This window comes from Dendrobates tinctorius, unplaced genomic scaffold (genome assembly GCF_039654945.1).
Source record: "Dendrobates tinctorius isolate UK_male_01 unplaced genomic scaffold, ASM3965494v1 ptg000213l, whole genome shotgun sequence".
NCBI lineage: Eukaryota > Metazoa > Chordata > Amphibia > Anura > Dendrobatidae > Dendrobates > Dendrobates tinctorius.
Genome location: NW_027361880.1, coordinates 7,080,358 through 7,140,989, shown reverse-complemented (window position 1 = coordinate 7,140,989; position 60,632 = coordinate 7,080,358). Strand labels below are relative to the sequence as shown.

Below are 60,632 nucleotides of genomic sequence, written 5' to 3'. Positions count from 1 at the left end.
CGGTAATTAAGGGTACTAAAACCACAGCGCCGTTAATTCACGGCGCTGTGATTTAAGTGAATAGCGCCCCCCAGTGTCGGATTTTCTCCGGGGTCTCGGCTGCCAGGGGTAGCCGAGACCCCAGAGAACATGAATTGGTCGGTTTTTACCGACCCGCGCTTTTGCGATCGCCGTTATTAACCCTATAACGGCGACCGCAAAAAAAAAAAGCCGCGATTTTACATTTAATTTCTCTCTCCTCTGATGTGATCGCACATCAGAGGAGAGAGAAATAGGGTCCCCGATCCCCCCCCCCGGTACCTCTCCGTGGCCCTCCGTCCCCTCCCGGTGGTCCCACGTCCCGCCGGCATCCTCCGATGGGCGCCGCCATCTTGAAAATGGCGGGCGCTTGCGCAGTGCGCCCGCCGGGAATCTGCCGGCTCCGGCTGGCAGATTCCATTCATTATTTTGATCACTATGATAAACGATCATAGTGATCAAAATAAAAAAAATAGTACATAACCCCCCGTTTATCACTCCCTTATATAGGCCAATATAATGAAATAAAGAAAATATTTTTTTTTTCAGTTTTCCATTAGGGTTAGGGTTGGGTTAGGGCTAGGGTTAGGGCTAGGGTTAGGGTTGTGCTAGGGCTAGGGTTAGGGCTCGGATCACGACTAGGGTTAGAATTAGGGTTAAGGCGAACTAGAATTAGGGTTAGGATTAGGGTTGGGATTAGGGTTAGGGGTGTGTTGGGGTTAGGGTTGGAGCAAGAATTGAGGGGTTTCCACTATTTGCCAAGTTTGGGGGTCTAAAAATTGGGGTCTAAAAAAATCACTTTTGTGGAAATAAAAAAAGACTTTTTATTTTCACGGCTCTGCGTTTATAAACTTGTGAAGCGCTTGGGGGTTCAAAGTGCTCACCACACATCTAGATAAGTTCATTAGGGGGTCTAATTTCCAAAATGGGGTCACTTGTGGGGGGTTTCCACTGTTTAGGCCCATCAGGGGCTCTGCAAGCGCAACATGATGCCCGCAGACCATTCCATCAAAGTCTGCATTCCAAAATGGCACTCCTTCCCTTCCGAGCTCTCCCATGCGCCCAAACAGTGGTTCCCCCCCACATATGGGGTATCGGCGTACTCAGGACAAATCGCATAACAACTGTGCCGGTATGATTTCTCCTGTTACCCTTGTAAAAATAAAAATTTGGGGGCGAAAAGATCATTTTTGTGGAAAAAAAAATGGATTTTTTATTTTCACGGCTCTACGTTATAAACTTCTGTGAAGCACTTGAAGGTTCAAAGTGCTCACCACACATCTAGATAAGTTCCTTAATGGGTCTAGTTTCCAAAATGGGGTCACTTGTGGGGGGTTTCCACTGTTTAGGCCCATCAGGGGCTCTGCAAGCGCAACATGATGTCCGCAGACCATTCCATCAAAGTCTGCATTCCAAAATGGCACTCCTTCCCTTCCGAGCTCTCCCATGCGCCCAAACAGTGGTTCCCCCCCACATATGGGGTATCGGCGTACTCAGGACAAATCGCATAACAACTGTGCGGGTATGATTTCTCCTGTTACCCTTGTAAAAAATAAAAATTTGGGGGCGAAAAGATCATCTTTGTGGAAAAAAATAGATTTCTTATTTTCACGGCTCTACGTTATAAACTTCTGTGAAGCCCTTGGGGGCTCAAAGTGCTCACCACACATCTAGATAAGTTCCTTAATGGGTCTAGTTTCCAAAATGGGGTCACTTGTTGGAGGTTTCCACTGTTTAGGCACATTAAGGGCTCTCTGAACGCAACATGGCATCCGATCTCAATTCCAGCCAATTTTGCGTTGAAAAAGTCAAACGGCGCTCCATCCCTTGCGAGCTCTGCCGTGTGCTGAAATAGTGGTTTACCCCCACATATAGGGTATCGGCGTATTCAGGAGAAATTGTACAACAAATTTTGTGGTTGATTTTCTCTTTTAACACTTGTGAAAATAAAAAAAATTGGTTCTGAAGTAAATTTTTTGCAAAAAAAAGTTAAATATTAATTTTTTCCTTCCACATTGCTTTAGTTCCTGTGAAGCACATAAAGGGTTAATAAACTTCTTGAATGTGGTTTTGAGCACCTTGAGGGGTCTAGTGTTTAGAATGGTGCCACTTTTGGGTATTTTCTGTCATGTACACCCCTCAAAATGACTTTAAATATGATGTGGTCCCTAAATAAAATGGTTTTGTAAATTTTGTTGTAAAAATGAGAAATCGCTGGTCAACTTTTAACCCTTATAACTTCCTAACAAAAAAAAATTTTGCTTCCAAAATTTTGCTGATGTAAAGTAGACATGTGGGAAATGTTATTTATTAAGAAATTTTTGTGACACATCTCTCTGATTTGAGGACATAAAAATTTAAAGTTTTAAAATTGCAAAATTTTCAAAATTTTCGCCATATTTCCATTTTTTCATAAATAAACACAAGACTTATTGAAGAAATTTTACCACTAATATGAAGTACAATATGTCACGAAAAAACAGTCTTAGAATCAGCGGGATCCATTAAAGCGTTCCAGAGTTATAACCTCATAAAGGGACAGTGGTCAGAATTGTAAAAATTGGCCTGGTCATTAAGCTGCAAATTGGCTGTCGCTAAGGGGTTAAAGGGGTTGTCCACTACTTGGACAACGACTTTTCAATTGGCATGTTTCCCCTCAGTAAAATACTAACACCTGGCGGTGTCGGCACTGGCTCTCCTGGGGCTTGCATGACATCATGTCACACAATCCCTGCAGCCATTCAGTGCTGGCTTCACTCTCCAAACCTTCGCACAAGTCAGACATCAAGATGAAGTGAGCTTGCAACCACCAGATCTCCCTTCCTCTTGATGTCCAATTCATCCAAAGGTGGGGAAAGTGAATCCAGCATTGATTGGCCGCACGGATTGTGTGACATAATGTCACGCAAGCCACAGGAGCGCCAGTGCCGAAACCATTGGAATGTCATCAGAGGTGATTACAAGTCCTCACTCCCACTTGCATATAAATACGCCGAGTGCCAGGTGAGAAAACATCGCATTGCACTGTGACCAATGTTATTGGTGGTGTTCATCTGCGAGTTTTTCCATCATCTGAGTAAAAAAAAAAAATTGCAGCATGCTGTGAGTGGCTGCGTATATTGGACGAGACTTGCCAATATAATTCAATGGGTGCGAGAAAAAAATGGATGGTACATGGACTATGCGTATGCCATCAGATTTTTTTTTTTTTTTAGACACACATCTCAAAGGAAACCTGAAATTTAATCAGCCAAGTACAGTAAATTCACAGCCAGAACCAGGAGACATACATAGGATAGATAGATGTTACATAATAATATGAAGGGGGTTTGTGACATCCTATAATAAACTTGCACCCTTTAGTGACTTTCATGTGGCCTTGTGAACAATTAAAAAAATCAGACAAATATGAAAAAAAAACAGGTTCAAAGTGTAGCCACTAATTTCTGTTTCATTGTTTGTTTTTCCCAAAGAACAAACATTATTATAGCGCCATTTATTCCATGGCGCGTTACATCTGAGGACGGGTATACATAATACATACAAGTACAGTAATCTTAAACAATACAAGTCATGACTGGTACAGGATGAGAGAGGACCCTGCCCGTGAGGGCTCACAATCTACAAAGGGATGGGTGAGGATACAGTAGGCGAGGGTAGAGCTGGTGGTGCAGCGGTTTGGTGGATCGGTGGTTACTGCGAGTTGTAGGCTTGTCGGAAGAGGTAGGTCTTCAAGTTCTTTTTGAAGGTTTCCATGGTAGGCGAGAGTCTGATATGTTGTGGTAGAGAGTTCCAGAGTAGGGGTGATGCGCGGGAGAAATCTTGTATGCGATTGTGGGAAGAGGAGATAAGAGGGGAGTAGAGAAGGAGATCTTGTGAGGATCGGAGGTTTCGTGCAGGGAAGTACCGGGAGACGAGATCACAGATGTATGGAGGACTCAGGTTGTGGATGGCTTTGTATTCATATGATGCTGAAGTTGGTTAGTTGGTTTTTATTTGCAAAATTTTCATTTTCTTTTTTACAGGCTTAACAACAATGATAAATAATCACAATAATACAACACGACGCGTTGCGGTACCCTGATGTGAATACACTTACGAACAGATAACTCTCAAAGTGGGCAGCGAAGGGTGTTATTGAAAGCGTATAATTACTTTGGGACACTGAGCTCACACTACCGGTTGCTCCAACCTGGCCCCCGCGGGTTCTGGGCATCAAAGTGGGCAAATAGCCAATTTTCAGATTTAAATATCTGGTGTTACTGAAAGGGTTAAATGACTCTGGGCCACTGATCTGTGCAATGCTGGTGTGAGATCAGTAGCCCAAAGTAATTTAACCCTTTAAAAACACCAGTTACTTATTTAAATCTGTGAGAATTGGCCATTTGCCCACTGATGCCCAGAACCCGCGGGGGCCGGGCTGGAGGGACCTGGGGTTTGATGCGGGGCATCGTCGTCTCTGAAAGAAGAGGGGCCCAAAGTTATTAACCCTTCTTAGAACTCCCTTTAATGCCCTCTTTGTGCCACTTCTATAGTTTGCAGAGCTGCCTCTCGTATTCACCTCACGGCACCGCGCTGCCTTTTATGTTATTATTCGGATTTTTCTCTGTTTTTAAACTTGTCAAATACAAACAAAAAAAAAAAAAAAAACATTTAGCAAATAAGAAACCAACTTCAGCCTCCGTGCAGCAGCCATGTTCTGCCCCAGACAGCGGAGGCAGCAGCCGGCATATCGCACGAGCAGACGACACATCCATCCGCCGCGCTACTGCGGAGCTGTGCTTTCAAATACCGAGCCCTAGGCTTGGGGTGTCACATGACCCCGCTGCCGTCTACTCATTGGCGGAACTCGGACAGGACTCTGTTGGGACTGTGTGACAACTACATGCCTTTATTTGCGGCGTAGACAGAGGTCGGTACAGTCCAGTGCTCGGCAGCGGCTCCTCATTATGTAATGGCCGCGCTCCTGGCCTCAGTGCGGTGCATTCTTTCTATACCCTCCCCGGATGACTCACTATAACTCCAGCTGTTACCGGCCGCGCTGCCTGTGATGGGTTGCGGCTATGTGGACGAGGACTCTTGTGTGACAGTCCCTGACCGCAGTGTCCTTCTGCTCACCGGGTGATGGCTGGGCACGGCGCGGCGGCGGAGCCCGACCTGTACAGAGACACGTGGGTCCGGTACTTGGGTGAGTCACCGGCTACCGGGGGCGCTGAGCGCTGTTCTGCCGTCAGCACGTCCTGTAGGGGGTTCGGGAAGTCCTTGGTGACTCTCCGGAGATACAGTGTGGTGCAGCCCATAGTAATGGCAGAAGTTGTCAGGGACTTTCCTCAGCACTTCTGGGGGTCATGCTGCAGGCTGCTCCTCCTAGGACTCCGCAGCCAAATGCTGTCCAACCAAAAGCCCCATGGCTGCGGTAAGAAAAATCCGGTAAAATATGTGATTGCACAGAAAATAAGCCTTAAAGGGGCTGTCCAGTCTACTGCTAAAAATGTCAGCCACCATCGGACTGCAGACTGCGCGCTGCATGCTGGCGGGGATCACCACTATCGCTGGTGAGCGCAGGAGGTCACGTGACTGCACGTATGCAATTTGCCTACTTCCAGACACATTCAGACTAGACATGCCGCCTTGCCCCCTCCATACAAGGGAATCTGGGAGAAGCTGAGCACATCTAGTCGGCAAGTGATCGCATACTTGTAGGCACGTGAACGCTCTCTCCCTGGCAATGCTGATGAATCCTGACAGTGTGCATGCCACGCACTGTCAGGAGTCACACAGAATGACTGCAGCCTTTTAAACAGAAGATCGGATGACCTCTGTAGAGCAGTGGTCCCCAACCTTTTTTGCACCAGGGACCGGCTTCAAGCAAGACCATTCTTCCATGGCCCGGTAGGGCGGGGATAGAGGTGTGGCAGGGGCAGGGCTTTGGTCATAAGGGGCGGAGCTATGGACAGGATTGTAGTTTAGTGTGTGTATAATATATATATATATATATATATAAAAAAAAAACATAACCCCCATATGTATGATGGCCCCACACATGTAATCCCCCATATATAGCATGATGGCCCCACACATGTAATCCCCCATATATAGCATGATGGCCCCACACATGTAATCCCCCATATATAGCATGATGGCCCCACACATGTAATCCCCCATATATAGCATGATGGCCCCACACATGTAATCCCCCATATATAGCATGATGGCCCCACACATGTAATCCCCCATATATAGCATGATGGCCCCACACATGTAATCCCCCATATAAAGCATGATGGCCCCACACATGTAATCCCCATTTATAGCATGATGGCCCCACACATGTAATCCCCATTTATAGCATGATGGCCCCACACATATAACCCCCATATATAGCATGATGGCCCCACACATATAACCCCCATATAAAGTATGATGGCCCCACACATATAACCCCCATATAAAGTATGATGGCCCCACACATGTAATCCCCCATATATAGCATGATGGCCCCACACATATAACCCCCATATATAGTATGATGGCCCCACACATGTAATCCCCCATATAAAGTATGATGGCCCCACACATGTAATCCCCCATATATAGCATGATGGCCCCACACATGTAATCCCCCATATATAGCATGATGGCCCCACACATGTAATCCCCCATATATAATATGATGGCCCCACACATGTAATCCCCCATATATAATATGATGACCCACACATGTAATCCCCATTTATAGCATGATGGCCCCACACATATAACCCCCATATATAGCATGATGGCCCCACACATATAACCCCCATATAAAGTATGATGGCCCCACAATGTACCCCACAAAAATACCTCTCTTCCACTGCTGCTCCAGTTGGGCTGCGGCTGCAGTGTTACTAGGGCCATGGGCGGGAGAACAGAGTGAACACTCTCTGCCCACAGAGAGAGCTGACACATAACGCTGTTATGATAACGGGGTCAGCGCGATCCCGGCTGCAGCCACAAATGCGTCGTAGCGTTCAGATGATGAACGCTGTGTGCATACGCACGCCCCGCTCTGGTGATAGGCACCTGCAGTGTTCGCTGAGCCGCCGCAGAGAACAATGTCTGTGTGTATAGTGCTGGTCGGCGCCACCGCCGCGGACCGGTGGTTGGGGACCCCTGCTGTAGAGTAAACAGTGACACTGTAGTGCAGTCTGATCTGTGGACAGCGCTGTATACAGAAGGAGGAGCTGAGCAGAACAATGAATAAAGTGCAAGAGTTGTACTGAAACTTTTCCCAGAAAATTCTGAGTTTTATCAGCTGCTCCTGCTCTATAACAGATTGCTGCAGATGAGATACCATTATCAACCTAATCAGCTATTTTGGAAACATTTAAATGGGGGCTCTCTGGTGTTGTCTGGATCCTACATTATGCATAACTTTTGAACCACCATTGGCCCTTTAAGAAAGGAGCAAGTGTAGTGGATAATCCCTCTAAGGCCAGGGTCACACTTGCGAGAAAAATCGGACAAGTCTCGCACTTCAAGACCTGGCACTGCCGCGGGTCCTCGAATCGCTCAGCTGCATAGAAATACATGCAGCTGAATGCGCCGATCTGAGTGGCAGTGACGGGTATTGATGTGTGAGACTCGTCCGAGTTTCTCACCAGTCTGACCCTGGCCTAACTCTTATATACCAAACTTTTCTTTTTTTTTTCAACATTTGTGATAAGTCCTCTCTTTATATATTCCTACTAGCTGAAGAGTCCGGCGCTGCCCGGGCATAGTAACTAACTACGGTTAGTTATAACAAATTATGATTATATCTAATATATATAGCTGAGTGTAGAGCCCCACCCATGCCGCATAACCACATTCACTATAATATCCCACATCATCCCGTCAGACAGAGCCACTGGACTACTACCCCTAATATCCCACATCGTCCCATCAGCCAGAACTACCGGACTACTACCCATAATATCCCACATCATCCCATCAGCCAGAGCCACTGGACTACTACTCCTAATATCCCACATCATCCCATCAGCCAGAGCCACCCAACAACTACCCCTAATATCCCACATCATCCCATCAGCCAGAGCCACCCAACAACTACCCCTAATATCCCACATCATCCCATCATCCAGAGCCACCCAACAACTACCACCACTATCCCACATCATCCTGTCAGCCTGGAGGCAGAACCAGAGCGCTGAATGGAACGGTCCTAACTTCCATACTGGGGATCCCTTTAGGAGAGGCCTGGCGTCAGAACCAGAGTGCTGAGTGGATTTGCCCTGACTTCCATACCAATGATTCCTTTAATAGAAGCCTGAGGAGAGAATCAGAGCGCTGAGGGATTTACCCTAACTTCCATACCGGAGATCCCTGTAAGAGAGGCCTGGGATCAGTACCAAAGCGCAGAGTGGATTTTCCCTCACTTCCATACTGAGGATCCTTTTAAGAGGGGACTTGGGTCAGAACAAGAGCGCTGAGTGGATTTGCCAACTTCCTTACTGGGGGTCCCTTTAAGAGAGCCTGGGGTCAGTACTAGAGCATTTGAAGGCAATTGCCCTGACTTCCATACCGGGGATCCCTTTAAGAGAGGCCTGGAATCAGAACCAGAGCGCTGAGTGGATTTGCCAACTTCCTTACTGGGGGTCCCTTTAAGAGAGCCTGGGGTCAGTACTAGAGCATTTGAAGGCAATTGCCCTGACTTCCATACCGGGGATCCCTTTAAGAGAGGCCTGGGGGTTAGAATTAAAGCGCTGGATGGATTTGCCCTGACTTCCATAGCAATGATTCCTTTAAGAGGGAAGATGTGCCTACAGGATGGAGGATGTGTAATGGGGATATAGGCACGGGAGGGGGGGGGGGGGGAATTCATTTATGTCATGTGCTCTCTGCTCTTTTCTGGCTGGGAGCTTATGTTTCCGGGGATGCTATATTTCTCCCACCATGTCAGTGTCTGCTGAGGTATTGTCAAGTGGGAAAACTGTTGGTCATAGCAACCAATCACAGCTCAGCTACTTTTAACCAGCTCTGGTGAATTGAGAGATGCTTTGTAATTGTTTGCAAGGAAAACTGTTGGTCATAGCAACCAATCACAGCTCAGCTTTTGGACAGCTCTGGTGAAATGAAAGATGCTTTGTGATTGGTTGGTGATACATACACACGCACACTCATTTTTATATATAGAGATTTGCTACAACACTCCCTAAATCCTATGCCATGGCTTATACAGGTTTACATAAGCAAATGCAGTGCCACCCGTAACCATACACAAGCTAGGCTGTGTGCACAGATCGCAACTCTTTATAGGTCTGGAACAAAGCCATATTCCGAATATCCTTCACACACAAGAAGGTTTTCTCCAGACTTTATGGCACAGAAGCAGCAGATCATCTTACAGAAGAGTACTGATCAGAATAGGCTGTCCTGCCCCTGGCACAATGCCATCATGAATAGTCTCCAGCTTTTCTAAACCCTCCCATTAGGTCTTAACATCTCCTTCCTTTTGTCGGCTTTTCGCCATGATCAGAACTACAGTTTTGTGGCTTTGATGACTGTAGTGTAAACCAGGCCATTTTTAATCATCGCTCTTAAGAGGCTTCAGGGGAATTGTCCCATTTTCAGAAGGAGCAGCTGAATGACAAATCTGGAACATTTCTCGTCATTAGTCTAAATCACGGATGATAAAATGTGACTACTGCAGACATTGGTTTTTGAATGAAATATTTTTACAGTGTGGAAAAAGGCAGTTACCCTCCTGATTCCTTAAGATTGGCGTTACGCACATCAGCCTTAATGAAGATGCGTGGCATAGTAAGGGAAGCACGAACAATCAGTAGCATCATACACGTGCCATGCACCTTGGTAGAAATCAGATTTCTGCCATAAAACGTACGGCACAACTGAAAAACCTGAGAAGTTGCTACATTTTTGCACAACATCTAGACGCTTGTCGAACCCTTGCCGATCTCTTATTGATGACCCATGCTACAAATAGTTTACACCCTGACGACACCTTTATTGTATTTTAGCCTCCATTGCTGATGCAGTCACTTCCATTCATGCTGTGCTATTTAATAGGGAAAACCTGACTAATATATAGCAAATGGTATTTGGCATTTGTCTGTCTGTTGGTATAATAAAAACAAAACAAAACCACAGAAATAAAGATGAAAACCCAACATAAGAGCAGCTTGCAGTTATTTTACCCGTGCTCCCTATATCTTTCCTATCAAGTGAGATACAAGCTTCAGTTTTCTTCTATGTTTGAGTGGATTTAACAGACCTTGACAGCGTTGCAGCTCTAGCAGATACTTATTAATTCATTAAACCCAAGCCATAAATGGGTCCAGAGTGGGGGAGGGGAATAAAAATGCAACCCTTCTCATCATTCCAGGGGCCATGGATGTCTACCTTGTTGAAAGCACATGAGACGGTGAAGTCTTTTCTTGCATACAGAAAATAGGACAAAAGGTTCTCACTTAGTAGGAAATGTCTTCTTAAATAGATCCACACCACACCATTTTTGAGGAACATATTAGTAATGTATGGGGTGAGACTGCACTCCCATACCAAATGTTTCCCTAACAAGTGGGACACTACCCAGATGTGGCTATCAGGCCTGCTGTATATTGCTAACTGTAGCCGTACGCCCCAGGGATGTCATTAGTACAATATAATAGTAGAGTAAAAATAGAATTAGACTTACCAGTAATTCAGTTTCTAATAACCCACCAGGAGGATGTAATCTCATCCTAATAGGGACAGGAAATACGAAAGAGGTCAAATAGCCCTCCCACCTCCTTTCCCCAGTGTTATTATAAAGGACCACAATAGTATGAATGCTTCAAATCATATTTATTATTACTGGATCCAAATAATTGAGCAAGAGGAGGGAATTACCCATGCTGTCATGGTGGGCTATTAGAAACCGAATTACCTTTAATATAATTCTAAAAGACTGAATGTCTAGGGAGGGACAACCGCCTGGAGAATCTTTCTCCCAAATGTTTAATCTTTAAGGGATATCAAGTCAAGTCGGTAATGTTTCAATGGAGGCACTGGCTTTTTCCACCCATGAGACTTCTACTGCTCTTGCCATGAACTGTGGAGGTGTAAGATTCTGAACCTGGTACCCTTTAGCAATTGCTCTTTTTGTCCAATTGGCCGCTTTCTCCTAATCTGACTAGAAGGTTGAACGAACAGGTTATTATCTTTCCTCCACTCTTTGGTTGCGTGGAGATAATGCAGGACCACTCTTCTTACATCAGGAGAATGGAACTCTTCTGTTCTTTGGGTTCTGGTAGAAGGAAGGTAATATTAGGTCTTGATTTTTCTGAAAGTCTGAAACTACCTTATGCAGAAATGAAGGGTCAAGATGGAACACCAGCCAGTCTTCTATTATCCTCAGGTAGGGTTCATTTATTGAAAGAGCCTGTAACTCCCCCACTCGTCTGGCTGTTGTGATTGCCACCAGGAACGCCGCTTTCCTGGACAGGGGCTCAAATGGCAGAAGTGTCAACCCCTTAAGGATGATATTTAGGTCCCAGGTGGAGACCAGATCGACCAATCTGGGTCAAAGGCGGGTCTCTGCTGTCATGAACCTTTTCACCCAGCGATGTTCAGACAGGGTCTGGTCGAAGTATGAATTCAACGCCTCCACTTGTACTTTTAGGGTACTGGGGCTGAGTTCAAGTCTTCTTGTAGGAAGTCCAGGATATGAGCGATGTTGGGTTGCAGGGGATCCGGTGCACACTATGATACAAACGTCTTCCATATATGGCGTTAATCGGCATCCAACTTTTTTTGTAGAGTGTTAAGGATTCTCTCCGAGAGACCTTTGGCCTTAAAGCCCCCGTTACACACTGCGATATCGCTAGCAATATCGCTGTAAAGTCACCGATTGTGACGTTGCAGCGATATCGCTGCATGTGCTACTTACCTCCGACCGGCTCCCCCGCTGGTTATCGGTGATCGCACGAGAAGCTGCTGGACCATTTCTCATCGGCCACTTCCTGCTGGGCTTCCTGTGGCGCCGACGAGCGACGCATGGAGCCGGGCGGGAGGACGTCAGGATCGCCGCGTCTGACAGGTAAGTAGCTACCCCCGACCCCTGCGATGTCCCTGGTGAGATCTGCCTGTGTGGCAGCTCACTAGCGACCACCTAGCGATGCACCAGCGATCCTGACTGCGTCATATCGCTAGTCGGGATCGCTGGTGCATCGCTAGGTGTAACGATACCCTTAGAATCGAGGACTCCGAAGCCAGGCTGCTAGATGTAAGTTGTCTATGTCTGGATGGCAGATTGGTCCTTGGTAAAGGAGATCTCTGACTGGTCGAAGGATTAGAGGACTGTCTACACATAGGCTGGTTATGGTGCCACAGAGGTGTGCTACCAGGATGACTCTGGTCTTCTTGAACCTTATCTTTTGCAGATTCTTTGGTAAGACTGAAAATGGCATAAGGCAGATTGAATCCCCACTGGTGAGCGAAGGCGTCTATGCCTAGACACGCGTCATTTGAGTTCAGTGAGAAATAGCGGGTCATCTTTGCATTCTGGCATCCCGCGAATAGGTCAACCTCTGGATCACCCCACTTTTTTGGTTAACATCTGGAACACCTCTGGATTCCTACACCTCTCCTGGGTGGGTAACCTTCGGCTTAGGATGTCGGCTGTTCCCGTTATATAGAGGGCTGGTACGGAGAGAAGATTTTCTTCGGCCCAAGAAAATATTCTCGCCGAGATGCCTTTCAGGTCTTTGTGCTTCCCTGGTTACTGAGGTGTGCGACTGTGGTCACATTGTTCGAATAGATTTTTGTGTGGGTATCTCTAATCACTGATATTGCTGCCCTTAGGACCTCTTCTGCTGCCTTCAGTTCCCTGAAATTTGAGGACTGTTTGCTGATTTCGGCCAACCAGTGACCCTGGAAGGGATGTCTGGGAAACCATGGCGATCCATCCTCTCTTGCTGGTGTCCACTTCTATGGTGATCTGAATCAAAGGAACTTCCGTGTTCAGCTTCCTTGGGTTGTTCAACTAAGATAATGATGTCCTTATCCGAGCAAGCATAGACATCATCTTGTTCAACGACCTGGGGAATCCTTCCTACTCTGGCAAAATATACAGTGGCATGCAAAAGTTTAGGCACCCCTGGTCAAAATTACTGTTATTGTGAACAGTTAAGCAAGTTGAAGATAAAATGATCTCTAAAAGGCCTAAAGTTAAAGATGACACATTTGTTTTGTATTTTAGGCTAAAAAGTAATACACATTTTGTAATTTTTAAAATGTGAAAAAAAATACAAGGAAAAATGGTCCGATGCTAAAGTTTGGGCACCTTTGGAGATTTGTGTGCTCAGATAAGGTCTGAAACCTTGGTCAAAGTTAATTAGCCTGTAAGGGATATGGCTTGTTCACCCTCAATGTTAGGAAAGGCCAGCTGATGCAGATTCCACAGATTTAGAAACACAAAGCCTCCTCTAACCTTGTGCGAAAAAACAGCCACCATGGGTTCTTTTAAGCAGCTGCCTAGCATTATGAAAATGGTGGAGGCCCACAAAGCAGGAGAAGGCTATAAGAAGATAGCAAAGCGTTTTCAAGTTGTCCTTTCCTCAGTTCAATATGTAATTCAGAAATAGCAGTTTACAGGAACAGTGGAGGTCAAGATAAGGTCTGGAAGGCCAAGCAAAATTTCAGAGAGAGCTGCTTGTAGGATTGCTAGAAAGGCATATCAGAACCCCCACTTGACTGCAAAAGACCTTCAGAAAGATTTAGCAGATTCTGGAGTTGTGGTAATTGTTCTGCTGTTCAGAGACACCTTATCAAATATGGTCTTCATGGAAGAGTCATCAGAAGAAAACCTCTCCTGCACCCTCACCATAAAATTTAGCATCAGAGGTATGCAAAAGAACATCTAAACAAGCCCAATGCGTTTTAGAAACAAGTCCTGTGAATCGCTGAAGTTAAATAAAACTCTTTGGTCGCAATGATCAAAGGTACGTGCAGAGAAAAAATTGCATAGAATTTCAGGAAAAGAACATCTCTCCAACCATTAAGCATGGGGATGGATCAATCATGCTTTGGAGTTGTGTTGAAGACAATGGCACAGGGAACATTTCACAGGTAGAGGGAAGAATGGAATCAATGAAACTTCAACAAATTCTTGATGCAAACATAACACCATGTGTAAAAAAAGCTGAATTTGAAAACAGGATGGCTTCTACAAATGGATAATGATCACACACATCAAAATCCACAATAGACTACCTCAAAAGGCGATAGCTAGAGGTTTTTCAATGGCCCTCACAGTCCCCTGATTCGATCATCATTGAAAATCTGTGGCTAGTCCTCAAAATAGCAGTGCATGCAAGACGACCCAGGAATCTCACAGAAATGGAAGAATGGATGAAAATCCATCAAACAAGAATTGAAAGACTCTTGGCTGGCTACTAAAAGCGTTTACAAGCTGTGATATTTTAAAAAGGGAGTGCTACTAGGTATTAACTATGCAGGGTGCCCAAACTTTTGTATTGGCCTATTTTCCTTATTGTAATTTTTAGAATGTAAAAAATGACAATATATAATTTTTTTGGCCTAAAATACAGAGAAAATGTGTCATCTTTAACTTTAGCCCTTTTAGAGATCATTCCATCTTCAACTTGCTTAACTGGTCACAATAACAGTAATTTTGACCAGGGGTGCCCAAACTTTTAAATGCCACTGTAAGTCTGAAGGTCCCTGGTGTCCACCAGGGCCCAGGTTACTGATGGGATGCAAGAGATCATTGAGCCAGCCGAAGACAGACATGGCGAATCTCTTAGATACAGACTTTCTGCTCTGCAGGATGTTTATCTTTGACCTGAGCTGGATCTGCTTCTGTTTAGGCTAAAAAGATGTTTGTTCCTGAAAATCTAAAATAACTCCTAAGAATGTCTTTTTTTGTGGAAGGTATTTGCATCTGACTTTTGTTGATTATTAATCTGTCCTTTATCTCTTCTCTGGAGAATCCCATTCTTCCAGAACCAGCTGAGAGAGGTTTTTAAGAATCGGGAATACCAGCTTTCTCCTTGATCGGAGACCCCCCCGAACATTATCTCCTGCACTGTACGTGTAGTTCTTTTCTACCTCCATGGTTCTCCTCACAGCCATGAGAAGTTCCTCCATGTTTTCCGAGGAAAAGTAGTACTTCCTATCATGTATCTCAGGACTGGGACTCCGCTCACCCTCCTGCAGAAATTCTTCTGGCATAGACTCCTGGGAATCTAAATCCTCCTCCTGATAGATCTTTCTTTTGGTTGCTGGAGGGGCGCTGGGAGCAGCTACTGCCTGGGAGAAGGAAGGCAGGGAATATTGTATTTCATCACGGACTATCCCATTAATTTCATCTCTTAAGGAGGGCTGTTCTTTAATAATTTTTTCTGTACAGTCCTTGACATAGGGCTTCCCATGAGAAGTAAAAAATTTTTTTTTTTTTTGCACAAATTGCACATCTACGGATGGTTGCCTTGGATTTACCCCTTGGTGCAGATTGCTTTTTGCTCTGAAAGAGAAGGGGAGAAGGCAAAAATGCCTGTACACTTACAGGGACCGTTACAGCGCTAGGCTCTACAAATGCAGAGGGGGAAGGACCAAATGCTACCACACAGTTTTGTCCTATCTTGCTTGACCTTCCATCCAGGGCTCTTTGTCAGGTGACCAGACTAGCACCTTCCCCAAATCAGAGGGACTCCTCCTCCCCCCCCCTTTCCAGCTTAAGGGATCTTCAGGTGGTCTCTGTCTGCCTCCTGTATTCCAATCTACTGGTGCATTCCACTGTGGAGCACAAAACCAGCAGTAACACTATCAAAGGCCGCCCAGTGTCAAATGTCACATCCAGCCGGCCCGCGTCAGGTTTCACCGAGGGAAGCTGGGAGCATGATTCCCTCATCGCGTCCCTGCTCTTGGGTTCAGCTGGAGCAGGGGGAGGAGATGGGACCTGGAGAGCTCAGAAAGACCTCCCGCCCGCAAACTTCCCCAGAGTTTGCTGCTCTGGGTAGACTGGGGGGGGGGATAAAAAAAAAGCCCTGAGTCCACAGGAGCCAGGAAAAGCACCCGGAGAGTGAAGGTAAAAAAAAAACCAAAAAAAAAAAAAAAAAAAAAAAAAAAAACCACCGACCTCCCGCTGTTCGCCTATGCGCAATCTCTAGCGTCTGCCGCCGACACAGAGCACCACAGGATGACCTCTTCATCCCTATATGGACAGGAAAAACACTGGGGAAAGGAAGTGGGAGGGTCTATTTGACCTCTTTCCTGTCCCTATTAGAATGAGATTACATCCTCCTGTATGCCGTTGTGGGGGGTTGTTAGAGAAAACAAAACTGACAATGTCAATTAAAAAGCATCTGTTATCCTTGAACTCCACCCTTAAGGCTATGCGCACACAATGCGTTTTCTCTGTGTTTTTTCAACGCTGTGGAATCCTTATGCCATCTAATTCAATGAGAATCCTGAAGTGCTGCACACATGATCAGTAATTTTCCTTGAGTATTTGTATTGCGTTTTTTTCTGCAGCATGTCAATTCTTTGTGCGGATTTTTAGCGTTTTTCACCCATTGACTTCAATCGAGCCAGTCAAATCCGCAAGCAAAAACACATGTATAAAAATATTTGCGGATTTGCTGAGTTTGTTTTTTTTTTTTGCAGTCTATGGCGTTTCCCACGCTGTCATCTGTGTGACAGCGTGGAAGACACCGCCGCAGTTGTTCTTACTGGTGGAACGTGACAGTCTGTCAGAGCGCTGCAGGCTCATGTCAGTTGTCAGCATGACCCCACAGAGATACTGTGACCCGTGGTAAAACGCTTACCGCAGGTTAGCAGGCGTGGATTGATGAGACTACTCTGCCCATCAGTTTATTATTGCTGTCACTGATAACAGTGATAGCAGGAGCCGCTGATGGGAGAAGTAGTTAGTTGGCACCAGTGCTCACACACAAAAAAAAAAAAAAAAAAAAAAAAAAAAAAAAATCACACCACACCTTATCTAAAATACATACATATTCAAATAATAAAAAAAAAAAATAAGCAAAACACTCGCCTAACACCCAATCCCCAATAAAACACCATATACTCAACTGTCTGCTGTGGTCCACGTAATCCAGATTGTCACACAGCGATCTCACGTGTAGACCACCAGAGCTGATCAACTCCGGTGAACTCTCTCACAGCAGCTCAGTGATACACTTGACAGGAGGTAAACGCTCCCACAGTGTATATCCAGCTGTCTTTGAGAGCAGTCACTCATGTGACTGCTCTCAATCCATAACGACCCATGATGCATTTATCTTCTCTGCAGACAGGTGAGGAATATTGTGGTTTATTTTATTTTTGTTACTGGAGAAGTTGGCTTCATTGCAGGGTTGGACTGAGGCGTCTGGGGCCCACCATACAGCTATATGCAAATAACAGCCATTATCCCTGATATAGTGGAGCGTCGAATGTAAAACACAGGCGGCTCCTGCACATCTACTATGCACACACCATAACTAGAATGTACAATTACGGTAGTTTGCATTAATGGGTACTTTGTTGAAAACAAGTTATCACCAATCCACAGATTAGGTAGGTGATAACTTATTGATCTGTGGAATCCGGGCTTTAGAAACCGGAAGAATGGGGAATTGTTATCCACGACAGGACACTTATCCCCATTTTAAAGTGGAGTGGCAGGTGGGATGTCTGACCGCAGCTCCATTCATCTTCTTTCAGAAAAAGCCAAGTGCAGCCCTTTAGGGAATGAATAGATCAGTGGTTGAATTGCACATGACGCTGCATGCTAATGGGGATAAGAGTTCACATTCTGTAGATCGGTGCAGGTCCCAGCAGTTGGACCCACACCAATCTATGATCAATTATCCTTTGGCCATGTTCAGTATTTGGTCAGTATTTGTAAGGCAAAACCAGGAGTGGAACAATCAGAGGGAAAGTATTATAGAGACCCGTCACCACTTCTGGTTTTGGATTACAAACACTTAGACAAAATACTGACCAAACACTGAATGTGTGAACATGGCCCGAGGATAGGGGGATTACTTGTTTTCACCAAACCACCAAGTGCATATTTGCTACTGTGCTATAGTCACAGGACAGGGAGGGGTTAAACGTCCAAGCATTTAATCTATTGGAAATCAAGAATCTTCTCCTTATTGATATCAAACAACAAGTGACCTCCATACACAACATAATCCACTGTACCAAGACCAATAATCTCATACAGGGGACAAATACCGCCACACTATGACCAGACCACATAGTGACCAAATAAAACCACATACAGGAGACAAATATTGCTACACCATGACCACATATTACTACCACAGTGACTGAATACCACATACAGATGGTTAATACAGTCACATCATGACCAGACCACATATTGACTGAATAATACCACATACAAGAGAAATACCACCACATTGTATTCCTCTCACTATACTGATCATTAATAAAAACCACAATATGAACAGCACTAATATTACCACTGGTGACATTATACACAGGAGCTCTGTGTATAGTGTCAGTGTACAGGTAATACAGTGACATATACAGGCACTCTGTATATAGTGTGTGCACAGATAAGTGATCACCAGTAACATTATACAGAGGAGCTGTGTATACAGTATATAGTGCAAGTGTACAAGTAAGGGCTCATACTCACTTGCAAGAGACTCGCACCATTCTCGTGCAAGTCTCGCATGAAAACCTGGCACTGCGTCGGCACTTGGACTGGAGCGTGCGGCTGCATAGAAATACATGTATCCGCACGCTCCAGTCTGAGTGCTGGTCATGTGCGAGTCTCTCGCAAGTGAGTATGAGCCCTAACACTCACTGATGACGTATGTAGTTGAAGTCTTTCATCTTCATCCAGTGCAGACAACCATCACTTCTTCCAGCCAGGACGCATGTCTGCAGAAAATAAGTTGTCTAAGCTGATCGCTTCCAGAGCACATTCCCCACTATTTTCCCCCAAACTTCTACAGTCAGATCTAGAGAAGAAAAAAAAAAAAAAAAAAAAAAAAAGTGCCGCCCTGCACAGTAGCAGGACCCCCTTTTGTACTCCTCCATGGAAGACAGTAACCTAAAAAAGCAAGTTAAATTACATCAGTAATAATGTCCCCACTTGCCACCATAAGCCAATAATATATGTTTCTCTTCCTGACCACCATACAGTAATTATGTCACCTGTTTTATAAGGTGCTAGTTCCTGGGCCCCTTTATTTAATGTCCCGATCCTGGACTCCAATGTCCACTGTAATAAGGTCCCCATCCTGGGCCCCTTTTTTCCTCACCTTCTTGCGCTCCTCGGCTTCCTCGTGACTTCATATTCTGCGTGGTCATTAAAATGGCTGCCGACTACAGCTGTAACAGGGTGGTCTACTCTGACAGGCCCTTCGCTGACATTACATAGCAGTAACATTGAAAGGCCTCCGGCCTATCAAAGGCTGTAGGAATCATTTAACGCAACTGCTATGCGATGTCGACGCATGGCCTGTCACAGAGCATAGGGCTGTGTCGCAGCTGGCATTCATCTTGATGTGCATTGTCGCCAGGGTCAGCTCCAGGTTTTCGTGGGCCTTGAGTGAAAGCATATTAGTGGGCCCCTTTAAAACATGCCACGACTCCCGATAGACAAAACAAATTTTATATATACACATATAGTACAACATATGGACCCCACATAGTCCTCTATACAGTATTATGGATCACATATAATGCTCCTCCTTACAGTACATCACAGGCATCATGCATTGCTTCTCCATACAACACATCATGGGCCCCATGTAATGCTGCATACATAAAAAAATGGAAAACGAGAAAGTACACCTCTTCTGTTCCCGCCACAGGTCCGGTATACTCAGCATCTCTCCCAGCTTTGCAATGTTCAGGACTGAGGCTGAGTACGCAGTGATGACATCAGCTCTGCCTCTGCCCTTAGACATCAAAGTCAGAGGGTGCTGAATTCACTACAGCTACCAGGAATGGCGAGTATTAGGGTGTGTTTCCACGGGCAGAAACCAGCAGCGCTTTGGATGCTGCACATGTCCGCTCCTTCCAAGTGGTCGCCGGTTTTTGAACACTGGTGATTCTTCATGTGTTCATTGAACCATTCGGAATCACCACGTCCTATACATTGGATGGTCATATTTATCTTGCGGAGACTGAGCGTCTCTGCAAAATAGACATGCTGCGGTCTAGAAAGACGCACTGCATGTGCATCTCCAGAAGGAAGCCAGAGGCGTCCCTGCAAGCATAGTGGAGATGGGTTTTCATGAAATCCCCTCAACTATACTGTAACATCAGGCTGCTGCGGGTTGGATGCTGTGAATGACCGTGGAAACATGCACTTAGGCCGGTTTCACACTAGCGCATTTTCAGCGCGCGCACGGCCGGGGGTAGCTCCGCCCCCGATCCGGCTCTCTGCCCGGCGTGCCCGCCCCTTCCTTGTAGCGCCGCCTCCTAGCGGACAGCGGCGCCTGCGATCGGCGCACCCTATCTTTAGCATAGGGTGCGCCGATCGTGCGCAGGCCGTGCGCTAGTTGCGCTTTGACCTGCGCTGCGCACTTTTGACGGTGCGCCGTGCGCGCCAAAATCAAACTTTTCGGATTTTGGCGCGCACGGCGCACCGTCAAAAGTGCGCAGCGCAGGTCAAAGCGCAACTAGCGCACGGCCTGCGCACGATCGGCGCACCCTATGCTAAAGATAGGGTGCGCCGATCGCAGGCGCCGCTGTCCGCTAGGAGGCGGCGCTACAAGGAAGGGGCGGGCACGCCGGGCAGAGAGCCGGATCGGGGGCGGAGCTACCCCCGGCCGTGCGCGCGCTGAAAATGCGCTAGTGTGAAACCGGCCTTAGAGGGGACCCGTGCCAATACTGGCACCCTTGACTCAGACCCCATAGTGTGTCCCACATCCCATTCGCCCAGGGCCCCCCAGCGCTTACCTGGGTTCGCCAGGTCGTGGTGGTAGGTCAGAAATACATGCATGCGCATGTGTACCTCTGTTTTAAAGGGCCCGCGTCCCTAAAAATTCACTGCTGGGCCAGTTCAACCTTGCTTCAGTGGATTAGGCATCTGTAAGTATGGTTTAATTTAGATTCAATAAAAAGTTTGTCATTATTTCAAATAAGGGACTTTATTCTGGGTATGTGTTCTCTGGTTTTAGAATATCACTATGGGGTAATAGGTGCGTCTTATAGATGCCTCTCCATTATAAGTCTGTGGGCTTGATGTTACCCGGCAATACAAAGGTGACATTAACACCACCCTTCCCCCCCAGAATTACCCACTTGCCACTGCTAGAGGGCGTCTAAATGCCAGAATTTGCACATTTTCTAGATGTGCCTTTTCTGGGGCGGAAAGGAGCCTGATGTCCATGGCCCTTTTCGGGCTATTAATATCAGCCTGCAGCCGTCTGCCTTGCCTTTGCTGGTCAACAAGATTACATGGGAACCCATAATTTTTTTTTTTTTTTTAAATTAAGAGTTGCTGTTTGTAACCACCCTGTGTAGGAGCGTTAACAGAATAAAACTACATAGGCTGTAACCAGTGTGTAGGTTTGTGTTTCCTTACCAGCTTAGTAATGAGGGTGTTGGGCTGACACCTTTTCATTACTAAACCTAGGGCGGTGTGTCAAGGACTGCTGCTGACACCAAGCCCTAATCCCATTACCTTGATGCCACTGCATCAGCATGAAAATAGAATTAGACTTACTGGTAATTCGGTTTCTAGGAACCTTCCATGACAGCCACCTTGGAGGTTGTCTCTCCGCCCTAATAGGGGACAGGAACACAAAGAGGTTAAATAACCCTCCCCTTCCTGCTGTCTGTGTTTTCCTGAACATACTAGCATGAATAGTTACCGCCAGTAGAGCAGGAATCATCAGGTAAACATATTATACAGGGAGGGAAATTAGTGCTGTCGTGGAAGGTTCCTAGAAACCGAATTACCGTTAAGTCTAATTCTATTTTCTCTAGTCACCTTCCACGACAGCCACCTTGGAGTCATGCCAAAGTTAATTTATTAGGGAAGGACTATGGCTTGCAAGACGCGTCTGCCGAATGTCAGATCCCTATTGAAATCCAGTCTATAGTGTCTAGTAAAGGTGTGCACAGAGGACCAGGTGGCCGCTCTGCATATCTGCTTCGAAGACGTATCGAGTGGAGTGGGCTTTTAACGACTCGGGAGGAGAGAGATGGACTGCTTGATCCAGCCTGCTATCGTGTTCTTTGCCGCCTTCTTCCCCTTATTTCTTACTGAATACTGAAGGAACAGGTTCTGATCGATTCTCCAATCCTTGGTTGCTTCGAGGTAACGGAGAACTACCCTGCGGACATCCAGGGTATGAAAATTTTGCTTCCTTCGGGTTAGAAGGATTTGGGCAAAATGAGGGCAACATGATATCCTGGCTTCTATGAAAGTTTGACACCACCTTGGGCATAAAGGAGGGGGTCTAGGCGTAGTACTATACTGTCTGAATTGAGTAGGAGATAAGGTTCCTGTACCGAAATGGCCTGTAGCTCCCCCACCCATCTAGCTGATGTGATTGCCACAAGAATCACTGTTTTAAGCGTGAGAATTTTTAACGGGATTTCTGACAGGGGCTCAAACGGGGCCTGTGTTAGGCTATTGAGCACTAAATTAAGATCCCAGGGGGGAACTTGACTAGGGAGCGAAGGGCGAGTCCTGCCTGCCGCTAACATGAACCGCTTGACCCAGCGGTGTTTAGCTAGGTCTTGGTCAAAAAAGGAACTAAGGGCAGATACCTGCACCTTTAATGTACTCGGAGTAAGCCCTAGATCTAACCCTTTCTGTAGGAAGTCTAGTATCTGGGCAATATTTGGATGGGCGGGGTCAGGGACCCTCGGGAGGCACCAGGAGGAAAAAATGTTTTCCATATCTTCCCGTAAATTGCATTAGTTATCGGCTTTCTACTTTTTTGAAGGGTCTGGATTACTTCATCTGACAACCCTTTGGCCTTCAGAATGTTGGCCTCAATAACCAGGCTGCTAGACATAGCTTAGCTGGGTTCGGGTGTAGCAATGGACCCTGAAAAAGGTCGGTCTTCTGGGGTAAAAGCAAGGGACCTTCCTGGGCCATGTCCAAACAGAGCGCTGTACCAGCTTCGTCCTGGCCACATGGGAGCCACTAGGATCGTCGTGACTCCGTCTGCCCTGACCTTTTGTAACGTTCTTGCCAGCATCGGAATTGGGGGGAAAGGCGTAGGCCAGTCTGAAGACCCATGGATGGTCAAAAGCATCCGTCCCCCGGGCTCCATCCGTGGGACGGAGGGAGAAATAGCTCGCCGCCTTTGTATTTTGTGCATTCGCGAACAGGTCGACTTCTGGGTCCCCCATCCTGAGGCTAGAGCCTGGAACACCTCTTGGTTCAGGCACCATTCTCCTGGATGGACGTCCTTCCTGCTCAAGAAGTCTGCCTGGATGTTTTCCGACCCCTTCAGGTGTACCGCGGAGATGGATAACAGGTGCTTCTCTGCCCAGAGGAAGATCCTTGTTGCTACTTTCTTTAGGCTGGCGTACCTTGTGCCCCCTTGATACCTGAGATATGCCACCGTGGTCACGTTGTCGGAGTATATCCGAACATGATGGTTCTTGACCAGGGCTGATGCTGCCTTCAGTGACTCTTCCACCGCCGTCAACTCCCATAGGTTTGAAGACCTGGCCGTTAAGTTCTGGGGCCACTGCCCCTGGAAGAATGAATCTTCGACCACAACTCCCCAGCCCCTCAGACTGGCATCGGTACATAGTATTCTTAGAGGAAGCTGATCCCAGCTTACTCTTCGCCTCAGGTTTCGGTAGCTCAGCCACCACCAGAGGGCTGATTTTACATGTCCTGGAAGTTGAACTTTTTTTTGCCAGGTTGTTTGGATATTTCTTCATATTTATTAGGACATACGACTGGAGGACTCGCGTGTGAGCTTGTGCCCAGGACACCGCCTGAATGAACGCTGTCAGAGAACCCAGGATGGACATGGCGTCCCTCAGCATCCTTTGGTCTCTGAACCGGATTATTTTCTGCCGAAGGTCTTTTTGACGATCTTTGGGAAGAAAGGACGTCCTCTTCTCTGAATCCAAGAGAATCCCCCCAAATTTTTTCCCCTCGGGGAATGACAGAGGGCCGACTTCTGTAGATTTGGTATCCACCCTAGAGTTTCAAGAATCTGTAGGGTTCTTGATACGTCCTGGTTCAGCCGGTTTACTGATGGGGCGACAATCAGCAGATCGTCTAGATACGGTACAATACATATCCCCCTGAAGTCGAATGAAGATGACTGCCTCTTTCATGATCTTCGTGAACACCCTTGGTGCTGGGGATACTCCAAACGGCAGGGCATTGAACTGAAGGTGGCAGATTCCTCGGCCATGGGCGACCGCAAACCTCAGAAACTTCCGGTGGTCAGGATGAATGGGTACGTGGCAATACGCATCCCTTAGGTCTATTGTCGCCATCTGCCAGCCTCGTCCAATAAGAGGAATCGCTGATCTCACTGACTCCATCTTGAATCTTCGGTATTTGATGAAGTGGTTCAGGGGCTTTAGATTTATAATGAGCCTGTGTTTTCCTGAGGGTTTCTTTATCAGGAACAAGCGAGAATAATGTCCCCTGCCCTCCTCTTGTGGAGGTACATACGAGACCACTTCTTCCCGTAGCAGTTCTTCTATCTGAAGCCACAGAACTTTTTGCAGACTTGGGGATTGCGCTGGGGTAATACTTAGGGCGTGCGGGGGGGGGGGGTAGCGGTGTACTCGAACCCCAGTTTTAGCCCAAACTGTATAGTATGCAGGACCCACTGGTTCGAGGTCATGGCCTGCCATTGGGCGAAAAACTGTGTGAGTCGACCCCCTACCCGGGAGTCACTGCTTTTCCGAGGGCTGCTGCTGTTGGGGCACAAGGATGTTTATTCCTTTATCCCCTTTCGGGTAGCTCCAACGACCCGTTTTGCCCTTTCCTCTGAACGTTCTTTGAGAAGTCTCTTCCCTTGAGGGACGAAAAAAAAAAAACGCCTTTTGGTGGGTTTCTGTTCCAGCAGTGACTTATTCTTGTCAGAAGCCTTCTCAAGGATGTCATCGAGGACCGGCCCGAACATGTGGAGTCCCTGGAAGGGGATGGCACATAGTTTCGTCTTGGAAGTGATATCGCCTCCCCATGACTTCAGCCATAAGGCTCTCCTTGCCGAGTTTGAAAGGACTAGGGACCTTGCTGCCACCCGTACCGTTTCTCCTGAAGCATCAGCTAAATAGCCTGTTGCCTTTTGAAGGATTGACAGGGGGTCTAAGATTTCCTCTCTTGGGGTACCCCCCCGACAGGTGGTCTTCCTACGTACGTAGCCAGAAAAACAACGATCTGGCTACGCAGGTGGATGCAATATTTGCTTTGAGCAGGTACGTAGAGGCTTCCCAGGACTTTTTAAGATGGCTTTCTATTTTGCGATCCATCGGATCCTTCAGGTGGGAGGCATCCTCAAAGGGCAAGGACGTCTTCTTGGCGACTTTAGACACTTGGACGTCTATCTTAGGGATCTCCCAAATGGAACTATCACCTTGTAGGGGGAAGCCGATTTTATTTAGCTCAGAGGGTACCGTAAGTGCTTTCTCAGGGGAGGACCACTCCTGAGCTATTAAATCCTGTATAACCTCATAAACCGGGAAACCCTTCCTACCTCTGGGTTTCAACCCTCCAAACATTTCATCCTGGACTGAGAGCCTGACCTCCTCCTCCAATCCCATGGTATTTCTTACCATGGAAACTAACTCCTCCATATCCTCAGAGGAGAAATAGTATTTTTTTGTATGACTGGAGGTGGACGTGGAGCCCTCATCTTCCCAAATCTCCTCCGACCCCGAGGAACAGGCATCTCCCGAGTCTGAGTCAGCTTCCATAAGTGCCCTTTTCCTCTTTTTTGGGGTAGGGCCCTGGGCCAGGGCTGCTATGGAGGTCTGAACCTCCTGTCTAATGAGAGTCTTTATGCTGTCAAACAGCGAGGGTTGCCCAGTATGCAGTATATTTTGCGTACAAGGCTGGCATAACTTTCTGTAGTCAGAAGGAAACCTGGCACCACATATACCACACTTGCGGGGGTTTTTAGGGGCAGAGGCCTTGTCTTCCTGCAAGAAGAGAAGGCTTACTCAGACCTGTGCCACCAGATTGTTTGACAGGCAAGGGACCAGCCCCGCTTCTCACTGTAGGAGGGGGAACGCTGGGCTCCGCAGATGCTGCAGTTGAGGGCTTCTCACCATCCATTCTGCACACACCACACACTGTGCTTACCTGGAGCTGCTGCTGCACCCTTTTAAGGGTGATTGCGGCGTTCATTCACCAGATCCTCCTCCCCGTCCCTGAGGAGGATGTGCTCGACCCCTGCCGGCATGGTATTCGTTTCCCGGGTCTCCCTGGGTGCCGGCGCGCGTTTCCCCTTCTCAGGACGCCGCAAACCGGAAGTGCGCATCACTACCACTTCCGGTCAACTGCCCGCCCCCTCTGACGCACGCGCCACGGCTCCAATGTGACGCCAAGAGGAAGGAGGAAGCCGGGGAGCTGTGCAGGACCCCGGCAGGCACCGTACCGCTTTACCCCGGAGGGCGCGGGAGGGGCGGCCATGTCCCGAGTCACACCCGTGGTGGAGACGGGAGCAGCCCATGGAGGAGAGGCGAACCCCCCCCCCCCCCCCCGACCTCGGCTGCCCAGCTTCGGTAAGTAAATAGGGCTCCGCTCGCTGGCCACGGCAGCCCTTTTGACCTCTTCAAGCCCTGATAGGGGACAGGAAAACACTGGGGTAGCAGGAAGGGGAGGGTTATTTAACCTCTTTGTGTTCCTGACCCCTATTAGAGCAGAGATACAACCTCCAAGGTGGCTGTCGTGGAAGGTGACTAGAGAAAAGTGGTTTTGAACCAAGAAATAAAAAAGTAAAAAAATTTAGCTAAAAAAAAAAAAAAAAAAAAAGCCTTCATTGCTGTACAAAAAGCACTTTTTTTACTGCTAAGAGGTGCAGATACTTTGCATACATTTCTGCAAGCAAATACTCAACGGTTTGTTAAAACAGCGCTCCGCTGAATGGTGCACACTTTAGTTTCCATTCAGTCCTCCTAGGAAGGTGCAAGAATCAAATCTTCTGTCACCTGTCTATGAGTTTGTTCAAATTATTTGTGCTTTCCTATGGTATATTCTCCCAGCCCATATGGCACTTTGTAACAATCATATTTTTTATCCACATTGCATGGACAAGTGAAACCCAATACACTAAACATTGTTAAATGTGGGTACATCATGAGCGATGCATTAGATCTGTACAATACTCCCTGTAATTGTTTTCCAGAGACCCCCACCTTCCTCAGTTTAGGCTTAAACTGCTGCCCTGGTCTTCTGTTAACATACAAGCAGTACACAACTGCTGCAGGCAGTCATTGGGCTCTGCCATCTTGTGTTGATTACATTGTATCACAGCTGACCATACAGCAGCCTTGTGAAAGGTATATACAAAAATGTAATGTATTTTCTCTTTGGAGAGCCCTTTTAAAAGGGCACATGTACTATATATAAAAAAAAAAATTCACAAATTCCAAAAAGTAAGCAATGGATTTTATTTTAATCTTTCAGGTTACGCCAATGAAGTTGGGGAATCATTTCGTGCCCTAGTACCAAAATCTCTTGTTTGGGCAACCTATGGTATAGCCACAGCTTATGTAACTGCAGATGCAGCTGATAAAGGACAAAAAGCTGCACAGGTATTTATCCTAGTTGATGTGAGCTGGTTTCTCAAGATGGCTTTCAGCTAGGCTGTAGCTCTTCTGTATGTTATCACATCAGCGTTATGGAGGTGTGCTTGTGTGTACTCGACAGATTTCTGCAACCAAGATTCCAAACATCTGAATGGTCAAACTCGTTTCCCCCAAAAACTATTTTTAATCTTGTGCAATTTTTGCATCCATTTTCTATGTTCTTAGGCAAACACAGATGGTCTAGGTCATACAGCAGATATCGCAGTGGCTGTAGTAGATACCTTTGTTTGGCAAGCTCTTGCATCGGTGGCCATACCAGGGTTTACCATCAATCGAATATGTGCCACTTCTCTTTATTTGATGGGACGTGTTACCCGCTGGCCTCTCCCAGTACGGAAGTGGGCCACTACTGCAGTAGGGCTCTCAGCTATTCCCGCCATTATAACGCCAATTGATAGGTACGTGTCATTTTTGTGATAAACTTCATAGTTTAAGGGCTTGAACCTTATTGAGAATGCTTTTTAGACAGCTGCAATTCTGACACTCAGATGTGCCACATATTCCTAATTATGATGGGGTTCTTATTGTAAAAATTTCATCATAGCATAAGTGATCCATCATTTAGCAGATCACCAAGCTCAGTCTGTACTCTGTCAAGATTTAAGTAATCCCCATTGCAGTCAAAGGCATTATAGATGTCCCTAGTAAAATTTAATACCAGATCAGGGTGTTCATGCATTGAAGGTTCACGTACTAACTTTTACATGTTCCTCTCTCTAGATCAGTGGACTACTTAATGGACTCAAGCCTTCGCAAACTCTATAATACACACAAGCCAAGCGAGTCTCGGCCTACTTAATAGCAGTGCTGGTGAACATCAAAGAGCAGCACTTTTGGAACTTTGTTTATGAACTATGCAAATAAAGCCAACAAAAACCCACTCTACAGGACCTAGCATACAGTTTCTTGCAGTATAGTTTGAATTTTGCAAGTAGTCTTCGCTTCCATATCTAGTTGTATGCACAGCAAGTTAGGTGATGCTGTAAGAATAAATCACATGTTTTGTGATGGTGCAAATAAGTTTATTTAAAAAGGGTTACTTTTCATTAGTAATGAGCGATCGCTTCTCCAGTTCTCCATAGTCCCTTCTGGATGTGCGGCCGTACACAGCAACACCCACAGACAACAGGAGGAGGACTGCCAGCTCAAGGAAGAGTGCTCCAGCAGCAGGTGGTATTGGAGAGGCTGAGGAGGGGAAAGAATATAACATTTCAGTGATAAAGTAGTGTCATTTCCTGCACCTACATTGCATCCGTTTAGATTTCTTCAAAATTCAGATTTTAATTTTTGCATAAAGAGTAAAGCATGAAGCTCCAACAGCATCAAACCAGACTAGGTTACACCTGTGGTGTCCCCACCATTACAAAATAATGTTGTATCAGACCACCAGTGCAGTGACTAGGGAATCTATACATTGGAGATTCAGGAACAGCAGTTCTCAAAATTGAATTTTATATAGGTATTTAACAAATATGGCCTTCAACCAGTAAAATGTTAAACTGGTTGAAGGACAACATGACAGGGGATTTCTCATTCATAAATATGGCCTCGATCACTCCATAGTGTTGTAATATACTAGCCCTCCATTCCATACAAGGTCTTGGTTTCACTCCCATATCTCAGTCAATGAAAGGAAAGCACCACTTATTTACATTTAAGCATTTTTCCAGAAAATCCTTTTAAGAAAAAAAAAAAAAAAAAAATTCCCATATAACCCCCTTAGAGAATAAAGTGTGAACGTTTCAGTGGTACTGCACAACCATATAGTATATTAAGATCAATGAAATAGTTACCCGACGCAGTTTCCAATGCTTTCTGTTCGTTACCATCATTTAGACTCCCATTAACAGCTGGACTATGTAATTTGAAGGGTCCTAAAACCATTGTATGAATTACACCAGGATCACCCTTTTCTGCAAAGTGTAAGGATTTATTAAAACGTTAAAAACATATTGGAGGCCATGATGGATCAAGTCGAAAGCGAAAAATCGAAGTGTTACTTACCAGTCTCCCTCCTCCTTCTGGAGTACAGCCTGCAGACCGAGTCACAGCATCTGCAGAGATCACTTCGTGGGTTGCCCAGAAGCTGCCAACTGAAGTATATGACATCCAGTAAGATGTACAAAAAAAAAAAAAGTTTAGAAGATGTTTGCGTGCTTGTCTGAGATGTCTAGATTTCGGGCAGATGTCGCCATTCTTACCTGTTAACCTCACTCAAGTAGGAGCACATCTTTAAGCCAGTCACAGCTCTAGGATCCCAGACAACCAGTTTAAAGTGAAGGTAGATCTGCAGAAGAAAGAGGGTGGGGTTGGGGAATTATTTCAAGGAGTCCATCTTGACAGCACCATGGGGTTGTCCTTTCATCCTTACAGGGACAGGCAATGCACGAGAGGTTAAAGGTCCCCTTCTACACCCCAGTGATTTTTCCAAGTACCACTCCAGTATGGATGCAATTAAAATTTGAGATTTAGTACAAGCATAATGACACAAATACAAATCATAGGGAGGGAACTACCAGTGCTGTCAGGATGGTCTGGAAACATTACCGGTAGGTCAAATCTCCGTTTTCCAGGACGTCCTATCCTGACAGCACCATGGGGAATACCAAAGTAGGAGTTTGCTTAGGGTGGGACTACTGCTTGTAGCACTCTACGACCGAAGGTCAACTGGCTAGCTGCTAGAGTGTCCAACTTAGTGTCTACAGAAAGTATTTGGTGTAGACCAGGTGGCGGCCCTGCATATTTGTTCCACTGAGGCTTCCGCCCTCTGCCCATGATGTCGCTATTGCCCTGGTGGAATGGGCCCTAAGCCCTTTGGATATAGGTAACCCTTCAGCCTCGTACGCTGAGGTGATAATTGATGTTATCCATCTTGCCAGGGTATATGTGGCTGCGCTTCTACCCTCATTTTTACTGCCGTACTGAATAGTTTTGTGTCCTGTCGCCAATCTCAGGTAACTTCTAAGTAGCGTGTGACTGCACGTCTAACATCCAGTGAGTGAAACCGTTTCTTTATCATTCTTTGGAGCTGGACAGAATGAGGGTAGGGTTATCTCCTGGTTTAGATTCTGAGGAGACACTACATTAGGGAGGAACCCTGGGTCTAGTTTGGAGTATTATGCGGTCCTCGAAGATCTGAATGTAGGGGTTCTGGACTGAGGGGGCCTGGATCTCGCCTAATCGTTTGGCTGAGGTGATAGCTACCAAGAATACGGTCTTGTATGAGCTTTGAGATGTCTAGCTCAGATATTGGCTCATAAGGGGGCCTACACAGTGTTAAGTACCAGATTTAGGTCCCACGGGGGGACAGTTTCTTAATGTGGGCCTTAATCTCTGGATGGCTTTTGTAAATCGTGCTATCCATGGATGAGAGGATAGGGAGAAAATTGAAGAAAGTACTTAAAGCCGCTATCTGGACTTTGCGTGCTTGGGGTTAGGCCCTTAACAAATCTTGCCTGTAGGAAGTCCAGGATCTGAGGGATAATTGGGCGAGACAGGTCTATGAGGGTGCTACCACTTTGAGCAGAACCTCTTCCAGATCTTACAATATATTGCCCTCGTAACAGGCTTACGGCTGGCCTGCAATTTGGAGATCACTTGGTCAGAGAGGCCTCTGGACTTTAGGATGTCCTTCTCAGGATGCTGCTAGTTGTAGGTTTCCTTGGTTTGGGTGTAGAACTGGGCCCTGGGAAAGTAGGTCTGACGTCATTGGTAGATGGCGTGGCCCAATCTGAGCCATCTTCTTGAGGAGGGGGAAAACCCAACTCCACCTGGCCCAAAAGGGTACGATTAGCATCACCCGAGCTCCTTCCTCCTGGATCTTTGAGGACCCTCGGTATTATGGCAATAGTGGGAAACCCCGTATAGCAGTCCCCCTCCCCAACTCTGGTTCAGGGCGTCGACTTCTTTTGGATGATCCGCTGGATTGAGGGAGTAGAATCTCTTTAGCTTGGTGTTTTTTCTTGTCGCGAAGAGGTCCAGTTGGGGGTGTCCCCCACCGATGGCCAAATCTATGAAGATTTCTTCTTTAAGTTCCCACTCGGTGGCCCAGACTTCCTGTCTGCTCAGATAGTCAGCTATACTGATTTTGGAACCTTCTAGGTGTACTGCTGACAGGGAATGTGTGTTCTCCGCCTAGGTGAGGATGCAGGCTGCTAAATCCTGAAGCTTCCCGTGCCTTGGGACCCTCTAGTGGCATAGGAAGGCTACTGTGGTCACGTTGTGCGACATGATCTTTATATGTCGGTTCTGTAGGCTCGAATTGTTTCTTTTCATAGTCTCCCAAACAGCTCGCAGCTCTCGGTAGTTTGAGGACTGTAAGCTGATGTTTTTGGGCCATGTTCCTTGTAGGTATCTTCCCATCCTCTGCTGGCATCCGTGGTGATGGTCACACATGGAGACAGGATCCAAGGAACCCCCTGGCTGATATCTGTGGTTGATCACCACTTCAGAGATGATCTCAAAGCTTGGGTTGGTCAAATCTTCTTGTCCAGCGAGGACTGCCATTTGTCCCATCTTCTCAGGATCTCCCTTTGCAGGGTTCTTGTGTGAGCCTGGCTCCACAGGATGCAGGGTATGCATGCTGTTAGGGTGCCCAGGATCTTCATCGCGGTTCTTATTGAAATCTGGTCTCGACCGAGCTAACGAACTTTGTCCATGATGGGTTTCTTCCCTTCCGGCAAGAATGAGACTTCTTTTGCAGTCCAACATGACTCCCAGGAATTTCTTCTGGGTACTGGGCTGCAGGTCTGATTTTTCTTTGTTCAGGATCCAACCTAGGCTCTCGAGCGTGAAAATTACTGAGATCATTTCCCCCCCCCCCTCAACTCCGACGCTGAACGGGATATCACCAAGAAGTCGTCTAAGTATGGCACAATGATTATGCCCTCCTGTCATAAGTGTGCTACAACTTCGGCGACCAGTTTCATAAAAACTCAAGGTGCTGATGCCAAGCCGGACGGGAGAGCCTGAAACTGAAAGTGGTAGTACCTGCTTCCTTTTTTTTAGTGCAAAGTGTAGGAACCTCTGAGACTGAGGATAGATGGGAACGTGATAATATGCGCTTTTTAGATCTATAGTGCACATCGCCGCGTTCTGGTCTATTAGCGGGATGGTGGTTTTCAGGGACTCCATTTGGAATCTCTTGTACCGAACCCATTGGTTTAATGGTTTTAAATTTATAATGGCTCAGCTCCCCCCCCCCCCCCCGACGGTTTTTTATTGTGAAGAGAGCTGAATAATGGCCCTGACCTATTTCTGGAACCAGAACTTCTGTTCTTAACAAGTCTCTTATGTTTGCCCATATAGGATCTATTAGGGCTCTGGAACGGGGTTTTGTAACCACGATGCGTGCTGGGGGTGGGGTGGGAGGGTTGTGAACTCAAGGGTATAGCCCTGGGAGATCGTATTGAGGACCTATGGGTTTTTGGAGACGAGTCCTCATGCCTCCGCAAAGTGTCAGAGGCGCCCCCCCTACAGGTATGGCATCATTGTCTCCCACTTCTGGAACTTTGTGTGGAGCGAGACGGGGGAGCCCCACTTTCTAACCCCCCCCCCTTCGTGTACTCCAGCGAGATGATTTCCCCTTTCCTCTATTCCTCCCTCTGGTAAGGACAGGATCTTTGAAAGGGAAACTGCCTTTTTTGGTTTTTCCTCCGGAAACCCTCTTGTCATCCGAGGCACTCTAGAATCTTATCTAAGGCCGACCCAAATACCTTCCCGCCTGAGAAGGGTATGGAACATAATGTATTTTTGACTGGTAGTCCCCAGACCAGGTTTTCAACCATATGGCTCAGCAAGCCGCATTGGATAAAGAGTTATTCCTGGCCACAAACTGTACAATTCAGCAGAAGTGTCCACAAGAAAACCAGTCACGATCTTAAACCGGGGAATGCCCTCTAGGATATCACCCCTAGGGGGTTTTCTCCTTTAACTGCTGCTCTAAAATGGTTGATCCATAGATGCATGAATCTAGCGACTGATGTGGCGGCTGTTTGCTTTTATCACCGCCGCTGAGGCCTCCCAAGCTCTTTTTAAGAGCATGTTGGCCTTTTTGTCCATGGGTTCTTGGAGACTGGAAGAATCTTCAAAAGGGAATTGAAGTTTTTGACACCTTGGCCACCGGGGAAATCGATCTTAGGAACTTCATCCCAAGTTTTGATGTCCTCCTGGTTAAATGGAAGTCGCAGCTTAAAGTCTCAAAGCACAGTCTTTTCTCAGCATCTTCCCATTCTTCCAGGATCATTGCCCTGACATGGTCATTAACTGGGAAGACTTAACGAATTCTGGCTCTTAATCCCCTGAACATCGTGTCCTGGATGGATTGCGCTTTCGGGGTCTCCTCAATCTGCATCGTACTTCTCACGGCGATGAGAAGCTAGTCCGTGTTCTGAGGTGAAGAGGCATCTTTTCCCTGTCTCCGGGGGTTCAGAGGTGATCTCACCCTCTTCCTCAGAGTCCATACCCCGGATTTGCTCCTCAGATGACTGGTCGTACTCCCATCTTGGCCTGGGACCGGCCGGAAGATTGAGCGAGTAGCAGCCCAGAGACAGAGGCCTGGACCTTGTCTGACCATTGTACGCATCTCCGCCAGGAAAGTGGCCTGCTTGCCTCTGACAATCCTCAGGGTGCAGTCCTCACATAGGGTTTTTTCCCCCCCCCCCCCCCCATGCGCCCAGTAGTTAGCTGGCACAGATGGGGCATTTGGGTTTGCCTGATATCCTAGACATTGCTGCTGCCAGGGTTGGTGTCATCTTATCCTAATATAAAGAACAGGACTTTTTTTTTTATTAAAGCTCCTGTCTTTGGTATAGCAGCCCACCTTGTTCCAGACACTGGCTCTGGCTGATCACCGGTCCTGGTCTCTATGTTGGTGGCGCTGATGGGAATTTGAGGCCTGTCTCGTCACCTGTTGATATGCCGCTGGTCCCCCACTTTGGCCCCTGTTTTATCCTACCTTGTCTTGCGCCGGAACGTCTTCTTTCCTTCTGTGCCGCTCAGTTCTGACGCGACCAGAAGTAGTCATCCACGGGCACCCGGAACTGACGCGGTCGCCGACCAGGCACATCTCCGATGCTGCGTGCTGGGGGGGGGGGGTGGGTTGGTTTAGGAAGCGGTCTCGAGTCCCAGAGCAACGCTCCACGGGACAGTCGGTGGAGAACCCCCCTTAGGCCACCCTGCACCATCCAGAGGAGTTGAAGTTAGGACCCCGAACCTCCTGGCCCCGGTAAGCTTCTCGGATGCTGCAACTATGGGGCTCTCGTGCCTGTCCTTACAGGGACAGGAAAAACACTGGAGTGTGGGTGTGGGAGGGGACCTTTAACCTCTTGTGCATTTCCTATCCCTGTAAAGATCAAAAGGACAACCCCATGGTGCTGTCAGGATAGGACATCCTGGGAAAAAAAAAAAAAAAAAAAAAAAAAAAAAAAAAAAGTCACCAGTACTGCACTCTGCTCCTGTCTAATAGGTAATTAACACTTACGTCATCACCACTGTTGATTAAGAATTTCATCGCTGGGAATGTAAGTTTCACAGTATCCAGCTGAAAAGGCTCCACAAACCTTGAAGCAGCAACTTTACCATCTACAAAACATCTGCAGAAGTGATGTTAGCTGTAAGCATGGAGTTGCAAGAGAAGCAATTCTCAGTGTACTACTGTGCGGAAGGTTAGTACTTCAGTGTTACTATAAACTTCAATCTGCACAGCACAGGTCACTTTTGGTCTTCCAAGGTCTATTTCAACGATTCTGAGATTGTACTTTCTAGTAGTGGTAACTAGCTCTATAATAGACTTTTTACAAAATATTCAATTTTTTTTTTTTTTTAACCTATTTTCAAAGTGACTTTATAGCAAATAAACATTTACCATATGTCTGAGGGATCATAGAAGAAAAAAAAAAAGTTACAATTTTTCCACTAGATTACTAGAACCCCACAATTATGCAGTTTCTCAGACCCAATACCCCATGTGGTAAGGAACACTTTGGTATTTGGCAGGACTTAGAAAAAGGTTCACCATTTGACTTTTAGGGTACGTGCCCATGATCAGGAGTAGCAGTGTGTTGGATGCCGTGCACTAACTGTTGTTCAGTACAAGCACAGTGGATAGGATTTATAGGAGTCACATGCCCACTGTGCTTCTATTTGACACTGCATAAACTCACCTGTGGCATGGGTTTACAAGCCACAGTATGGCAATTTCTGAGGCGCTAGTCTCTGCAACAGGAATCTCCACAATATACATACAGTATATTTGGATGCGGTAAATCTGCATTATTCAGTGAACATGTGGATTTACCTGCATGATTAGAACGTAGTGAAAATATGCTGCGTTCAAAGCACGGCTACTTCCTGATCATGGGAACAGTTTTGTTGAAAAATTCAGTGTAACCTGTGTTTTACCCATTTAAATCTCAGCCCTTTGTGATTTTTGGTGCAGTAGGCGGTCATATCAGTGATTGACAGCTATCCCAAAACAGCTGCCAGTCACTGATAACGACCACACACTGGACTGAGGAGTCCCCAAAGCAGCAGGCGGTTTAAAAGACAAGTTATACTGAATCTTATCACAAAACTATACAGCAATCTGCTCTGTAACATGATGCCTGCATTTTCATGTTTGAGCTTTTTACATTGTGGTACTATGGTTATACATACAGTGGGGAAGAGACGTATTTGATACTCTGCCAATTTTGCAAGTTTTCCCACCTACAAAGATCCATTTTTTATTGTAGGTATACTTCAACTGAGACAGAATCTTAATAAAAACCATAAAAGTTGTATTGTAGGAGTTTAATAATTTCTTCATGCTAGAAACTGAATTGTATTTTAAATTTTTTGTATTTTACAGTTAGAGGTCCTATATTTCCTGTAGTTCTTGACCAAGTTTGCACACACTGCAGCAGTGATTTTGGCATATTCCTCCATTCAGATCTTTCAGGTTTTGGGACTGTCGCTGGGCCACATTGAGCTTCAGCTACCGCCAAAGATTTTCTATTGAGTTTAGGTCTGGACACTGGCTAGGCCACTCCAGGACCTTGAAAGGCTTCTTAGAGAGCCAGTTTCCTGGCTGTGTGTTTTGGGTCATTGTCCTGCTCGAAGACCCAAACATGACCCATCTTCAGTGCTCTTACTGAGGAAGAGAGGTTGTTGATAAATCTCACGATACATGACCCCATCCATCCTCCCTTTAATATGGTGCAGTCATACTGTCTCCTTTGCAGAAAAGCACCCCCAGCATGCTTCACAGTTGAGAAAATGTTCTTTGGGATGTACTCCTACTTCCAAACATGGCAAGTGGAGCAGATGCCAAAAAGTTCTGTTTTGGTCTCATCTGACCACATCACCTTCTCCCATGTCTCCTCTGGATTATCCAGATGGTCATTGGTGGACTTCTAATGGGCCCAGATATGTCCTGGTATGAACAGGGGAAGCTTACATGCCCTGCAGGATTTTAATCCACAATTGTGTAGGGCTACTAAAGGTAATGTTCGAGACTGGTCTCAGCTCTCTTCAGGTCATTGACCAGGGCCTCCCGTGTAGTTCTGGGCTGATTTCTGACCTCTCAATCATCCTTACCCCAGGAGGAGAATCCTTGCATGGAGCCCCAGACAGAGGAAGATTGACAGTCATCTTGTGTTTGTGCCATTTTCTAATAACGTGCCAACAGTTTTCTCCTCACCAAGCTGCTTGCCCGTTGTCCTGTAGCCCATCTCAGCCTTGTGCCGGTCAACGATTGTCCCTTGTGTCCTTAGACAGCTCTTTGGTCTTGGCCATGGTGGACTTCTTTGAGTGTGTGTACAGGTAATGAGTACAGAGTAGTTTCTCTTTAAGAAGCCCACCTAACAGGTCTGTTAGACAATTCTTGCTGGTAATCAACTACTTATTTCATGCAGTTTAATCATTTAAAAATCAGTGACTTTCTGGTTTTCATTTTTTACATTCTGTCTCACAGTTAAAGTGGACCTACTATAAAAATGACAGCCCTCTATTCTTTGTAGGTGGGAAATCTTGCAGTGCATCAAGTGCTTATTTTCCCCACTGTACATGTTTTGAGAATTAAACATGTGCTAGTCCTATGTGTGGGTAGCAAGTAGGAATGGATATTGAAGCTATAGATTTGTAGGTAAATAAGATTCTTGCTGCCACCCTGCTGGATTTACCCATGATTGTTAATTAAGATGTAGCGCTCCCCTGCAATACGGAGGTCTCCGGTTGGGGCCACAATACATTCATCCACAAAGATCTGCAGAGACATATGATTGGCTGTTGCTACAGATATAGCCAAGAATATCGGAGCACCAAGAAAGAAGTCCTTTACTTCTAAACCAGTTGAAAAGTCATCTGGGGGAGAGAAAGAAAGATTGTAATAACCAATTTATAGGTATAGCCACAATATTTTGTGTACATTTGTAACAAGGGAGAGCGATTTAATGTACCTATTCCATGCCCAGAAACATGGCCTGAAGTTAATTTACTGGCATAAAAACTGCTTGAAGTGTTGTATCTTTGCAGTTTTTGGTGCCAGTCTCATACAGCTCAGACATGGCCTGGCAATTTTATAAATTTTGCAAAAGCGCACATTTCTGCCTGACAGCTGAAGAAGTTCATTAACAGGTCCATGCTTCTTTTGATACATTTTAAAGTAAATGAGGTCAGCAGGTTTTTACTCCCTCCGAAAGCAGCATATTTAGGCAAAGAGACCCAGAATCCAATAATGTATCTATTAGTTTACTGGGTACAAGAGTTTTAACCATTTAGATTTAGCAATGCAGAAGATATGAGAAAGCCAATCCCACCAGGCTCTGTGCAGAGCTATAGACAAGGAGCTGCTTAGCACAGAACGGGGTGCAGTTAGACCTTACAAACAGTGCCACCTAGTCAGGAATGTTAATCACAAGGTGATTGAGGTTATGCGCACACGTGCGGAATTGCCGCAGAAATTTCTACGGCAGTTTAGCAACTCCCTGCCGTGGGAAATACGCATGCGGAATTCCTGCGAAAAAAAAAACAAACAAAAAAAACGCATTTTGAAAGTGTAATTAACTTACAGAATGCTAGCGTTTTTCAAGCCATCTGTAGCATCGCTTGGAAATCTGATTGACAAGTGTGACCAACTTTTTACTATTGAGGCTGCCTATGCGGCATCAATAGTAAAAGATATGTTAAATAAAAATCGTGGTATTCTCAACTCCCGGCATCCCCCACAGCGTTCCCAGGCTACAGTGATGCCTTGTGACAATGATCCCAGATGACGTGCGGAAGGCTATTGAGTTCAATGGGTTGCAGATTTTTAGTGTTTACTCAGCTTTTTCGTGGCAAAAAATGCTAAAAATCCGCAACATGTGCGCACAGCCTCAATCTTCACTGTAAGTAAAGAGCTTGACATGGTTGAAGTCAGTGTTTTAACCCCCTCAAGCTGTCCTCAGTTTACATAGCCAAAACCTGCAGACAGATTCCCTTTCCACCAGTTAATGGATCAGTTGACCGGTGTCTAGGGCCCCAAATCAATTGATTTGTGAATAGTCAAGTATCCAGTGTGTTGGATTGTCAAGCTGCTCACAGAATATTACCCCTTCATGAAACAGGTTTACCTATACCAAGAAGTAACATCTATGGAACTTTGCCCTCAATAGAAATGCCAGTTTTACAAGACATTGTGTCATTGTGACATCCACTCAACGCCGACTTTTATTCCCCATTGACTTGCATTGGGGGTCAGGTTTCGGACGAAACTCCGACTTTTTTTTGCCCTAGTAGGACCAGTTTCTTCTGAAATAAATTTTGTTTGATGAAACCCGATCCGACCAAAGTCGCTCAACTCTATTGCCCTGGTGATAATTGCATCACCTGTACAGCACAAAGGAAATCCTGAAAACATGACCTGTTGGTGGGCCTTGAGGACTGGAGTTGGGGGGAACCCTGACCTAGAGTATGAACCTTCCAGGCCATGTAGGTCACACCTGCTCTGCAAAATGATGCTAAAACTGACTTGCGGGGATTTCAACAGCACCAAAAGGCAGGAGTGTACTGTGGCGACCCCTGCAGGCTTGGAGGAGGAAACCGAAGTGTAAGCTGTGCCTGAGGCATGGTTAAATCCTGGGGAGGGGTGGTGGGGGCAAGTTATGAAAAGTGTTCCCTTGTGTTAACACTGAGGCAGGTTAGTCCCACTGCCCAAGTCCTACAAGGGTTAATAAGATAGTTACCATTCATGATTTGGGCTGAAATGTCAAATTGCCCCGCTCCAGAAGCTTGCACAGCTACTGCAGATTCAACAGGTGTAGGATTCATTGATCTAAGATTACAAAGAGGAGTTACTGTAACTGAACGTTACATGGCGATACGGAAAAAAAATAAAGTTTACAATAACTCACATGTCCGAGATGCAGTTTATTTGCTGTTGGAAAGGCTGCGGAAACACATTTGCACCAGCACCAGGCTTGTACACCAAATCCGTGAAGAATTTCACAGCAGTGCCTGAGACCTGTGCAAGGGAGATTTAAGATCATTTAAGCGGGTGAAAAGTTACTTCAGTGGCATTCCTAGGACAGAGTTTGCCTTTTACTGAAAGGCTTGTACTCTTACTTCTGCATCCTCCTGGTGGGCATGTGTAGACACCCAGCCAGTGCAACTTGATGCAGATGTTAGAGCTGGACAACTACTTTTATAGAACCAGTCATGTTGGATAACACTTGATCTGAAGGTTAATAACGTTATGATGGCGCCTGGCTGCTGTACTGGAAGTGTAGCACCTGGGAAAGAGGGAGCTCAATTTCTCCCGGAAGCTGCCAGCTTTCAGTCATGCCGGCCATCGCCCACTATAATTTTAGAGGCAAAAGCATGTCATGGGCTTTGCACTGATGAGCCATCTGTCAGGGCAAGCTTACAGCGGCCACTCAAAGTATAGTGAGCGACAACTACAGCTGAGCTGGGATAGATATATCCCTCATCACCCTTAGGAACTGCACTTCCAGGACAGCAGCCATACACCTCCTTAACACTATTTAATAGCATTAGCAAACATGATGTTTCTAATTATTAATGGGGCCGTGTAGAAAGGAGGACCAGGCTGCTGAAGCACCAGGTCTGGAACTGCTGGGGCCACACGATTGCAGACGAAGCAAGGCGGTAACCAGCGTGAGGGGGGCGTAGCCAGGCGAAGTGAGGTAAGAGGGGTTGTGCGTGAATTGAAGAGGGTGTGGACCGCGGCTGCTGTGAGGGGAGCGATATGCTGCAGCATGCGGAGACTCACCCATATCAGGGGGTGCACAGAGGGAGCATGCGACAGACAAGACCATTGCAGTACAGACGTCCAGGTGTCAGCTAACACACAGAAGCGCATGCCGAGCAGAGCATTGCAGCTATTCAGGTGACCATGTCTCAGACGCATGACAAGTGGAATCTTGCAGAGAGCTCCATCCTTTTGCTCCACAGTTACATGGACTAGGGGCTCAGTGGGCAAAACTGTAGACTACCAGCTGCCGCCAGAAGCAGAACCGTGCAGCTGCAACCTTCAAGGCTGGTTATCAAGAATATAGGGATGCCCACAATGTATTTTTTTTTTTTTTTTTTTTTTTTTTTTATAATTTAACCAGGATGGGGTCAAGATGCATCCATCAAGGCTAAAAACCACTGGCGAGCGAGCAGGCAGGAGCGCTGCATTAGTGATGCAATCGAGGTTACGTTACCAGCCAGACCCCTGAAACGCAGTGACCTCAGCACCGTGAAAAGAGTCTCAGTGCAACGCTCAGCAAGTTCACCAATTAGGTCACTGACTGCACTCCCAGCAGCTCATTCCCCAGTGGTTCTCAGCCTGGATGACCCTGGCACTGTCCAGGTTGAAAAATATTTATTGGAGACATGGATTATGGTGTGGTACAGAACGTCCGACAGGTTAGATATGGTTGCTTTTTATTTCAGGAGTCGAGGGCTTCAATTGAATGGGCATTAGGAGGGTATCCAAACGGTTAGTTATTTAAGAAAAAAAAAAAAAAATATATAAAAGTTCTTTTGTATTTAAAATAAAGAGACTATTCTTGCTGTGTGTTTATTTACAATACAACTATAGGATTAGTAATGGATAAGTGTCTTATAGCTGCCCATCCATCACCAATCTGTGAGTTTGATATCAACAGACAATACAAAAGGTGCCATCTACCCAACTTTCTGCCACCACAGGGCAAGTGGGAAGAACTGGGTGAAGTGCCGCCAGAATTGGCACATCTAATAGCTACACTTTTTTTTCTTAGACTGGGGGAGTGCCATATCAATGGCCCCTTACCAGCCTGAGAATACCAGCCCCCAGCTGTTGACTTTAGCTTGGCTGGTTGTCAAAACTAGAGTGCCCCCCCCCCCACACAGTTAACTAATTTATACAAATATGGTGTGGGGACCCCTCTAGTCTTAACCAGCCTTGCCAACGCTGACAGCTGAAGGTTACAGTCTGCAGCTGTCAGTTGGTTATCAAAACTACAGGGGAATCCCACATCATGTTTTTGTTATTTATAGTGCACGAGGCGGCTAATGAATACTACCATCAGCTCTCGCTGTTATCAGTTAGCTACAACGCTCAACACTGTCCCCTGCTAGCGCTGATTGCAGAGTGAGCAGGGGACTGACGTGAGCTGCCTTCAGCACCAGGGAACAGTACCACCGACTCCCAGGCGCCAAAGTGTGTCACACGGATGTCATCCGCGTGGGACATTTTGCGACCCATGCTGCTGTAACTTGAATGGGTCTATGGTACGTGTGAAAACACTGACACATGAAAGAGCCCTAACCTGGAAGTGTAAACCCTTGATTGTAATGCTTGTTAGGGCTCCAACCACTCACACCCCGTAATACTACTAAGGTAATGTTTCTTCTGCAGCTATGCTAGTCCCCTCAATAAGCTCCTGCAACCTGATTTTTAATATCCATGAGCTTTGCCCATCATTAATTGATGCTGTCAGTGCACGTATTGTAGTATGTCACTTGTACCTCTAGATGGAGCCAGAGCCTGCATTTTAAAAACAGTAGTTTTTTTGCCATAAAATATAACATACACAATCAATTTTGCTATAGCCCATCATGATACAATGCTGGCTATATATGTAGGGAACCTTAAAGTTTAAGGGAAACCAACACTATATTGTTGTACCATAAAAGTGATGATGGCAACATGTTTTGTTGTAGCATTATTTTGAATGCATGGTCACTGGGAGTGGGCTGCGCACAATACTGCTTGGACCACTATTTGAGCAGGGGCCCTAAAGTCACGATGTGCATGCGTGGCCATCTCCAAAGACAGTGACGAGACTTGGCACATCTGCGGTCACAATAGGGGGGGGTCCTCCAAGTGATCATAGGTTTGATTTATTGTGGTAGGAATCAATATCCAGAGGTGCACCTTTATGGGGTCCCCACACACAGATCTAGGGTTAATAGTTACAGTTCTGCTGGATGCCACACTTAAAACGCAGCTACCATGAGAAAATTAAACGAAATTTCCCAGGAACCGCCAGCTTTCAAAATGCCAGTGCATGCTCAGTCGTTACTAATTAATGAGGCCATTGAGCATTGGAACACGATTAATCCCATCTCTGGAGGTAACCTTGCCATACGCCAGAGGGGACAGGTTCACTTCAAGTATATGCTGTTCCTGCAAAAGCCAGTTGTAAGGGGGTTCCACAAAAACAAATCTAAATAAATAAAGTCTCAAGGTAGGGGGCAAAAATTTACCATTCTGGAAAACCTGCAATCATAGAGACTGTACTCAAACACCAAGAAGCCATGTAGTGCAGTCGTACTGGACGGAAGACATTTCCCCAAGGTCAGGCTTCCAGGGTCCACCAACATTCTGTTATCTAAGGGGTCCTTTTTAACAGCCACACTTACAGATGTTCTGTTGCACTGATAAAACACAACATTTGGAGGCGCTGCCAAGAAATAAAAAAAAAAAAAAAAAAATTATTAAATATGTTACCATTTATATTGCTAATAAAAGTGACTATCCATTGTACTACTGCACTTCTAGACTAACATACTGTAGGACACATCCAGACAGATAACCCCACCATGAAGGATATAAACACTACAGGCCCAGATTCACCATAGATTATTATGTTAGACTGCATTCAGGCATGGGATGTTGGGGGTAGTGCTTATGGAGGTGCTGCTGGGGAATTACAGAGAACCTCCCAGCTGCTCCATGATACCCATTCATTGGGCAGCAAGTATCAAGCACTGGATGTAGGACCTCAGCCAGGTATGGTTGAAACTCTGTCAGATACATGATCCACAAGCATGCACATGCCAGAACAGCTTTACAGAGTATTTTACTGGAACTGCACATCAGAAGACACAATTCACACTCTAGACTCCAGTTACTACACATCACATAGAAAGCAACTTACCATTTTGTCCTGCAATGACAATAACCCAGGACAGCCACAAAACCAGATCTACCCAAACCCCCATGCTGAATCCACTGATTCCTCCCACATCACAGCCTGAAGATATAAAGCGTTACAACCGCAGTGATTAGACCAGGTGAAGCTGGCCACTCACATTGTTTTAACCATTTAATGCATGCTAGTAAATCAATTTTACTGAAAGGCTCCACATGCGATGTGTAATCTCAAGTGTGACATAAACAGACTCGCATGCAATATGTTGCTTTTGTGAATTATTTAATTTTAATAGATGATCATTAAAAAAACCCCATCACTTTTAGATATTTTGCAAGCGCAATATCACAAATGTATCACATTTCTATCCACTTGCCATGCAATCTAATAGTAATACCTTACATGAGAAATGATGATTATCACCCCCATATTTTTTTTTGTGATTCTTAATGCTTGAAAAAACATGTAATAGACGATGCTCTTTAGGCTTGTTTCACATTTCCATTTGTTTCCATCAGTCAAAATCCGCCGTTTTGCAAAAAAAAACGGATCCGCCATTTTATTTGGCGGATCCGGTTTTTTTTCCCATTGACTTGCATTAGTGGCGGATTTTGACGGGTGGTCATCCGTTGGATCCGGTTTTTGACGGATCCGCCAAAATTTTGGCGTCCGCTGACTGGAGTGGACGGACAATGAAACGTTTTTTTGTCTGCATGGATCCGCACTTTTACACTGAGCATGCCCGGAAGCATTTCCATGACAGAAAATTAACCCTAAATCCCGTTCTGGCAGCAGAAAAAATTCTCTCTCTCTCTCTCCCAGACCGCGGTTCCTTTAACTTTTCCCTGCATGCCGACTCCAGCAAATCCATCAAATACTCAGATCCGGTGCCATACGTTTGCCACACGACGGAGACGGATCCGTATTTAATGCCTCTGGCGGGTTAAGCCGGCCGTCAAAATACGGAAATGTGAAGCAGGCCTTATACACTGTTTTTTTGTACGTTTTTTTGTGAGGAAAGTGCACTGTGTTAAACAGTTCAAGCAAATAAACAAAATAGTAATTGGATTTTTAAAGGGAATCTAGGTAGGATCAGCCCTCCTAAGTCGTCTATATGTGTATGTACGGTGGCACGTAAAAGTTTTGGCACCCCAGGTCAGGTGTTTTTGTGAGCAGTTAAAGGGAAACTGTCACCTGTTTTGTGACATAGCAGCCTAAAATATCACCTTATTCAGCGTCTGCGCTGCATTCCCTAAATCCCTATAGAACTCACTGACTTTCCTTTTATACTCCCAAAAACCGTTCTATTTTCTCCCACACTGTATGGTAATCTTCTCAGTCCGGTCCGATGAGAGTGGTTTCGGGTCTCTTAAACCTTCCCATCGACTGTGTCTCGCCGTCCTGCTTCGTGGATGATGCCTCATGTACCAAACTACGTTTGCCAGCGCACTTCTGTTTTTCGGCTTTGGCCGCAGTTGGACAAAGCATACTGCGCAGTCGCAAAATGCAATATTCTGAGCAGGCGTGAGATGTCACATAGCGATGTGGATCGTTATCGATGTCAGGAGGACAGCGAGCAGAAGCCGGGAGGAGGGATGCAGAGGCTCGAAACAACGCCCATCGGACCGGACTGAGAAGGTTACCATACAGCGCGGGAGAAATTAAAAAGGTTTTCGGGAGTATACAAGGGGAATCAGTGAGTTCTATAAGGATTTAGGAAACGCATAGCAGACGCTGAATAAGGTGATATTTTTAGCTGCTATTTCACAAAACTGGTGACAGGTTGCCTTTAAGCAAGTTGAAGATGAAATGATCTCTAAAAGGGATAAAGTCAAAGATGACACATTTTCTTTGTATTTTAGGCAAAAAATAATAAATTAAACATTTTTTTTGTGTGTTCAAATTAACTTTGACCAAGGTTTCAGACCATTTGAAGGTGCGCCGTGCGCGCCGAAATGCAACATGCTGCGTTTGGCGCACACGGGCGCACCTTCAAAAGTGCGCAGCGCACGGCAAAATCCTGCTAGCGCACGGCCAGCGCACGATCTGCGCACCCTATGCTAAAGATAGGGTGCGCAGATCGCAAGCGTCCATGTGCGCTAGTAGGAGGCGATGACCGGATGGGGCGGGCAGGGAGCCGGCACGGGGCGGGGCTTAAGCCTCTTTCACACTTCAGTTTTTTGCATCAGTTATAATCCGCCAAAAAGGCGGACAAGCGGATCCGTTCTAAACTGATGTGAACGGATGGCACAGGATCCGTTTTCAGACGGATCCTGAAAATGAAGAAATTTAAAGGAATCGCTGGCCGGGGAGAGAGAGAGAGAGAGATTTTTTTTTTTTTTGTCCGGCACCCAGAAAGAAATTCGGGTTAAATCAGTGTTTGCAGGATCCGCCAGAGAAAAAAACGTTACAAGCTCCGTTTTGAAATTTTTGAGGATGGTGACGGACAGCAACTTTTGGCGGATCCTCACAAAAAACGGATGCAACGGACAGCAATCCGTCACAATCCGCCATTAATGCAAGTCAATGGGAAAAAAACGGATCCTCAAAAAAAAATTGAGGATCCGTTTTTTTTCAAAACCTGGCGGATTGTGACTGATTGTAAAAAACGGAAGTGTGAAAGAGGCCTTAGCGGCGGCCGTGCGCAGGCAGTCGCAGCGCCATAAAGCGCAAATGTGAAACCGGCCTTACAAAATTAGAATATCATCAAAAAGTACATTTATTTCAGTTCTTCAATACAAAAAGTCAATCTCATATATTATATAGAGTCATTACAAACAGTGTGATCTATTTCAAGTGTTTATTTCTGTTAATGTTGATGATTATGGCTTACAGCCAATGAAAACCCAAAAATCATTATCTCAGTAAATTAGAATACTTTATAACACCAGCTTGAAAATTGATTTTAAAATCCGCAATGTTGGCCTACTGAAATGTATGTTCAGTAAATGCACTCAATACTCGGTCGGAGTCTCCTTTTGCATCAATTACTGCATCATTATGGCGTGGCATGGTGGCAATCAGCCTGTGGCACTGCTGAGATGTTATGGAAGGCGAGGTTGCTTTGATAGCAGCCTTCAGCTCTTCTGCATTGTGTGGTCTGGTGTCTATCATTTTCCTCTTGACAGTACCCCATAGATTCTCTATGGGGTTAAGGTCAGGCGAGTTTGCTGGCCAATCAAGCACAGTGATATCAGTTTTTAAACCAGGTATTGGTACTTTTGGCAGTGTGGACAGGTGCCAAGTCCTGCTGGAGAATTAAATTTCCATCTCCAAAAAACTTGTCGGCAGAGAGAAGCATGAAGTTAGCTAATATTTCGTGGTAGACGCTGAGCTGACTTTGATCTTGATAAGACACAGTGGACCTACACCAGCAGATGACATGGCTCCCCAAACCATCATTGATTGTCAAAACTTCACACTAGACCTCAAGCAGCTTGGATCGTGTGCCTCCACTCTTACTCCTGACTCTGGGACCTTGATTTACAAATGAAATGTAAAATTTACTTATTCTGAAAACAACACCTTGGACTACTGAACAACTGTCTAGTTCTTATTCTCCTTGGCCCAAGTAATTCGCTTCTGATGTTGTCAATTGGTCATGAGTGGCTTGACACAAGGAATGTGACACTTGTAGCCCATGTCCTGGATACATCTGTGTGTGGTGGCTCTTGAGCAATGACTCCAGCAGCAGTCAACTCCTCCTCCCCCAAATTTTTGAATGGTCTTTTTTTAATAATCCTTTCAAGGATGCGGTTATCCCGATTTCTTGTGCACCTTTTTCTACCACACTTATTCATTCCCCTCAACTTTCCATTAATATGCTTGGATACAGCACTTTGTGAACAGCCAGCTTCTTTAGTAATGACCTTTTGTAGCTTAGTCTCCTTGTGGAGTGTGTCAGTGACTTCCATCTGCAAAACACAAGCCGCAGAGACACCATCACATGTTTCTCAACGCAAGCAATGACTAGCCAGGTCTTTCCCAGGGAAGGAACAACCACGGGAAGGGCAGTCTCCAATGAAGGAAACCACCTATGCCAAAGCATGGTATCCATCCACAGACAGCTGTCTCGAGATATTGCCCCTCATCAGTGTGGAGTAGGAAACTGGCCAGTAGTAGCAATGCCTAGTAGAAGACTGTGAAAAATGAGGATGAATGAACTCATGGAGATCAACATCCAACACTGCGGAGACACCATCACATGTTTCTCAACGCAGTGATTCTAGAGCAAAGCCCCCATCCCTTATGGGAAATATGTAAAATATGCAAAACACAAGCGGCGGAGACACCATCACATGTTTCTCAACGCAAGCAATGACTAGCCAGGTCTTTCCCCAGGAAGGAACAACTGTTGTGAGTTCATTCTCTGGTTCACCAGTTGTGAGTTCTCCTTCCAGACTTCCTCTGGTGGTAACAGGAGGTAGTGAGGCTGATTTGATCGGTGGAGATCTGCCACCTGAGAATGAGGATGACGATTGGATCTCAGGAGTCTCAGATTGGATTTAAGACAGCCTACGCCCTATTCAGTTGCTGGTGATTCCTTCTGGCTTGTCAGCTCTTGGTTTTCAGCTCTGTTCCAGTCATCTAAAGCTAAGTTTTTCTGCTAATGTTCACACTTGATTTTGTTGGTCTATTCAGTTTTTTGGTGTGGTCAGCCAGCCCCGGCTGGGGGCTGTGCTGAATTTCCACTCTTATTTCTCAGTATTTCTCCAATTTGCTTTTTGTCCCTTACTAGTTTGGTCTCTTTTTGCTCTGTCTCAGAATATTTCAGAGTGCTGATATAGTGGGAGAAGTCTAGTGACTTCAGGGTTAAATTTGCTATCAGAAGTGTTGGACATTATTTTTATAGGGTTTTTTTGCAGGTTGCAGACAGTGTCTTTCCTTTCCTTTCCTCTCTAGTTAGTTTGGGCCCCATCGTTTGCTCAGCCTATTTTCCTGCCTGTGTTTATGCGTTCATCTTGTTTCACCGTCAATACATGTGTGGGGGCTATCTATTCCTTTGGGGTCTGCTCTGGGGCAGTTAGTTTTCCCTTTTCATGCTTCAGGCTTATTTAGTCCTCCGGCTGTGACGAAGCATCTAGGAACATCGTAGGTACGCTCCACGGCTGCTACTAGTTGTGTGGTAGGATCAGGCATCTGCAATCTGCATAGTTACCAACCTCTCTGGTTTTCTGTGACTTAGCATGTTTTGCTTTTTTCTCCTCGGTGCCCCATTCATAACAGAATCACCAGCCATACCGCAGATTCTAGGGTACTCAAAAGCAGGAAAAAGTTGTTAAAAAAAAGAGTCAGAATTTGTTTTTTTTATATTTTTTCCTCCTTTTCTCTGGGGCCGTAGGAGGATTTTTTTTTCTTTTTCCTAATGGAGATTAAGCAATTGTCTGATTGTGTGGAGCAGCTGGCTGCTGAAGTGCAGGGAATTTCCACCTACCTCATTCAGTCACATGCTGCTGAACCTAAGATCCCTACTCCTGATGTGTTTTCTGGGGATCGGTCTAAATTTCTGAATTTTAAGAATAATTGTAAATTATTTCTGACCTTGAAGCCTAACTCATCGGGGAGCTCTGTGCAGCAGGTTAAAATTGTCATCTCCTTGCTGCGCGGCGATCCCCAGGATTGGGCTTTTTCTCTGACACCTGAAAATCCTCTTCTGACTAATGTGGATGCATTTTTTCAAGCCTTGGGGTTGTTGTATGATGAACCTAATGCTGTTGATCAAGCTGAGAGAACACTGTTGGCATTAAACCAGGGTCAGGATTCTGCAGAGTTATACTGTCAAAAATTCCAAAAGTGGGCGGTCCTTACTACATGGAATGATAGTGCATTGGCAGCTCTCTTTCGGAAGGTTTTAGACCGTAAAAGATGTTATGGTGGGATTTCCTGTTCCCTCTGGTCTGGATGATTCTATGTCATTAGCCATTCAAGTTGATCGGCGTTTACGTGAACGTAAAACTACACGGGAGGCGCTGCCACCTTTTGAACAAATGTCTGAACCTATGCAATGTGATGGGGTTTTGTCTAGGGCGCAAAGTCAAGAGTTTAGAAGGCGTAATAAGCTGTGTTTTTTCTGTGGAGACGTCTCATACTATTTCTGTCTGCCCAAAACGAGAGAAACGTTTTGCACACACATTTGCTGTGGACAGTATACAACCTAAGTTTCTTTTGGCAATTACTCTGATCTGCTCCTTATCCACGTTTTCCATGAAGGATTTTGTGGATTCAGGAGCAGCATTGAATCTGATGGATTTGGACTTTGCTAAACGTTGTGGTTTTTCCATGACGCCTCTGCGGACGCCTATTCCTTTGAGGGGTATTGATGCTACTCCTTTGGCAGAGAATAAACCTCAGTTTTGGACCCAGGTGACAATGCGAGTTGCCCCAGACCACCAAGAAAATTGTAAGTTTTTGGTGCTGCATAATTTGCATGATACTATTGTTCTGGGTTTTCCTTGGTTGCAAACTCATAATCCAGTTTTGGATTGAAAATCTGGGTCTGTGGTGAGTTGGGGTTGTCAGTGTGTTCTTAGGGACGCTCCTGTTTTCTCCACCTCTCCTCAGTCTCATGATATTCCTGATTATCTAGCCGATTTTTCTGATGTATTTAGTGAGAGCAAGTCTGCGTCTTTGCCTCCTCATAGGAGTTATGACTGTGCAATTGAGTTGATGCCTGGGTGTAAATTTCCCAAGGGTCGGCATTTCAACTTATCAGTACCCGAACATGATGCTATGCGATCCTATATTAAGGAGTCATTGGAGAAGGGTCATATTAGACCATCCTCGTCACCTTTAGGTGCTGGGGGTTTTTTTGTGGCCAAGAAAGATGGTTCATTAAGACCGTGTATTGATTATCGTTCCCTTAACAAGATGACGGTTAAATATCAGTACCCGTTACCTCTGATGTCTGATTTATTCTCCAGAGTTAAGAGTGCTTGCTGGTTTACTAAGCTTGACCTCAGGGGGGCGTAAAATCTTATTCGCATCAAGCACGGGGATGAATGGAAGACGGCGTTTAATACTCCGGAGGGACATTTTGAGTACCTGGTGATGCCTTTTGGGCTCACTAATACCCCTTCTGTCTTCCAGTCTTTTATGAATGATATTTTCCGTGACTTTGTGGATAAGTTTTTGATCATCTATCTGGATGATATTTTGATCTTTTCTAGTGATTGGGATTCTCATGTGGAACACGACCGGACTGTGTTCCGGATTTTGAAGGAGAATTCCCTGTTTGTTAAGGGATCGAAATGCCTCTTTGGTGTACAGAGGATTTCATTTTTGGGATTTATCTTGTCTCCATCGACTATTGAAATGGACCCGGCCAAGGTACAGGCCATTTATGATTGGGTTCAGCCTACTTCTTTGAAGGCCCTCCAGAAGTTTTTGGGTTTTGCTAATTTCTATCGTAAATTTATAGGTAATTTTTCTGGTATTGTCAAACCACTGACTGATCTCACCAAGAAGGGCGCTGATGTGCTGAATTGGTCTCCTGAGGCTATCTCAGCATTTCAGGAGCTTAAGCAGAGATTTACTTCAGCTCCAGTTTTACGGCAACCTGATGTCTCACTTCCATTTCAGGTGGAGGTAGATGCTTCTGAGATTGGTGCAGGAGCTGTTTTGTCCCAAAAAGACCCTGTGACTTCTAAGATGAATCCCTGTGCCTTCTTTTCTCGAAAATTCTCCCCATCTGAACGCAACTATGACGTGGGGAATCGGGAATTGTTGGCCATGAAGTGGGCATTTGAGGAGTGGAGACATTGGTTGGAGGGAGCTAGACATCAAGTTGTGGTCCTCACCGATCACAAGAATTTGATTTATCTGGAGTCGGCCAAATGCTTGAATCCTAGACAGGCTAGATGGGCCTTGTTTTTCACGTGTTTTAATTTTGTGGTCTCTTTTCTTCCGGGCACTAAGAATGTTAAGGTAGACTCCCTTTCTAGGAGTTTCTTTGCAGATTCTCTTAGTGTGACCGAGCCTACTACCATCCTAGGTGAGGGGGTAGTTCTTTCTGCCATTTCGCCCGATTTGAGATGTGCCCTGGAGGAATTTCAGGAGGATAAACCTGAGCGTTGCCCTATTGGAAAATTATATGTTCCTGACCAGTGGAGAAAGAGAGTGATGTCTGAAATTCATTGCTCCGCATTGGCTGGTCATCCAGGTATTTTTGGTACCAGAGATTTGGTGAGTTGGTCCTTTTGGTGGCCTGCCTTATCTCGTGATGTCAGGAATTTTGTACAGTCCTGTGGGACTTGTTTTCGGTCTAAACCCTGTTCTCATTCTAGTGGGTTGCTGATGCCCTTGCCGGTGCCCAAGAGGCCATGGACCCATATCTCAATGGATTTTATTTCTGATCTTCCTGTCTCAGAGAATGACTGTTATCTGGGTGATTTGTGATAGATTTTCGAAGATGGTCCATCTTGTACCACTCCCAAAGTTGCCATCTTCCACTGAGTTGGTGCCCTTGTTTTTACAACAGGTGGTTCGGTTACATGGGATTCCTGAGAACATTGTGTCCGACAGAGGAGTCCAGTTTGTTTCCAGATTCTGGAAAGCCTCTTGTTCCAATCTGGGAATTCAGTTATCCTTCTCCTCCGCGTTTCATCCCCAGACCAATGGACAGACTGAGAGAACAAACCAGACCTTGGAGTCTTAGTTGAGATGTTTTATATCTGCTGATCAGGATGATTGGGTCTCATTTTTGCCCTTGGCCGAATTCGCACTGAACAATAGAGCTAGTTCTGCCACTTTGATGTCACCCTTTTTCTGTAATTTTGGGTTTCATCCTCGATTCTCTTCAGGGCAAGTGGAATCTTCGTCCTGCCCAGGTGTGGACACTGTGGTTAAGAGAATGCAGCAGATATGGGACCAAGTGGTGGATAAGTTGTTACTCTCTCAGGAAAAGGCCCAGCGATTTTCCAACCGGCATAGGACCATTGGTCCCCGGTTTAAAGTGGGTGATATGGTTTGGTTGTTGTCTAAGAATATTCCTATGAAGGTTGCATCTCCTAAATTTAAGCCAAGATTTATTGGTCCTTATTCTTAATCCTGTTTCGTTTCGCTCTTCCAGTTACGTTTAAGATCCATAACCGTATTTCACAAATCTCTGTTGAAGAGGTTTGTTGAGCCAGTGGTTCCTATGGCAGCACCTCCTGACCCTGAGTTGGTTGAAGGCAATGTGGAATATGAGGTAGAGAAAATATTGGATTCTCGTTTGGTTAGACGGAGACTCCAGTATTTGGTCAAATGGAAGGGTTATGGTCAGGAGGATAATTCTTGGGTCTCTGCCTCCGATATTCATGCCAATAGATTGGTTGGTGCTTTTCACCGGGCCCATCCTGATCGGCCTGGTGGCGTGGATGAGGGTTCGGTGACCCCTCCTCAAGGGGGGGTACTGTTGTGAGTTAATTCTCTGGTTCACCAGTTGTGAGTTCTCCCTCCAGACTCCCTCTGGTGGTAACAGGAGGTAGTGAAGCTGATTTGATCGGTGGAGATCTGCCACCTGAGAATGAGGATGACGATTGGATCTCGGGTGTCTCAGATTGGATTTAAGACAGCCGACGCCCTATTCAGTTGCTGGTGATTCCTTCTGACTTGTCAGCTCTTGGTTTTCAGCTCTGTTCCAGTCATCTAAAGCTAAGTTTTTCTGCTAATGTTCACACTTGATTTTGTTGGTCTATTCAGTTTTTTGGTGTGGTCAGCCAGCCCCAGCTGGGGGCTGTGCTGAATTTCCACTCTTATTTCTCAGTATTTTTCCAATTTGCTTTTCGTCCCTTACTAGTTTGGTCTCTTTTTGCTCTGTCTCAGAATATTTCAAAGTGCTGATATAGTGGGAGAAGTCTAGTGACTTCAGGGTTAAATTTGCTATCAGAAGTGTTGGACATTATTTTTATAGGGTTTTTTGCAGGTTGCAGACAGTGTCTTTCCTTTCCTTTCCTCTCTAGTTAGTTTGGGCCCCATCGTTTGCTCATCCTATTTTCCTGCCTGTGTTTGTGCGTTCATCTTGTTTCACCGTCAATACATGTGTGGGGGCTATGTATTCCTTTGGGGTCTGCTCTGGGGCAGTTAGTTTTCCCCTTTTCATGCTTCAGGCTTATTTAGTCCTCCGGCTGTGACGAAGCATCTAGGAACATCGTAGGTACGCTCCACGGCTGCTGCTAGTTGTGTGGTAGGATCAGGGATCTGCAATCTGCATAGTTACCAACCTCTCTGGTTTTCTGTGATTTAGCTTGATTTGCTTTTTTCTCCTCGGTGACCCATTCATAACAAACAACCATGGGAAGGGCAGTCTCCAATGAAGGAAACCAACTATGCCAAAACATGGTATCCATCCACAGACAGCTGTCTCGGGGTATTGCCCCTTATCAGTGTGGAGTAGGAAACTGGCCAGTAGGAACAATGCCTAGTAGAAGACTGTGAAAAATGAGGATGAATGAACTCATGGAGATCAACATCCAACACTGCGGAGACACCATCACATGTTTCTCAACGCAAGCAATGACTAGCCAGGTCTTTCCCTGGGAAGGAACAACCACGGGAAGGGCAGTCTCCAATGAAGGAAACCACCTATGCCAGCTGTCTGTGGATGGATACCATGTTTTGGCATAGGTGGTTTCCTTCATTGGAGACTGCCCTTCCCGTGGTTGTTCCTTCCCGGGGAAAGACCTGGCTAGTCATTGCTTGCGTTGAGAAACATGTGATGGTGTCTCCGCGGCTTGTGTTTTGCATATTTTACATATTTCCCATAAGGGATGGGGGCTTTGCTCTAGAATCACTGCATTGAGAAACATTTGATGGTGTCTCCGCAGTGTTGGATGTTGATCTCCATGAGTTCATTCATCCTCATTTTTCACAGTGACTTCCTTCTGGACATCTGTCAAGTCAGCAGTCTTCCCCATGATTGTGGAACCTACTGAAACAGACTAAGGGACATTTTAAATGCTTAGGAGCCTTTGTAGGTGTTTTTGCTAATTATTCTAATTTACTGAGATAATGACTTTTGAGTTTTCATCGGCTGTAAACCATAATCACCAACATTAACAGAAATAAACTCTTGAAATAGATCACCCTGTTTATAATGACTATATAATATATGAGTTTCACTTTTTGTATTGAAGAACTGAAATAAATTTACTTTTTGATGATATTCTAATTTTGTGAGAAACATCTGTAGCCTTTTAGGGTTATGGCTTGTTCACTGTCATCGTTAGGAAAGGCCAGGTGATGCAATTTTCCCAGCTTTATAAAAACCCAGCCTCCTCAAACCTTGTGCCAAAGACCAGCAGCCATGGGTTCTTCTAAGCAGCTGCCTAGCACTCTGGAAATGGTGGAGGCCCACAAAGCAGGAGAAGGATATAAGAAGATAGCAAAGCAGTTTCAAATTGCCCTTTCCTCAGTCCGAAATGTCATTACGAAATTGCATTTGACAGGAACAGTGGAGGTCAAGATAAGGTCTTGAAGACCAAGCAAAATTTAAGTGAGAGCTGCTCATAGGATTGCTTAATAGGTAAATTAGAACCCCTGTTTGACTGCAAAATACCATCTGAAAGATTTAGCAAACTTTGGAGTTGTGGTACATTGTTATACTATTCACAGACACCTGCACAAATATGGCCTTTATCAGAAGAAAACCTTTCCTGGATCCTCACCATAACATTCAGAGTCAGAAGTATGCAAAAAAAACATCTAAAGAAGACTGATGCATTTTGAAAATAAGTCCTGTGGACCGATGAGGTTAAAATAGAACTCTTTGGCCACAATGATATGTGTGGAGTAAAAAAGGGCACAGAATTTAGAAAAAGAACATCTTGTCAACCATAAAACATGGGGGTGGATTAATTATGTTTTGGGGTTGTGTTGCTGCCAATGGCACAGAGAACATTTCACGGGTAAAGGGAAGAATGGATTCAATGAAATTTCAATAAATTTTTAATGCAAGCATAACACCATCTGTAAAACTGAAGTTGAAAAGAGGATGGCTTCTACAAATGTATAATGATCCTAAACACAAGTCAAAATAGACTACCTCAAAAGGTGCAAGCTGAACGTTTTGCAATGGTCCTCACAGTCTCCTGATCAGAACATCATTGAAAACCTGTGGCTGGACCCAGGGCCAGTTTTAGACAAAGTGGGGCTCTGGACAAAAGTTTAAGATGGGGCCCCAAATGCTAACGTATTGCACCATCACATAGAAACACTTTGGTTGTATTTACATGTGCTGAGTTCGGGCCGTTAAACCAGCGTGATCGACAATACTGAAGTAATTCGATGCTTGTTTCGCAGCGTCTTTAAACCGGCCGAGGAGGAATGTTTTGCACAGAACGTTCACAAGTAGATCAATTTGTACCCATAAAGTATCATGTTATCAGCAGTATATCTGCAGTTTTCACCAGGAGATGTAGTGCTGAGAACAATGATTTTTGTTCCAGTGTAAGCAATCCAATCTCTCCATGAACAAGCAGGATTTTGCTTGTTTAGTATAATGCACCCCATCGTCCTCCTCTTAGTGTAATTCACTCCCCATATTCCTTCATACAGTATAATGCACCCCTTAGTCCTCCATACAATATAAGGCACCCCCCATAGTCCTCCATATAGTATAATGCACTCCCCGTAGTCCTCCATAGAGTATAATGCACTCCCCATAGTCCTCCATATAGTATTAGGCACCCATCATAGTCCTTCATATAGAATAATGCAACCCATAGTCCTCCATATACGAGTAGTATGATGAACTCCACATAGTCCTCCTTATAGTATAATGCACTCCCCATAGTCCCGATAGTCCTCCATATAGTATAATGCACTCCCAATAAGCCTCCATGCAGTATAATACATCTCATAGTCATCCATATAGTATAACACACTCCCCATAGTCCTCCATACAGTATTATAGCCACCTCCACAGCCCCGAGGCACAAGCATATCATTAACTCAAAACTGAAAATAAAGATTAAACCACAAGACCGATTTAATCAACCAAGGTATCATTTTAATCAGTAAAATGGTGCCGAAATGACAGTCTGTAGATTACTGTGAACAATCCTGCTGACAGGTTCCCTTTAATATTAGTAAGTTGTACCCAATCAAGAATGGCCTGCACCTTTATGGTATCCATCAGAAAACTTTAAGCATAAACCAAATGACCCAAGAAATGTACCTGCTGCAACTCAAATTGACACTTCTCTAGCTTGACAAGCAAATGATTGTCAGGAAGAACCTTGAAGCACCTGTCTAAAATGCTCCCTATGCTCCTCACAAGAACCTGAGTAAATCAAGTTATCATCCAAGTACATCGCTACAAATATGCTCAACAAAGAATAAAAAATATAATTTATAAAGATCTGAAACAATGCTGGAGTACCACCTAATTTTCAAAGTGACCCTTGGATGTATGGAAGGCAGTGTTTTATTCATCACCTTGGCAAACACATATAAAGGTTATATGCCCCTCTCAGATCCAGTTTAGAAAACCACTTGGGCCGCTGCCACTTCACTAAACAGATCAGGAATGAAAGACACTGGGTATGGATTACTTAAAGTAATCTTATTAATTTCTGTAATATCCAAACAAGGACGCCAACCTCCATCTTCTTACAAAGAAAAATCCCACATCGACGGGTGAGATGGAAGGCGTTATGTGACCCATGGAGAGACTCTTTTAAACGTATTCTTTCAAGGCATCTCTTTCAGGAAGAGAGAGGTTAAACAGACGAGATTTAGGCAATTTGGCTCCTGGGATAAATTTGATAGCACAATTAAATGACTTATGTGGGGGAAGAACTTCACATTAAGTATAAGCAAAAAACATTCTCAAAATCCTGAATAAAACCTGGAAGAAGAGATGCCAGGGATTTAGATAAACAAGTGGAAAAAACAAAACATCCCCCAAGACTTAACCTCATGAGTCTCCCAATTGGTGGTAGGATTGTGTTTCAGTAACCAGGGCATAGCCAAAATACCTTTAGCTTGTAAGGAAGGAAACACCATGAATGAAATAGATTCTGTGTGTAACACTCCCACGCTTATGCACAACCTTAGAAGTAACATGACTTTGGATAAGAGGAGAATTATCATTTGCGGATACTTGTATGGGATGACCGAGAGTTGAACGTGTGTACCCTGTGGTGCAGTTACCTCTGATAAAGCTAGGGGGCGCTGCATATGCGACTCAGAATATGCATGTGGGCATTTCCTTGTTGGTGAAACAGTGACCGGCATGGTTGTAAACGTCCAGTATGTGTTCCAGAGGTTCTCTGCGCTATAAGCCAAAATAGCGTTGTCATGCTGGGACTTGTAGTCCACAAGTTATTTACCTATAAGGCCGGCTTATAGGGCTAGTCAGAGAGCCTGGCGGGATCGGCTAGCCACACATACACCACCCACGTATGAGGGTGGTTTGGGATATATAATGTGACTGAGGTCTGATCACATGGGTTGTGTGTTTGATCCTGAGTGGTCAGAGTGCAAGGTCCCGGAAGGCCTGGGTGTGTTGGAAGTGTCTGGGATTGAACTTCCTGAAGAGCACATGGAAAGGCCCAGACCTGATAGAGTCTGTGACGGCTGTGTGGAGGGAAGCTACTGCCTGGCTATGGCTCTACAACTAGCGGCCAAGTGAGCAAGGCACTGTCTGGAACAGTGATCCCAGTGCGGCCGTTTCCCTGATAATCCGTGAAGGATAAACCATGAGTAATGCTGACCGGGGTCAGTAAGAGACTGTGTTCTGGCTATAGAGCATGCGTGCTGGACATGGCACAGCCTGTGTTCCCACAGGACTGAGATAGCGAAGCTCTACTTTGGACATTAAGAACTTGTCTGTCTGATGTAAGACTGTTTGCATTGTGTTCCTGTGACATTGGTTTATGAAGGAAATAAACCACACAGACTGTTACTTTAAGCAAGAGTGTTCCTGTGTGCCTCAATATCACAGCAAAGCGAGTTAATCCCCGTCCACTCATATGGTGGATCTCTACAATTGGTGGAGAATGCGGGCACTCTGGTAGCCTTGTTGCTATGTGCAACGGACAAGGTCTACAAAATCGGTTGCTACGGGCAACGGTCCAGGAGGCACGTGTGAGGTGTTTTGCTGTGACTCAGTGAGGTCACAAAGTTTTTTCTCAAGTCAGCTTGCGGTGGCTCGGTGGGGTCACGAAGGTGACAAACGTCTGGCTGTAACTCGGCAGGGTTACGAAGCTTGCTGTGGATCAGTGGGTCCACGAAGACGGCACAGCGGAAGCGTGCAGAGACTTGTGCAACCTGGAGCTGCAGTTACACTTGCAGCAAGAGGTTCTGCAGCAGCAGGAGCTGCAGTGACACCAGCAGCTGCTTGTGGTCGGCAGCCAGATGTGCCGGTGGGTTTGTGGCTACAGCAGGAGCTGTGGCAGTACCAGCAGGAGCTGTTGGGGTGTCGTAAAAGGACATCAGAGGTCCAGTGCGGACAATCTCTTAAAGGGCCAGTACAAGCCTGAGAGACATACTTGTTTGTGTGAACTGGACCTGAGAGTACCGTGCGGAGTCCACGGTTTGTACCCCAGGGAGGGGATGGTGTCCCTAAACAGGGTGGTGTCCCAAAAGGGGCGGCAATTTAAACAGCGATGGTTGCCAAAAAGGGGTGGAGTCCCAAAAGGGGGCGGTATCCCAAAAGGGAGTAGTTGCCCAAAAAGGGATGGAGTCCCAAAAGGGGGCGGTATCCCAAAAGACAGTAGTTGCCCAAAAAGGGGTGAAGTCCCAAAAGGGTGCGGTATCCCAAAAGGGAGTAGTTGCCCAAAAAGGGGTGGAGCCTTCAAAAGGGGCGGCATCGGTTACCGCAGCAGACATGTTTGAGGAACAACCGTGTGTCTGTTATACCTATTCCGCGTGCGGCATAGACTCTCCGGATGACGACATGCCGCAGGTGTGTACAGTGATATTATACCGTGATGGAGTCTCTGGACCACTGGATTCAAAGAGTCAGGTGACTCTAACGGGAAATACTCTCGTTCTCTGCCTGACCAAGAAAAAGGTTAAGGTGCGCTGTATCCATGGGGTCACTATGGACTATACTGTGGACAGAGTGCTTATGAATATGTCCAAAAGTGACGAGTGCCAAGATGGCGGTATAACACTAGACTCGTCATTCTCACTTGAGAGGACCCAGGACTTTGTGTGCTTTGCAGGTCTGGTGGGCTGCTCAGAGGTGGGGGTTCCTGTTAATGAGAGGTATAAGGAGGATGGAGGCCTCTCTACTGATGGGGTGGCGTGTGTTAAAGCAGTAACACCTCCCAAAATGAAGGGGTCAGATGTAGGGGCGACCGGAGGATGGGATGCGTCAGCCCAACTTACTGACCTGAGTTCCCCTGAAGTATATGACAGTGGAGCTGACACCCAGATAGAGAGTATCTTGGGGGTTCACCGTACTGTGTGGTGTGACTGTGACGTGTTATT

General features: G+C 45.7%; 2 protein-coding genes across 2 annotated transcripts; one reads left to right on the top strand and one right to left on the bottom strand.

The window, feature by feature from the left end:
- Window positions 1-4,936: 4,936 nt before the first annotated feature.
- Window positions 4,937-28,708, top strand: MTFP1 (mitochondrial fission process 1). The gene is made up of 4 exons (XM_073554811.1): window positions 4,937-5,206; window positions 27,647-27,774; window positions 27,994-28,226; window positions 28,549-28,708. Exons 1-4 carry the CDS (start codon window positions 5,143-5,145, stop codon window positions 28,625-28,627), a joined length of 504 nt encoding a protein of 167 aa, XP_073410912.1. The 5' UTR covers window positions 4,937-5,142; the 3' UTR covers window positions 28,628-28,708.
- Window positions 28,709-28,828: 120 nt separating this feature from the next.
- On the bottom strand, window positions 28,829-44,373 carry LOC141058622 (zona pellucida sperm-binding protein 3-like). The gene is made up of 10 exons (XM_073554810.1): window positions 44,220-44,373; window positions 43,546-43,742; window positions 40,200-40,309; window positions 40,032-40,120; window positions 37,989-38,169; window positions 35,309-35,420; window positions 30,030-30,115; window positions 29,833-29,921; window positions 29,622-29,741; window positions 28,829-29,013 (listed from the first exon to the last, which is right to left on the bottom strand). The coding sequence occupies exons 1-10, from the start codon at window positions 44,281-44,283 to the stop codon at window positions 28,865-28,867; spliced, it is 1,197 nt and encodes a 398-aa protein (XP_073410911.1). The 5' UTR covers window positions 44,284-44,373; the 3' UTR covers window positions 28,829-28,864.
- Between the last annotated feature and the right edge of the window lie 16,259 nt (window positions 44,374-60,632).

What these genes read in the sequence shown, in the direction of transcription:
- MTFP1 (XM_073554811.1), top strand. Translation starts at nt 5,143, where the DNA reads ATGGCTGGGCACGGCGCGGCGGCGGAGCCCGACCTGTACAGAGACACG. An exon ending in AAGGACAAAAAGCTGCACAG is followed by an intron (nt 27,775 to 27,993) that starts GTATTTATCCTA and finishes CTATGTTCTTAG; the next exon opens with GCAAACACAGATGGTCTAGG. An exon ending in ATTATAACGCCAATTGATAG is followed by an intron (nt 28,227 to 28,548) that starts GTACGTGTCATT and finishes TCCTCTCTCTAG; the next exon opens with ATCAGTGGACTACTTAATGG.
- LOC141058622 (XM_073554810.1), bottom strand. Translation starts at nt 44,283, where the DNA reads ATGGGGGTTTGGGTAGATCTGGTTTTGTGGCTGTCCTGGGTTATTGTC. An exon ending in ATTGCAGGTTTTCCAGAATG is followed by an intron (nt 40,310 to 43,545) that starts GTAAATTTTTGC and finishes TCCCTTGCACAG; the next exon opens with GTCTCAGGCACTGCTGTGAA. An exon ending in CAGAAGGAGGAGGGAGACTG is followed by an intron (nt 29,742 to 29,832) that starts GTAAGTAACACT and finishes TACACTTTGCAG; the next exon opens with AAAAGGGTGATCCTGGTGTA.